This window comes from Oncorhynchus tshawytscha, unplaced genomic scaffold, assembly GCF_018296145.1.
Source record: "Oncorhynchus tshawytscha isolate Ot180627B unplaced genomic scaffold, Otsh_v2.0 Un_contig_1711_pilon_pilon, whole genome shotgun sequence".
NCBI classification, from domain to species: domain Eukaryota; kingdom Metazoa; phylum Chordata; class Actinopteri; order Salmoniformes; family Salmonidae; genus Oncorhynchus; species Oncorhynchus tshawytscha.
The window spans coordinates 676-72,764 of NW_024609735.1; the positions used below are offsets into that span (position 1 = coordinate 676).

The 72,089-nt window shown below is 44.6% G+C and overlaps 1 protein-coding gene and 1 pseudogene across 1 annotated transcript; both read right to left on the reverse strand.

Annotated features, from left to right (window-relative positions):
* LOC121845670 overlaps positions 1-2,377 on the reverse strand; it is a 2,696-nt pseudogene extending 319 nt beyond the window's left edge.
* Positions 2,378-8,800: 6,423 nt separating this feature from the next.
* LOC112241752 (tumor necrosis factor receptor superfamily member 11B) lies at positions 8,801-46,641 on the reverse strand. The gene is given in 8 exon segments (XM_042317376.1): positions 8,801-9,004; positions 9,290-9,501; positions 13,019-13,243; positions 17,839-18,054; positions 27,906-28,079; positions 28,082-28,136; positions 28,138-28,275; positions 46,452-46,641. Coding segments are annotated over 8 exon segments (1,248 nt in total). The 5' UTR covers positions 46,500-46,641; the 3' UTR covers positions 8,801-8,824.
* Positions 46,642-72,089: the final 25,448 nt, after the last annotated feature.

Consider the following 72,089-nt stretch of genomic DNA (forward strand, 5'->3'; position numbering starts at 1 on the left):
AATGAAGTGAAATCATTGATTAAAGGCCAGGTTAAATGTAAACCTCTAACTGTGTGTTGGTCATTTTGGTATTTAATTAGGATCCCGTTAGTTGTTGCCAGAGCAGCATTACTCTTCCTGGGTCCCACACGCAACATAAACCAGGACATAATACAGAACATGAATAGACAACAGCTTAACAACAGAACTACATCACTGTACAGTGGGGCAAAAAGTATTTAGTCAGCCACCAATTGTGCAAGTTCTCCCACCTTAAAAGATGAGAGAGGCCTGTAATTTTCATCATAGGTACACTTCAACTATGACAGACAAAATGAGAAAAAAAAAATACAGAAAATCACATTGTAGGATTTTTAATGAATTTATTTGCAAATTATGGTGGAAAATAAGTATTTGGTCACCTACAAACAACAAGATTTCTGGCTCTCACAGACCTGTAACTTCTTTTTAAGAGGCTCCCTCTGTCCTCCACTCGTTACCTGTATTAATGGCACCTGTTTGAACTTGTTATCAGTATAAAGACACCTGTCCACAAGTATTGAGATAAACTTTTGTTATTGACCAAATACTTATTTTCCACCATAATTTGCAAATAAATTCATTAAAAATCCTACAATGTGGTTTTTCTGGATTTTTTTTCAATTTTGTCTGTCATGAATTGAAGTGTACCTATGATGAAAATTACAGGCCTCTCTCATCTTTTAAGTGGAAGAACTTTTGCACAATTGGTGGCTGACTAAATACTTTTTTGCCCCACTGTAAACAAGGAGAAATATAACTCAAGGTTCTGTACTGACTCAAAACAGAGGAAAAACAAGACAGAGACCTGCCATTCTAGGTCTCCATTTCTCATGTATGTGTTCATATATGACATTACATTCAGTAGCATCGATCAGTGCAGACACACACAATACTTAGTGTCTGTCTCTCTAACTCTGGTGCTCCTGCTCCTCTTCAGTGCCATCAACCTCCAGACCAGCTTCCTCAGCTTCACCACTCTCATCTTGTGATGAGTGAAGAATCAGGAAGGAAAGTTCTGAGTAGTTTAAACTCACCTGCCAACGAGGAAAACATTTTGATGTGTCTGTCAGTAACACTAACGTAATACTAATGCATAATACCAATGTAATACAAAAATATATGAATATTACTTTCATTACATTTCATAAAAGTCTGCAATAAATAAAATATAGACCACCAATTCTGTTTCAGTATTTGGTTTGAAATACCACAGCTAAAAACAAAAGTCAATATCAAGATCTTGTCGATAATGTGATACCCACCTCCATCTTTCAGTTCTTCACAGGAAAGGGCGCAGAGGTTGTCGTGCCAACACGTACCCTGAGGACCGTATTCCGCCCCAGTGACGCGCAATCCGTGTGATTTACGCACAGCGCGCGCGAAGAAGTGCTGTAGGAGAAGGAACTGGGAGGGCATTTTTCACACTCTGTGTCCGTCTCCGTCGTACCTGTGGGGGCATTTGACATTTTTAAACACATGTATATTACTATTTGTCCGTTATAAACCGTTATATACCGTTTTCGATCTATCTGCAAAATAACGCTATTGCGCAAAGACGGAAATGGTGATATATCTGTCCATTCTGTTTCTTACCTCTCCGTTTCACCCCGTAGCAGAAGGACACTCCGTGTCTGATACAGAAATCGGCATCCCAGTAATATCCTCCTTTGCACTCACACACCCTGTCATTGAGGACCGAGCACTCCTCCTTGACCACCTGGTGCTCCCCACAGAACGTGCCGCAGTACAGGCACTTGTGCAGGTAGTTCCAGTACTGAGTGTAGTGGCCTGATGGACATGGTGTACACACGGTCTGCGTGGTGGCGGTGCAGTGCGCAGACATGTGATGGCCAGGTGGACAGCGATGACAGGTGAGTAACTGGCGGTGGAGGAGTCCAGGTGGTGATACGTGGCCGGGGTCTGACTTTGAAGAACCTCTTTCGTTGCGCTACAGCTGAGATCAACCGACGCCAGCACTACGAGGATTGTGAACAACTGTAAATATAAGAAAATAATGCACTTTGTTTAGAGCACGTTGTGACAATACATTTGATTGATATAAAGGTTTCAACTGTAGGCTAAGGGGCTACCAATTTATTACACAACATTATTGTAAAATGGACTAATAATTACAAACAGCTTTTTGTCATGGCAACACATTCACATTGTACAATATACCGAAATATGTAACTTTAAAATGTTGCAATATATAAATAATGTGTTAAAAAGGAACATCCTTGTATGTGTCATTATCCCATCATGAGAAGAGTGACTCACCATGTTGATGTTGTCGCTTGTCCAGCTGTAAAAGGACTTGATCATGGATCCTTCTCTCTGCCCTTTATCGTCAACCGGACTAGAAGAGGAAGGGGAGGAGTCATATCCTCTATTGTGGGCTGATTCAGACCTTATCGCCCTTTATCGTCAACCTGGACTAGAAAGAGGAAGGGGAGTCATATCCTCTATTGTGGGGCTGGAGCCCTTTATCATCAACCTGGACAGGGAGGAGTCCAGGAGACATGCCCTCTATTAGATCATATTATAACACCTTCACAACACACCTGGTGTCCCCTATTAGTCATAACACACCTGGTGTCCCCAATTAGTCATAACACGCCTGGTGTCCCCAATTAGTCATAACACACCTGGTGTCCCCAATTAGTCATAACACGCCTGGTGTCCCCAATTAGTCATAACACACCTGGTGTCCCCAATTAGTCACAACACGCCTGGTGTCCCCAGTTAGTCATAACACACCTGGTGTCCCCAGTTAGTCATAACACACCTGGTGTCCCAGTTAGTCATAACACACCTGGTGTCCCCAGTTAGTCATAACACACCTGGTGTCCCCAGTTAGTCATAACACACCTGGTGTCCCCAGTTAGTCATAACACACCTAGTGTCCCCAGTTAGTCATAACACACCTAGTGTCCCCAGTTAGTCATAAACACCCTGGTGTACAGTTAGTCATAACACACCTGGTGTCCCCAGTTAGTGATAACACACCTGGTGTCCCCAGTTAGTCATAACACACCTGATGTCCCCAGTTAGTCATAACACACCTGGTGTCCCCAGTTAGTCATAACACACCTGGTGTCCCCAGTTAGTCATAACACACCTGGTGTCCCCAGTTAGTGATAACACACCTGGTGTCCCCAGTTAGTCATAACACACCTGGTGTCCCCAGTTAGTCATAAACACCTGGTGTCCCCAGTTAGTCATAACACACCTGGTGTCCCCAGTTAGTCATAACACACCTGGTGTCCCCAGTTAGTCATAACACACCTGGTGTCCCCAGTTAGTCATAACACACCTGGTGTCCCAGTTAGTCATAACACACCTGGTGTCCCCAGTTAGTCATAACACACCTAGTGTCCCCAGTTAGTCATAACACACCTGGTGTCCCCAGTTAGTCATAACACACCTGGTGTCCCCAGTTAGTCATAACACACCTGGTGTCCCCAGTTAGTCATAACACACCTGGTGTCCCCAGTTAGTCATAACACACCTGGTGTCCCCAGTTAGTCATAACACACCTGGTGTCCCAGTTAGTCATAACACACCTGGTGTCCCAGTTAGTCATAACACACCTGGTGTCCCCAGTTAGTCATAACACACCTGGTGTCCCAGTTAAGAGCATTGACTGGTTGATCCTGCCCTGGTATGGCACCTGCTCGGCCTCCTACCGCAAGGCAATACAGAGGGTAATGCGTATGGCCCAAGCTTCCCGCCGTCCAGGACCTCTATACCAGGCGGTGTCAGAGGAAGGCCCTAAAATTGTCAAAGACTCCCCTTGTCATAGACTGTTCTCTCTGCTACTGCACAGCAAGAGATACCGGAGCGCCAAGTCTAGGTCCAAAACGCTTCTTAACAGCTTCTACCCCAATCCATAAGACTCCTGAACAGCTAATCAAATGGCCATCCAGACTATTTGCATTGCCCCCCTCCCTCTTTTACACTGCTACTACTCTCTATTTATGGTTTATGCATAGTCACTTTAACTGTACCTACATGTACATATTACCTCGACTAACCGGTGCCCCCGCACATTGACTCTGTACCGGTACCCCCTGGCCTCCACATTGACTCTGTACCGGTATATAACCTCCACATTGACTCTGTACCGGTACCCCCTGTATATAACCTCCACATTGACTCTGTACCGGTACCCCTGTATATAGCCTCCACATTGACTCTGTACAGGTACCCCCTGTATATAGCCTCCACATTGACTCTGTACAGGTACCCCCTGTATATAGCCTCCACATTGACTCTGTACCGGTACCCCTGTATATAGCCTCCACATTGACTCTGTACCGGTACCCCCTGTATATAGCCCCCACATTGACTCTGTACCGGTACCCCCTGTATATAGCCTCCACATTGACTCTGTACTGGTACCCCTGTATATAGCCTCCACATTGACTCTGTACTGGTACCCCCTGTATATAGCCTCCACATTGACTCTGTACTGGTACCCCCTGTATATAGCCTCCCCATTGACTCTGTACTGGTACCCCCTGTATATAGCCTCCACATTGACTCTGTACTGGTACCCCTGTATATAGCCTCCACATTGACTCTGTACTGGTACCCCTGTATATAGCCTCCACATTAGACTCTGTACTGGTACCCCCTGTATATAGCCTCCACTGTTATTTTACTTCTGACTTTTAATTCATTTTAGTTCATATATAGCCTTACATTGACTCTGTATTCAGTGCCCCTGACTAATACAATTTGATTTGAGATGTGTTAACCTTGGCAATAGAAGAAGAGGTGGTGATTCACATTGACTCTGATACTTGTATCCCACTAGGCCATTATTATAGATCTTTAATTAACAAGACATGTTCTGATCCATCTGCCTGGCTCTCAGTCACACATATAACCTCCACATTTAACTCTTACTGGTACCCAAACATGTCTATAATAGTCCTCCACATTGACTCTGTAAAATGTTAGGGCCTGGGTCCCTGTATATAGACCACAGCAGAACAGTCTGTACTGGTACCTGGTCCCCTGTATACTGTCTACCAACTCCTAGCGTTGTTGCTGCCAATGACTGTTATTTTACTTCTGACCTTTAATTCATTTTAGTTCATATAAGTTTTTTGACAACCAAACAAGGAGGCCTTACAGCTGCTGTATTCAGTGTACAAAGACATCAAATACAATTTGATTTGAGATGTAGTTTAACCTTGGCAATAGTTCTAAAGAAGAGGTGGTGATTCACATTAATGCTGATATCATTTGTAACCAGGTCACTAGGCCATTATTAAAGATCTTTAATTAACAAGACATTAACTAGATACTTTAGATCCATCTCCCTGGCTCTCAGTCACACACACACACACACACACACATTCTCACTCTTACTTCCCATGACAACCAAACATGTCTATAAAAAGGTCTGTAAAGGTCACCACTACTTCCTAAAGGTAAAATGTGGAAGGGCTGCTGGGTCCTCATGTAGACCACAGCAGAACAGTCTTTAAAGGTCAGCTGACCAGAGTCTAACCTGGTCCCAGATCTAGTTTATACTGTCTTACCAACTCCTATTGTCGTTGTTGCTGCCAATGACAATAGGACTTGGGATCAGGCTAGACTCTGGTCAGCTGACCTTTAAAGATATCATAATAACATGTATGACAACATGATGATCCTCCGTAGGAAGTTACCCTGACTACACACTCCTGACAACCAAACAAGGAGCTCTGGTTCCTTTCTGAGGAGCAAGGTGAGATGGCGTGACAACGGCAGTAGGTACAAAGCAACATCAAACCAACAGGGATCAGACTAGTTGTAACCAGATCAGACTAGTTGTAACCCCAGATCAGACTAGTTGTAACCAGATGAGACTAGTTGTAACCCAGATCAGACTAGTTGTACCCAGATCAGACTAGTTGTAACCAGGTCAGACTAGTTGTAACCAGGTCAGACTAGTTGTAACCAGATCAGACTAGTTGTAACCAGATCAGACTAGTTGTACCCAGATCAGACTAGTTGTAACCAGGTCAGACTAGTTGTAACCCAGATCAGACTAGTTGTAACTAGATCAGACTAGTTGTACCCAGATCAGACTAGTTGTAACCAGATCAGACTAGTTGTAACCAGGATCAGACTAGTTGTAACCCAGATCAGACTTGTTGTAACCCGATGAGACTAGTATAGTCAGTAACTAGTTTGATCTGGTTACAAGACAGTCTCATGAAACAGAATACAGAGGAGACAATGACCCTAGAAGACATCACAAACAGATCTGGGACCACACTAGTGGAGGTGAGACAGTGAACCGCCTTCCAGGAGACAGAATGACCCAGTGAATAACCTTCCAGGAGACAGAATGACCCAGTGAATAACCTTCCAGGAGACAGAATGACCCAGTGAATAACCTTCCAGGAGACAGAATGACCCAGTGAATAACCTTCCAGGAGACAGAATGACCCAGTGAATAACCTTCCAGGAGACAGAATGACCCAGTGAATAACCTTCCAGGAGACAGAATGACCCAGTGAATAACCTTCCAGGAGACAGAATGACCCAGTGAATAACCTTCCAGGAGACAGAATGACCCAGTGAATAACCTTCCAGGAGACAGAATGACCCAGTGAATAACCTTCCAGGAGACAGAATGACCCAGTGAATAACCTTGACCCAGGAGACAGAATGACCCAGTGAATAACCTTCCAGGAGACAGAATGACCCAGTGAATAACCTTCCAGGAGACAGAATGACCCAGTGAATAACCTTCCAGGAGACAGAATGACCCAGAAGTGAATAACCTTCCAGGAGACAGAATGACCCAGTGAATAACCTTCCAGGAGACAGAATGACCCAGTGAATAACATTCACATACTAATTTTGCAGTAGAGTAAAGATGAGTCAAGTCATTTCATAGAACAGGACGGACATTTTTATTTTACCTTTATTTAACTAGGCAAGTCAGTTAAGAACAAATTCTTATTTTCAATGACAGCCAGGAACAATTGCCTTGTTCAGGGGCAGAACGACAGATTTGTACCTTGTCAGCTCTGGGATTTGAACTTGCAACCTTCCGGTTACTAGTCCAACGCTCTAACCACTAGGCAACCCTGCCGCCCCCTACATATCAGCTGTACACTGAAGCTTCACATAAACACTATATTTCCAAGGAAGGAATACCACATCCTTATTGAGTAAGTGTATGAGGAAGTTTCTTCCTGTTTCTTAATGAATGCCCGTAACAAGACTGAGTCAATAGGAGGAGTGGTGTGTATCAGAATTCCGTCAGACACGTTACTGCAAGGAGAGTAACGACACCAGGGCTCTACATTCACACTAACGTAAGGGGAAATAAAAACAATACAACACTTGTCATTTTAAAAAAACATACAACAATTTTATCAAATGGATTTTAATCAGATAATTCGACATAATGTTTACAAATGTTAAGGACATGAAAAGGGCTGGTCCAACCAAAAACATCCCAAATAAAGATCCATACCTTTTTTATACAAAAATGATTTACAAAACAAATCCCTTCAGCTACAAACAAACAACATTCAAACCTGCAGCATTCAGAATCCAGTTTTTTTAATAGAGAAATAAAAATAAGCTTTTACAAACAAATTTGGTAAGAAAAATTACATTTAAAGAAAACAAATTGCACTCCTTTGTACATTCATAAAAGCTGACAATGTTTGAAATGTTTTGACAGTGTCAATAGAGCTTTGGATGTCAGCAGTCCACACAGAACAGCGGGGGTGGCACCTATTCCTATATAGTGCACTACTTTTGACCAGGGCCAATTGGGTAGTAGTGCACTATATAGGGAATAGGGTTCCATTTGGAACGCACACAGGAGGAAACATTTCATTATGAAATAAATCTCCTCCTTTTAAAACAGTGAAAAAGCAAGACACCCCCTCTTCCCTATCACCCTCCCTTCCCTATCACCCTCCTTCCCTATCACCCTCCCTTCCCTATCACCACTTCCCTATCACCACCCCCCTCCCTATCCCTTCCCTATCACCCTCCCTTCCCTATTCCCTTCCCTATCACCCCCCCTTCCCTATCACCCCCCCTTCCCTATCACCACCCCCTTCCCTATCACCCTCCCTTCCCTATCACCCCCTTCCCTATCACCCCCCCTTCCCTATCACCCCCCCACCCTCCCTTCCCTATCACCCCCTCCCTTCCCTATCACCCTCCCTTCCCTATCACCCCCCCTTCCCTATCACCTCCCCCCTTCCCTATCACCACCCCCTTCCCTATCACCACCCCCTTCCCTATCACCCCTCTACCTCACCTTAAAAACACCAGACTATATACACATTTTAAATAGTTTTCTCTTTTCGCTAAGGTTGGAATCAATTCCATTTTAATTCAGTCAATTCAGCAAGTGAATTCAAATTCATATTCACAAACAGAAATAAAAATCCTCATGAATTGAATTTCCACTAAATTGACCCCAACCCTGTTTTTTTCACACAGTTAGGACTAATCCTAATTTACATTTTAATGGAATTTTCACTTAGTCATGCATTGATATCAATGGGAGACCAAGTGAAAATTTGACGTAAGTGGACGTTAGGATCCACCCCCATCAGACCTGGGTTGCAAATACTTGAAACATGAATTTACAACCTTTATCTGACCCTGATTGAGCTTGTCTGGAGCAATAAACCAATAGAAACATCACAAAACGTCAAACCCCATCCATCTGACACTCCAGGCAGACTCTAACAAATTCTACATTTTTAAGTATTTGAAACCCAGTTCTGCCCCTCCCCTCCCCCACCTTAGACCCGCCCCATTTCTCCTATTGGTTGAAGGGTTTGGTGTTGAAGCAGGTCCCGTCCTCGATCATGTTGAGGAACATCTTCTCGTACATCTTGTGTATGGAGGAGGTGGAGATGATCCGGTTGATCTTCTTGATGCTCCTGAGGAGTGGGCGTGGTGCCCCCTGCTGCCGAAGCCTGCTCAGGCTGTGAGCCAGACCCTTTCATTGATGGAATAATAGATTAGCTTTTATTTTGACCATTTAAACAAATACATACACTGACTACATTGTTTTAACGATCAAGGAGAACACAAAGTGATCAAGTCAGTTACTCCGTCTTCTCCATTGCGGTGCTTTCATCAAAGGAAACCCAACACACTTCTAATTGGATAATCTTATCTTGTTGTTGGTACGTAGAAAAGGAAAAATGAGGAATGTCCACAGTCATAATTGGTCTAGATTAAGGCAGGCGTGTTAATGTGCATGGTGGTGGCGGACCAATACCTTATTGATGTCCAGGTCCTTGTTCTGGTTCTTCCAAAGGTGTAGGAGCTGCAGGAGGTACTGCTGGGATCGGCATGAGGAGACCACGGCCCTGATGTCTTCCTCGTGAGCCCGGACCCCTGGAAGACTCTTCATCACCATCATCAGGTCACCCAGGGTCAAGTTCTTCAAACCCGCACACCTGGACACCTTACGCTCACAGTGGTTCACACCTGAGATAACAGGGTAGAGGAGGGAACTCAGGTTAAACTGATACTACTGTAAGACACCTGGACACCTTACGCTCACAGTGGTTCACACCTGAGATAACAGGGTAGAGGAGGGAACTCAGGTTAAACTGATACTACTGTAAGACACCTGGACACCTTACGCTCACAGTGGTTCACACCTGAGACAACAGGGTAGAGGAGGGAACTCAGGTTAAACTGATACTACTGTAAGACACCTGGACACCTTATGCTCACAGTGGTTCACACCTGAGAGGGAACAGGGTAAGACAGGAGTGGAACTCAGGTTAAACTGATACTACTGTAAGACACCTGGACTCCTTCTGCTCACAGTGGAGGGAAAGGATCATGGAGAAAGGTTAGTCATGATACTACTCTTAGACAGCTGGATTAGGGCTGCCACAATTATCGTATAACCACTTAACCAACGGTTATGGATGAAGAACATCAGGGAAATTGAAAAACTAATTTGTAGAACAAACAGCTGACTGAAGACGGGGATGGCTGGGAACTCGTGTGGTTGAGTCAGTCTCTGCTATAACATGGACTCTACAGTGTGATGAAACTTTGTTGCTCCAGGCTGAAAGAAGCAAGGTGCTGTAGCAGACAAGTCGTTGGTTGCCTAGGCAACCCCCCTCCCCATTTGTATTGTCTTTGTTGTTGTTGCTATTCCAACGGTTATATTACGGTGACTGCGGTCATTTGGCTGACCAATAACCATCATCTAAAATACCACCCCTAACCTGGACACCCCTAACCTGGACACCCCTAACCTGGACACCCTTAACCTGGACAGCCCTAACCTGGACACCCTTAACCTGGACAGCCCTAACCTGGACACCCTTAACCTGGACACCCTTAACCTGGACACCCCTAACCCTTAACCTGGACAGCCCTAACCTGGACAGCCCTAACCTGGACACCCTTAACCTGGACACCCTTAACCTGGACACTCTTAACCTGGACACCCCATACCAGCCCTAACCTGGTCACCCCTAACCTGGACACCCCTAACCTGGACACCCTTAATCTGGACACCCCATACCAGCCCTAACCTGGACAGCCCTAACCTGGACACCCCTAACCTGGACAGCCCTAACCTGGACACCCCTAACCTGGACAGCCCTAACCTGGACACCCTTAACCTGGACACCCCTAACCTGGACACCCTTAACCTGGACAGCCCTAACCTGGACACCCTAACGTGGACACATTTAACCTGGACACCCCTAACCCAGCCCTAACCTGGTCACCCCTAACCTGGACACCCCTAACCTGGACACCCTTAACCTGGACAGCCCTAACCTGGACACCCTACCAGCCCTAACCTGGACACCCCTTAACCTGGACACCCCATACCAGCCCTAACCTGGACACCCCTAACCTGGACACCCCTAACCTGGACACCTGGACCATAACCTGGACACCCTTAACCCTAACCTGGACACCCTAACCTGGACACCCTAACCTGGACAGCCCTAACCTGGACACCCTTAACCTGGACACCCCTAACCTGGACAGCCCTAACCTGGACACCCTAACCTGGACACCCCTAACCTGGACAGCCCTAACCACCCTAACCTGGACACCCTTAACCTGGACACCCTTAACCTGGACACCCTTAACCTGGACACCCCATACCAGCCCTAACCTGGACACCCCTAACCTGGACACCCTTAACCTGGACACCCTTAACCTGGACACAGCCCTAACCTGGACACCCCTAACCTGGACACCCTTAACCTGGACAGCCCTAACCTGGACACCCTTAACCTGGACACTCTTAACCTGGACAGCCCCCCATACCAGCCCTAACCTGGACACCCCTAACCTGGACACACACCCCTAACCTGGACACCCTAACCTGGAACCTAACCTGGACACCCCTAACCTGGACACCCCTAACCTGGACACCCCTAACCTGGACAGCCCTAACCTGGACACCCTTAACCTGGACACCCTTAACCTGGACACCCTAACCTGGACACCCCTAACCTGGACACCCTAACCTGGACACCCTTAACTGGACACCTAACCTGGACACTCCTAACCTGGACACTAACCTTAACCTGGACACCCTTAACCTGGACACCTTAATGGACACCAGCCCTAACCTGGACACCCTAACCTGGACCCTAACCTGGACACCCCTAACCTGGACACCCCTAACCTGGACACCCCTAACCTAAGCCCTAACCTGGACTAACCTGGCCCTAACCTGGACACCCTTAACCTGGACACCCTTAACCTGGACACCCCTAACCTGGACAGCCCTAACCTAGACACCCCTAATCTGGACACCCTTAACCTGGACACCCTTAACCTGGACACCCCACCCCCTAACCTGGACACCCCTAACCTGGACACCCCTAACCATACCAGCCCTAACCTGGACACCCCTAACCTGGACACCCCTAACCCTAACCTGGACACCCCTAACCTGGACACCCCTAACCTGGACACCCTTAACCTGGACACCCTTAACCTGGACACCCCTAACCTGGACACCCCTAACCTGGACAACCCTAACCTGGACACCCTTAACCTGGACACCCTTAACCTGGACACCCCTAACCTGGACACCCCTAACCTGGACAGCCCTAACCTGGACACCCTTAACCTGGATACCCCTAACCTGGATACCCCTAACCTGGACACCCCTAACCTGGACACCCTTAACCTGGACAGCCCTAACCTGGACACCCCGAACCTGGACACATTTAACCTGGACACCCCTAACCTGGACAGCCCTAACCTGGACACCCTTAACCTGGACACCCCTAACCTGGACACCCCTAACCTGGACATCCTGAGACAACAGGGTGGACACCCCTAACCTGGACAGCCCTAACCTGGACACCCCTACTGGACAGCCCTAACCTGGACACCCTAACCTGGACACCCTGAGACAACAGGGTGGACACCCCTAACCTGGACAGCCCTAACCTGGACACCTTCCACTCACAGTGGTTCACTGGATAATAGATATGATGAGCCCAGGACATAACAGGACCCTCTCATTGGATAATAGATATGATGAGTCCAGGACATAACAGGACCCTCTCACTGGATAATAGATATGATGAGCCCAGGACATAACAGGACCCTCTCACTAGATAATAGATATGATGAGCCCAGGACATAACAGGACCCTCTCATTGGATAATAGATATGATGAGCCCAGGACATAACAGGACCCTCTCACTAGATAATAGAAATGATGAGCCCAGGACATAACAGGACCCTCTCACTAGATAATAGATATGATGAGCCCAGGACATAACAGGACCCTCTCACTAGATAATAGATATGATGAGCCCAGGACATAACAGGACCCTCTCACTAGATAATAGATATGATGAGCCCAGGACATAACAGGACCCTCTCACTAGATAATAGACATGATGAGCCCAGGACATAACAGGACCCTCTCATTGGATAAAAGTCTTTAGAACATATGCAGCAGCCAATAGCAGAGCTCTACTAAACGGATCCTACTGACCTTGAATGATGCCGTAGAGTTTAACCTGGTCTTTGTTCTGTTCTCTCCAGAGTCTCAACAGGAGTAGTATCTGCTGCTGGGGGGAGCAGGCCTTCTTAAGCCTCTCCAGACTCTTCCTGTCCACCCTCTTCCCAGGCAGGCTCTCCAGGAGACGCTCCAGGGGGACGGAGGACAGACGGAGAGACGCCAGAGACTGGAAGATGGCCTCCTCACACAGCGACACGTCTGAGACAGAGAGGGAGAGAGAGAGAGAGGACACTGACGTTACATCCTGGTACTTAGGTACATGTTTTCTTTCCGATACATTGAGATGTTGATTGATTCTGTGTGAAGAGACAGATGTGTTTGGTTTACTCTATTGGGACCATAATTGTATCCTATTCCAGAAACAGCCTTTCTGTTTCAGGTTCTATCAAATGAACAATCATTTATTCTATTGATCAGATATCAAATCACTAGATGATGAGCACCAGTTCACATGAAGACCTCAACGCCTGCGGAGATGGACCTCAACCTTCCCCCTGATACGGCTCACTGTGATACGTCACACAGCAGACCTGCTGTGATGGAACAAAGGTGTTCTGTGTGTGTGCATCGTTCTGGTTCTAGAACTCAGTACTGTGTTTGGGTCTCCTGGGAGACTCATCAGGCTCACTCTGATGTGGTGTGTGTGTGTGTGTGTGTGTGTAATGGAGGGTATCCAGTCATTACCAGACCAGATAATGAAAACATCACTTCCTCTCACTTCTTTGTTCCATCCCAGCGGCGACACACTCATTTCCCTCACAGCCTCTCCTCCTTCATCCTTATGTACTTCTGGCTTCGTTCCTAAGTCTGTAGTTGACTCCTAAAGTGCACCGCATTCCCTTTATAGTGCACTACATTTGACCAGGGCCAATAGGGCTCTGGTCAAAAGGAGTGCACTATATAGGTAATAGGGTGCCATTTTGGGATGCAGGTCTGACCTACAGCAGGGCTGACTTGGTTGGGAGTTACCCTGGTGGTGGGGTGTGGGGTTACACTGATGCCATGATTACTGTATTTATGTCATAACCTTTAAACACCTGCAATGTGCAATGATGGAAAAGTACTGGGTAAATGGAGATGTACTGCTTCAAGTTCTCAGGATGAGAATCGTCTGCACCTGCTGATAGTCACACAGCCTCAAGGACGAGATAGTAGAGAGAAACCACAGTCTAGACCTGTTTTTCTCATCTTAGATACTTTGTTTCAAATCCAATGCAACAATGTTATGATATGATTGACGGTAGATCGTATAAAGAGCGTTGTCTCCTGTTTCACCACACAGATCGTTACGATAGACTACTGAGGTACTCTGCATGTGAATCTCTGTCTGCAATTACATTTTATTACTAACGAGTTTAATACCAAAGTTCCTGTGTCATCTATCTGGAAGACTGATTGTTGAAGGAAACTGACATCACCCCATGCAAAGGACCACCCAACTTAGAGCAGGTCTGACTTACAGCAGGTCTGATTTATAGCAGGTCTGATTTACAGCAGGTCTGACTTACAGCAGGTCTGACTTACAGCAGGTCTGACTTACAGCAGGTCTGACTTACAGCAGGTCTGACTTACAGCAGGTCTGACTTACAGCAGGTCTGATTTACAGCAGGTCTGATTTACAGCAGGTCTGACTTAGAGCAGGTCTGACTTAGAGCAGGTCTGACTTAGAGCAGGTCTGATTTACAGCAGGTCTGATTTACAGCAGGTCTGATTTACAGCAGGTCTGACTTAGAGCATTTTCTCAAATCTAAACCAACGGCTTAGACATATTTCCTCTCAATTTGACATTTTTACTTCAAACTATTTTCTAATTCTTTGCAAACGATCTGCGGTGTCACCATAGAAATACAACGACTGAATCATTGTAATTGTATGTGTGTCGTATCCTACGAAAACAAATCCTGAATGAATTGTTAAGGAGAGCGTCAGTCCCCAGGGAAAGTAACAGTTCTGGGTGTTCTACTCTGAGAGTTGTTAGTCATCCTATAGGAACTCAGTTTCATGTGAAGAGTTGATTCTCATGGAAGTCAACCTCCCCCTGACACGGCTCATTGTGATACATCACACAGCAGAGATGGTGTGATGGAAGACAGGTGTTCTGTGTGCATCGTTCAGGTTCTAGAATGAGAACTCAGTACTGTGTTTGGTCTCCTGGGAGACTCATCAGGCTCAGTCTAATGTGTTGTGGTTCTGTGGTGTGTGTGTATGTGTGTGTGTGTATGGTGTATGTGTGTGTGTTCTCAGCAGCATTCTTCATGGTTTCAGCCTGAGTAAGACCCAAACTGGCGGCCTGTGAGCAAAGAAACAAACATGTTTTTCATGGTTGGGCATAAGATACTGTAAAAACACCAGCAAATCAGCTCCAATTGATTTTAATTTAGGAAATCTGTTCCCAAGTATTCCCACGTATACTAGAAAGACACGTGATCGTAAACTTTTTATTTTATTTAACCTTTATTTAACTTGGCAAGTCAGATAAGAACAAATTCCTATTTACAATGACGGCCTAACCGGGACGACGATGGGCCATTGGGATGAGCCGCCCTATGGGATGTGAGCCGCCCTATGGGATGAGGAATGTGAGCCGCCCTATGGAATGTGAGCCGCCCTATGGAATGTGAGCCGCCCTATGGAATGTGAGCCTATGGGATGTGAGCGCCCTGGGATAGGATGTGAGCCGCCCTATGGGATGTGAGCCGCCCCTATGGGATGTGAGCCGCCCTATGGAATGTGAGCCGCCCTATGGAATGTGAGCCCTTCGGGATGTGAGGCGCCCTATGGGATGTGAAGTGCCCTATGGGATGTGAGCCGCCCTATGGGATGTGAGCCGCCCTATGGATGATTGTGAGCCGCCCTATGGGATGTGAGCCGCCCTATGGAATGTGAGCCGCCCTATGGGATGTGAGCCGCCCTATGGAATGTGAGCCGCCCTATGGAATGTGAGATGTGAGCCGCCCTATGAGATGTGAGCCGCCCTATGGGATGTGAGCCGCCCTATGGGATGTGAGGCACCCTATGGGATGTGAGGCACCCTATGGGATGTGAGGCGCCCTATGGGATGTGAGGCGCCCTATGGGATGTGAGGCGCCCTATGGGATGTGAGCCGCCTTATGGGATGTGAGCCGCCCTATGGGAAGTGAGCCGCCCTATGGGTTGTGAGCCGCCCTATGGGATGTGAGGCGCCCTATGGATTGTGAGCCGCCCTATGGGATGTGAGCCACCCTATACAAATGTATGCAAGGTTTGAAATTATTATTTATTAGTCAAATATTATATATGTTTGGGCTTCTTGCGGTCAATTTGCAGTCTACAAATGATCTGTAATTGTGTTCCGGCCCCCAGACCATCTGCTCAAGAAAAAACTGTCTGGAGTTACTGGAGTTAGTGGGATGACGTCTGGAGTTACTGGAGTTAGTGGGATGACGTCTGGAGTTACTGCAGTTAGTGGGATGACGTCTGGAGTTACTGGAGTTAGTGGGATGACGTCTGGAGTCACTGGAGTTAGTGGGATGACGTCTGGAGTTACTGGAGTTAGTGGGATGACGTCTGGAGTTACTGGAGTTAGTGGGATGACGTCTGGAGTTACTGGAGTTAGTGGGATGACGTCTGGAGTTACTGGAGTTAGTGGGATGACGTCTGGAGTTACTGCAGTTAGTGGGATGACGTCTGGAGTTACTGGAGTTAGTGGGATGACGTCTGGAGTTACTGCAGTTAGTGGGATGACGTCTGGAGTTACTGGAGTTAGTGGGATGACGTCTGGAGTTACTGGAGTTAGTGGGATGACGTCTGGAGTTACTGGAGTTAGTGGGATGATGTCTGGAGTTACTGGAGTTAGTGGGTTGACGTCTGGAGTTAGTGGGATGACGTCTGGAGTTACTGGAGTTAGAAGGATGACGTCTGGAGTTACTGCAGTTAGTGGGATGACGTCTGGAGATACTGCAGTTAGTGGGATGATGTCTGGAGTTACTGGAGTTAGTGGGATGACATCTGGAGTTACTGCAGTTAGTGGGATGACGTCTGGAGTTACTGGAGTTAGTGGGATGACGTCTGGAGTTACTGCAGTTAGTGGGATGATGTCTGGAGTTAGTGGGATGACGTCTGGAGTTAGGTGGATGACGTCTGGAGTTACTGGAGTTAGTGGGATGACGTCTGGAGTTACTGGAGTTAGTGGGATGATGTCTGGAATTAGTGGGATGACGTCTGGAGTTACTGGAGTTAGTGGGATGATGTCTGGAGTTAGTGGGATGACGTCTGGAGTTAGGTGGATGACGTCTGGAGTTACTGCAGTTAGTGGGATGACGTCTGGAGTTACTGGAGTTAGTGGGATGATGTTGACCTGCTGTTCAAGTGAAACGCTGTAGGCAGCTGTGATTAACTGGGTTTCAACCAGTGTTTACCTGCTGAGATCAAGCCTAGGTATTTTCTTGGGGATGGAAAACAGTTTCAGGTGAAGTTACTCATTAACCTCTGTTGCACATCTGTCCCATTCAGACTCACATACTTGTAAAAGTACAGGACTCAGACACTGTGGTCATTTAGTCAGTGTGAAGCTGAGCGGGTCGTCATGCAGAGCTGTGGATTAGGGATGCTCATTCCTTTTTTAATAGACATTACGTGGTGTATGTGCTGTGGTCATGTGTGGCTCAGTAGGTAGAGCGTGGTGTTTGCAACGCCAAAGGTAGTGGGTTCAATTCCCGCTGGGTCCACCCATACAAAAAAAAACAATGTATGACTTTAAATCACTTTGGATAAAAGAATCTGGCATATATCACCATTATCCTGTATATTCTCACCAGTGTGACACTGTGTGTGGTGTTGGGAGCACTCCAGGACAGATCCTTCAGCCTTGTTCTCACACAGTGTGTTCTGGGTGGGGGTCCCTGGTCGGAGGGTCTTCAAGCCCAGCTCAGAGCAGTTCCTGTGAGGCACACACGGCTCGCTGGCAGACATCCGGCTGGAGAACAGGCCCTGCGGACACGCCTCACACGCTGTGTCTATCTCTGGTGTACCTAGGAGAGAAGAACACAAAACGAACTTCCAATTTATGACACCTGACCAAGATCATTTCTTTTTTTTTTTTACAGGTGGGGATCATGTTTTTATCACAATCTGAGAGAAATTGCTCTTTTCACATCAAGCCTCTTCAGGTTATACATTTCCAATATGTCAAGTTTCAAGTTGTGGTACGTCTTTCTCATCATAAAGCAGCAGTGGAAGTGTGGAGTTTCTGTGGCATTGTTTAGAGAGGAGTAAACTACTAACGGTGCTATAACGCTATCTACCACATCCTGTTTTAGATCAGAGAAGAAGTGAGAATCGGAGACTTTATAAAGGTCCTTCATGCATCCAGTATGATGATATTTAACAGAGATGAAAAGGCATATTTGCGTGAAAACAGATGACATGATGACAAAGCATGTGACAAGGCATATTTGTGTGAAAACAGATGACAGGATGACAAAGCATGTGACAAGGCATATTTGTGTAAGTACATTAACTAATAGGTCTATATGAAATGACTAGTTATTACTACAAGTGACCAGCAGAGCATCTTCAAGCCTGGGTCATAGATCCTCAGGTTGACAAGCCAGTGGTCATAGACAGTGGTCATAGATCCTCAGGTTGACAAGCCATACAGTGGTCATAGATCCTCAGGTTGACAAGCCATACAGTGGTCATAGATCCTCAGGTTGATAAGCCATACAGTGGTCATAGATCCTCAGGTTGATAAGCCATACAGTGGTCATGGATCCTCAGGTTGACAAGATCAGTGGTCATAGATCCTCAGGTTGACAAGCCATACAGTGGTCATAGATCCTCAGGTTGACAAGCCATACAGTGGTCATAGATCCTCAGGTTGACAAGCCATACAGTGGTCATAGATCCTCAGGTTGATAAGCCATACAGTGGTCATAGATCCTCAGGTTGATAAGCCATACAGTGGTCATAGATCCTCAGGTTGATAAGCCATACAGTGGTCATAGATCCTCAGGTTGACAAGCCATACAGTGGTCATAGATCCTCAGGTTGATAAGCCATACAGTGGTCATAGATCCTCAGGTTGACAAGCCATACAGTGGTCATAGATCCTCAGGTTGATAAGCCATACAGTGGCCATAGATCCTCAGGTTGATAAGCCATAGATCCTCAGGTTGACAAGCCATACAGTGGTCATAGATCCTCAGGTTGATAAGCCATACAGTGGTCATAGATCCTCAGGTTGACAAGCCATACAGTGGTCATAGATCCTCAGGTTGATAAGCCATACAGTGGTCATAGATCCTCAGGTTGATAAGCCATACAGTGGTCATAGATCCTCAGGTTGACAAGCCATACAGTGGTCATAGATCCTCAGGTTGACAAGCCATACAGTGGTCATAGATCCTCAGGTTGATAAGCCATACAGTGGTCATAGATCCTCAGGTTGATAAACCATAGACAGTGGTCATAGATCCTCAGGTTGACAAGCCATACAGTGGTCATAGATCCTCAGGTTGATAAGCCACAAGCCACAGTGGTCATAGATCCTCAGGTTGATAAGCCATACAGTGGTCATAGATCCTCAGGTTGATAAGCCATACAGTGGTCATAGATCCTCAGGTTGACAAGCCATACAGTGGTCATAGATCCTCAGGTTGATAAGCCATACAGTGGTCATAGATCCTCAGGTTGATAAGCCATACAGTGGCCATAGATCCTCAGGTTGACAAGCCATACAGTGGTCATAGATCCTCAGGTTGATAAGCCATACAGTGGTCATAGATCCTCAGGTTGACAAGCCATACAGTGGTCATAGATCCTCAGGTTGACAAGCCATACAGTGGTCATAGATCCTCAGGTTGATAAGCCATACAGTACAGTCAGGTTGTACAGTGGTCATAGATCCTCAGGTTGATAAGCCATACAGTGGTCATAGATCCTCAGGTTGATAAGCCATACAGTGGTCATAGATCCTCAGGTTGATAAGCCATACAGTGGTCATAGATCCTCAGGTTGACAAGCCATACAGTGGTCATAGATCCTCAGGTTGACAAGCCATACAGTGGTCATAGATCCTCAGGTTGATAAGCCATACAGTGGTCATAGATCCTCAGGTTGATAAGCCATACAGTGGTCATAGATCCTCAGGTTGACAAGCCATACAGTGGTCATAGATCCTCAGGTTGATAAGCAGTGGTCATAGATCCTCAGTTGATAAGCCATACAGTCATAGATCCTCAGGTTGATAAGCCAAACAGTGGTCATAGATCCTCAGGTTGACAAGCCATACAGTGGTCATAGATCCTCAGGTTGATAAGCCATACAGTGGTCATAGATCCTCAGGTTGATAAGCCATACAGTGGTCATAGATCCTCAGGTTGACAAGCCATACAGTGGTCAGTCAGGGCAGTGGTCATAGATCCTCAGGTTGACAAGCCATACAGTGGTCATAGATCCTCAGGTTGATAAGCCATACAGTGGTCATAGATCCTCAGGTTGACAAGCCATACAGTGGTCATAGATCCTCAGGTTGACAAGCCATACAGTGGTCATAGATCCTCAGGTTGATAAGCCATACAGTGGTCATAGATCCTCAGGTTGACAAGCCATACAGTGGTCATAGATCCTCAGGTTGATAAGCCATACAGTGGTCATAGATCCTCAGGTTGACAAGCCATACAGTGGTCATAGATCCTCAGGTTGACAAGCCATACAGTGGTCATAGATCCTCAGGTTGACAAGCCATACAGTGGTCATAGATTGACAAACCTCAGGTTGATAAGCCATACAGTGGTCATAGATCCTCAGGTTGACAAGCCATACAGTGGTCATAGATTCTCAGGTTGATAAGCCATACAGTGGTCATAGATCCTCAGGTTGATAAGCCATACAGTGGTCATAGTCATCCTCAGGTTGATAAGCCATACAGTGGTCATAGAGCCATACAGTGGTCATAGATCCTCAGGTTGATAAGCCATACAGTGGTCATAGATCCTCAGGTTGATAAGCCATACAGTGGTCATAGATCCTCAGGTTGATAAGCCATACAGTGGTCATAGATCCTCAGGTTGACAAGCCATACAGTGGTCATAGATCCTCAGGTTGACAAGCCATACAGTGGTCATAGATCCTCAGGTTGACAAACCATACAGTGGTCATAGATCCTCAGGTTGATAAGCCATACAGTGGTCATAGATCCTCAGGTTGATAAGCCATACAGGCCATTTGGAAAGTATTCAGACCACTTAACTTCTTCTACATTTTCTTAGGTTACAGACTTATTATTTTCTCATCAATCTACACACAATACCCCATAATGACAAAGCAAAAAAATGGTTTTTAGAAATGTTTGCAAATGTATAAAAATACAAAAAAACTGAAATATGACATTTACATAAGTACTCAGACCCTTTACTCAGTACTTTGTTGAAGCACCTTTGGCAGTGATTACGGCCTGGAGACTTCTTGGGTATGACGCCACAATCTTGGCACACCTGTATTTGGGGAGTTTCTCCCAGTCTTCTCTGCAGATCTTCTCAAGATCTGTCAGGTTGGATGGGGAATGACACTGCACAGCTATTTTCATTGTCTCTCCAGAGATGCCCGGGTTTTGGCTGGGACCCTCAAGGACATTGTCCTGTTGGAAGGTGAACCTTCACTCCAGTCTGAGGTCCTGAGCGCTCTGGAGCAGGTTTTCATCAAGGATCTCTCTGTACTTTGCTCTGTTCATCTTTACCTCAATCCTGACTAGTCTCCCAGTCCCTGCCGCTTAAATACATCCACACAGCATGATACTGCCACCACCATGCTTCACCGTAGGGATGGTGCCAGGTTTCCTCCAGATGTGACGCTTGGCATTCAGGCCAAAGAGTTCAATCTTGGTTTCATCAGACCAGAGAATCTTGTTTTACATGGTCTGAGAGTCTTTAGGTGCCTTTTGGCTAACTCCAAGCGGGCTGTCATGTGCCTTTTACTGAGGAGTGGCTTCCGTCTGGCCACTCTACCATAAAGGCCTGATTGGTGGAGCGCTGCAGAGATGGTTGTCCTTCTGAAAGGTTCACCCATCTCCACAGAGGAACTCTGGAGCTCTGTCAGATTGACCATTGGGTTCTTAGTCAGCTCCCTGATCAAGGCCCTTCTCCCGGATTGCTCAGTTTGGCCGGGTGGCCAGCTCTTGGAAGAACTTTGGTGGTTCCAAACTTTTTACATTTAAGAATGATGGAGGCCACTTTGTTCTTGGGGACCTTCAATGCATCAGAAATGTTTTGGTAGTGTTCAGAATAAAAAAATTATGACTACCCCATCTCTGTACCCCATACATTCAATTATCTGTAAGGTCTCTCAGTCAAGCAGTGAATTTCAAGCACAGATTCAACCACAAAGACCAGGGAGGTTTTCCAATGTTTTCGTAAAAGAAGGGAACCTATTGGTAGATGGGTAAAAATATCCCTTTGAGCATGGTGCAGTTATTCATTACGCTTTGGATGGTGTATCAATACACCCAGTCACTACAAAGATACAGGAACCCTTTCCAACTCAGTTGCCAGAGAGGAAGGAAACTGCTCAGGGATTTCACCAATGGTGGTTTTAAAACAGTTACAGAGTTTAATGGCTGAGATAGGAGATAACTGAGGATGGATCAACAACACTGTAGTTACTCCAGAAATAATAACATAAAGGACTGAGTGAAAATAAAGAAACATTTCCAGAATAAAAAATATTCCAAACATGCATCCTGTTTGCAATTAGGCACAAAAAAAATACTGAAAAGAATGTGGCAAAGCAATTAACTTTTTGTCCTGAATACAAAGCGTTATTCAATCTTCATATTTTCAAGGAAGATGGTGGCTGCATTGTGTTATGGGTATGCTTGTCACCGGCAAGGACTAGGGAGTTTTTTTGAGGGAAAAATAAACCGAATAGAGCTAAGCAAAACGTGGTTCAGTCTGCTTTCCATCAGACACTAGGAGACAAATTCACTGTTCAGCAGGACAAGGACAAATATACAATCCAGGTGTGCAAAGCTCTTGGAGATGTCACGATCGTCGTATGAAGCGGACGAAAATGCAGCGTGGTATGTGTTCATGATGATTTTTAAAATAAAAGAAAGCTCTGAACACTGAATACAAACTATACAAAACAATAAACGAATAACGACCGTGACGCTACAATGAGAACTGTGCTGAACACAAGCAACTAACATAGACAATCACCCAACAAACAAACAGTGAAACCCAGGCTACCTAAGTATGATTCTCAATCAGAGACAACTAATGACACCTGCCTCTGATTGAGAACCATACTAGGCCCGAAACATAGAAATCCCCAAAATCATAGAAAAACAAACATAGACTGCCCACCCCAACTCACGCCCCTGACCATCCTAAATAATGACAAAACAAAGGAAATAAAAGGTCAGACAGGAGAACCAGGTGCAGTCCATTTAGTGAGTAGCCAGACCAACACTAGAGAGGTAGGGAGAGAACAGAGGGAGGGAGGGAGGGAGGGAGGGAGGGAGGGAGGGGGAGGGAGGGAGGGAGGGAGGGAGGGAGGGAGGGAGGGAGGAGGGAGGGAGGGAGGGAGGGAGGGAGGGAGGGAGGGGGAGGGAGGGAGGGAGGGAGGGAGGGGAGGGAGAACCAGGTGCAGTCCATTTAGTGAGGAGCCAGACCAACACTACTGATTAATAGTCCTCTAGTATATGAGGTCAGCGTTATGGAATAGCTGTGCCAGTGTGTGTTTTACAAAAGACTGTAAAAAGCTGTAATCGCTGTCAAAGGTTATTCTGACATGTATTGACTCAGCGGGTTGAATACTTCATTAATCAAGATATATTAGTGTTTTATTTTACATTAATCAAAAAAATCTATATTTGAATTGTTCTTCCACTTTGACATTACAGAGTATTTTGTGAGGTTCATTGACTAAAAATGTACAATTAAATCAATGTTAATCCCAATTTGAAACAAATTAGGTAGGTAGGAAACACCTTCCAGTCCCAGTGTGTCTAACACAGACTCAGGTAGGAAACATCTTCCAGCCCCAATCTAACAGTCTGACACAGACTCAGGTAGGAAACATCTTCTAGCCCCAGTCTAACAGTCTGATACAGACTCAGGTAGGAAACACCTTCCAGCCCCAGTCTAACAGTCTGATACAGACTCAGGTAGGAAACACCTTCCAGCCCCAGTCTAGGGAAAGTACAGACTCAGGTAGGAAACACCCAGCCCCAGCCTAACAGTCTAACAGTCTGATACAGACTCAGGTAGTCTGGAAACACCTTCCAGCCCCAGTCTAACAGTCTGACACAGACTCAGGTAGGAAACATCTTCTAGCCCCAGTCTAACTGTCTAACACAGACTCAGGTAGGAAACACCTTCCAGCCCCAGTCTGTCTGATACAGACTCAGGTAGGAAACATCTTCTAGCCCCAGTCTAACAGTCTGATACAGACTCAGGTAGGAAACACCTTCCAGCCCCTCCAACTGTCTGATACAGACTCAGGTAGGAAACACCTTCCAGCCCCAGTCTAACAGTCTGATACAGACTCAGGTAGGAAACACCTTCCAGCCCCAGTCTAACTGTCTGACACAGACTCAGGTAGGAAACATCTTCTAGCCCCAGTCTAACTGTCTAACACAGACTCAGGTAGGAAACACCTTCCAGCCCCAGTCTAACAGTCTGATACAGACTCAGGTAGGAAACACCTTCCAGCCCCAGTCTAACAGTCTGATACAGACTCAGGTAGGAAACACCTTCCAGCCCCAGTCAACAGGTGTCTAGCCCCAGTCTAACAGACTACAGGTAGGAAACACCTTCCAGCCCCAGTCTAACTGTCTGATACAGACTCAGGTAGGAAACACCTTCCAGCCCCAGTCTAACAGTCTGATACAGACTCAGGTAGGAAACACCTTCCAGCCCCAGTCTAACAGTCTGATACAGACTCAGGTAGGAAACACCTTCCAGCCCCAGTCTAACTGTCTGATACAGACTCAGGTAGGAAACATCTTCTAGCCCCAGTCTAACTGTCTAACACAGACTCAGGTAGGAAACACCTTCCAGCCCCAGTCTGTCTGATACAGACTCAGGTAGGAAACACCTTCCAGCCCCAGTCTAACAGTCTGATACAGACTCAGGTAGGAAACACCTTCCAGTCCCAGCCCCAGGTAGGAAACACCTTCCAGCCCCAGTCTAACTGTCTGATACAGACTCAGGTAGGAAACACCTTCCAGTCCCAGTCTAACAGTCTGACACAGACTCAGGTAGGAAACATCTTCTAGCCCCAGTCTGTCTGATACAGACTCAGGTAGGAAACATATTCTAGCCCCAGTCTGTCTAATACAGACTCAGGTAGGAAACATATTCTAGCCCCAGTCTGTCTGATACAGACTCAGGTAGGAAACACCTTCCAGTCCAGTCTAACAGTCTGATACAGACTCAGGTAGGAAACATCTTTAGCCCCAGTCTGTCTGATACAGACTCAGGTAGGAAACATCTTCTAGCCCCAGTCTGTCTGATACAGACTCAGGTAGGAAACATATTCTAGCCCCAGTCTAACAGTCTGATACAGACTCAGGTAGGAAACACCTTCCAGCTCCAGTCTGTCTGATACAGACTCAGGTAGGAAACATCTTCCAGCCCCAGTCTAACTGTCTGACACAGACTCAGGTAGGAAACATCTTCTAGCCCCAGTCTAACAGTCTGATACAGACTCAGGTAGGAAACACCTTCCAGCCCCAGTCTGTCTGATACAGACTCAGGTAGGAAACATCTTCCAGCCCCAGTCTAACTGTCTAACACAGACTCAGGTAGGAAACACCTTCCAGTCCCAGTCTAACAGTCTGATACAGACTCAGGTAGGAAACATCTTCCAGCCCCAGTCTGTCTGATACAGTAGGAAACATCTTCCAGCCCCAGTCTGTCTGATACAGACTCAGGTAGGAAACACCTTCCAGCCCCAGTCTAACAGTCTGACACAGACTCAGGTAGGAAACATCTTCTAGCCCCAGTCTGTCTGATACAGACTCAGGTAGGAAACATATTCTAGCCCCAGTCTAACTCTAACACAGACTCAGGTAGGAAACATCTTCTAGCCCCAGTCTGTCTGATACAGACTCAGGTAGGAAACACCTTCCAGTCCCAGTCTAACAGTCTGATACAGACTCAGGTAGGAAACATCTTCTAGCCCCAGTCTAACAGTCTGATACAGACTCAGGTAGGAAACATCAGTTCTAACTGTCTAACACCCAGTCTCCAGCCCCAGTCTAACTGTCAACACAGACTCAGGTAGGAAACATCTTCCAGTCCCAGTCTAACTGTCTAACACAGACTCAGGTAGGAAACACCTTCCAGCCCCAGTCTAACAGTCTGATACAGACTCAGGTAGGAAACATCTTCTAGCCCCAGTCTGTCTGATACAGACTCGGGTAGGAAACATCTTCAGCCCCAGTCTAACTGTCTGATACAGACTCAGGTAGGAATCACCTTCCAGCCCCAGTCTAACTGTCTGATACAGAGACAGAGAGGAAATATGGAGCTGATCCTGTCTAACTGTCTCCAATAGAATCTGACATGTCTCTATTCATCATCTCTAACTGAGACGTTCAACATACTATTGAAACTAAAACTCTGTCCAGAAACAAAACCCTCCACTCCTCTCCACCCTTCTCCTCTCTTCTCCCCTCCTCTCCTCTCTTATCCTCTCTCCTCCCCTCTCTTATCTCTCTCCTCCCCTTCTCCCATCCTCTCCTCTTCTCCCATCCTCTCTTCTCCTCTCTCCTCCCCCTCTCTCCTTTCCCCCTCCTTTCTCCCATCCTCTCTTCTCCTCTCTTCTCCCCTCCTCTCCTCTCTTATCCTCTCTCCTCCCTTCTCCCATCCTCTCCTTTCCTCTCCTCCTCCCATCCTCTCTTCTCCCTCTCCTCCTCTCTCCTCCTCCCATCCTCTCTCCTCTCCTCTTCTCCCATCCTCTCTTCCCCTCTTCCTCCCCTCTCCTCTTCCTCGACTCTCTTCTTTCCTTCCCCTCTCCTCACCCCTCTTCTCTCCCTCTCTCCCAGCCTCTCCCCTCCTCTTCTCATCTCCTCTCTCCTCTCCCCTCTTATCATCTGGCCTGGAATACGTCTGAAATCACAAACCAGGACTGAAGGCTGAGGAACGTTATAATTAAAAGGAGGGGAAGGAGGCCAACGAGAACAACGTACAAAATGACAAAGGCGTAGTTTAGTGTCTGGCGTGATCTTGATCATGCTTAGCTTTGTTTGTGTCCCAAATGGCACCTATTCCCTATATAGTGCACTATTTTAGACGAGGGCACATAGGGCTCTGGTCAAAAGTAGTGCACTATATAGGGACATGTGGGACATAACCTATCTGAGTGAGCTGACAGGAGAGGAGAGATCCTGGTGATGATGACAGCCAGGCAGCAGAGTTATTATGTCTGATGAAAAGGCCTGCCACTCACAGATCTGCCTCTGTCTGGTCCTCCGCCAACACACTCAGTACTATCAGTGGGCTCTCATAGAGAACAGAACAGGTCAGGACCATACAGCAGTGGATTCTGGGTAATGGAGAGTACAGTACTATTATATTGTAGACTGATTAGACCTACCACAGGCTGAGTAAACACTTCCCCCTCTGAGGACATGGGCTGACCAGGAATAACATTTGCAAACCATTATGTATGAGTATATAACTGGAAGTACCAATCAAAAGAGAGGGAGGATCTTCAGCCAAGTTAAATAAACCAACAGCAGTTAAAGAATGAACAAGATCCTTCAGCACCACAGCTTCATTTGCATCATAAAACAAAACCAAAAAAACCAACATCCTTTCAGTCAATCAATTCATTCAGTCATTGGTTGATTGTAATAACAACATAGATGACCTACCTAGAGCAGTCACGCCGAAGCCAGGTGGACAGGACGTGTGTTTGATGCAGAACTCCACCACCAGGTGGTAGCCTGGGATACACTCACACAGCTGGTCGTGGGTTCTGTTACACTCCTGACTGACCAGCTGCCTCTCCTTGCAGACGGTCGTGCAGTATTGGCAGCTGTCGCCCAGTGCCAGTGTTCTGAGAAGGACCGGTCGGGGCACGGCGAGCAGGCGGTGGGGGGTTTCGGCGGTACAGTGGGTCAGGACAGCCGTGCCGGGCGGACACTGGTCACACAGGAGGAGTTCAGAGGTCAAGGGGTCGTAGTGCTGGTACTTAGGGGGTGGGACCTCATGGAACGCCCAGGAGAAGGAAATGGCGAAGAGCTGTGGAGAAATAGAGAGAGAGAGGGGGAAGAGAGAGGAGGGGGAGAAGAGAGATAGTGGGGAAATGAAAGAGAGAACAGAGAGAGAAGAGGGAGAGAGAGATATAGAAAGATAAAGAGAGAGTCAGAGAACAGAGAGAGGAGGGGGAGGGAGAAGAGAGATAGTGGGGAAATGAAAGAGAGAAACAGAGAAGAGAGAGAGATATAGAAAGATAAAGAGAGAGTCAGAGAACAGAGATAGTGGGAAATGAGAACAGAGGAAATATAGAAAGATAAAGAGAGAGTCAGAGAACAGAGAGAGGAGGGGGAGGGAGAAGAGAGATAGTGGGGAATGAAAGAGAGAACAGAGAGAGAAGAGGGAGAGAGATATAGAAAGATAAAGAGAGAGTCAGAGAACAGAGAGAGGAGGGGGAGGGAGAAGAGAGATAGTGGGGGAATGAAAGAGAGAACAGAGAGAGAAGAGGAGAGAGAGATATAGAAAGATAAAAGAGAGTCAGAGAACAGAGAGAGGAGGGGGAGGGAGAAGAGAGATAGTGGGGAAATGAAAGAGAGAACAGAGAGAGAAATATAGAAAGATAAAGAGAGAGTCAGAGAACAGAGAGAGGAGGGGGAGGGAGAAGAGAGATAGTGGGGAAATGAAAGAGAGAACAGAGAGAGAAGAGGGAGAGAGAGATATAGAAAGATAAAGAGAGTCAGAGAACAGAGAGAGGAGGGGGAGGGAGAAGAGAGATAGTGGGGAAATGAAAGAGAGAACAGAGAGAGAAGAGGGAGAGAGAGATATAGAAAGATAAAGAGCGAGTCAGAGAACAGAGAGAGGAGGGGGAGGGAGAAGAGAGATAGTGGGGAAATGAAAGAGAGAACAGAGAGAGAAGAGGGAGAGAGAGAGGTGAAAAAAGAGAGACAGAAAGGGAGAGAGAACAGAGAGGAGAACCACCAGATTAGACAGAACGAATGTTTACAGCCTATCTGATGCCAGAGAAACTAAGTGTTCAGGCTTGTTGTGATTGACCGGGTGTAACCCAAGCCTGGGGTGATTGACTGAGTGACTAAGTGTTATATGAAGCCAGAAACCAGGCAGGACTAAATAGAAGCGTGTCGGTGATTGACAGTGTAAAGCAGCAGTAAGCAAGGCAGCAGCCTTCACCGCTGTGGCCCAGATGTCAATTCTCCCTCCGGGGACTTCCCTACCTCCCTACGCCACTGTCATGAAAAGCACTGTATCCAGTCAGCAATGTCCCTCAGAATCTCCTGCAGAACTGTATAGGCCTTGGCCTGGGGTGACCTATACTGGCCTGGGGTGACCTATACTGGCCTGGGGTGACCTAAACTGGCCTGGGGTGACCTAAACTGGCCTGGGGTGACCTAAACTGGCCTGGCGTGACCTATCAACTGGGGTGACTTAAACTGGCCTGGCCTGGGGTGCCCTATACTGGCCTGGGGTGACCTATACTGGCCTGGGGTGACCTATACTGGCCTGGGGTGACCTATACTGGCCTGGGGTGACCTATAGCCCGGCCTGGGGTGGCCAATACTGGCCCGGCCTATACTGGGGGTGACCTATACTGGCCTGGGGTGACCTATACTAGCCCGGCCTGGGGTGGCCTATACTGGCCCGGCCTGGGGGACCTATACTGGCCCGGCCTGGGGTAACCTATACTGGCCCGGCCTGGGGTGACCTATACTGGCCCGGCCTGGGGGACCTATACTGGCCTGGCCTGGGGTGACCTATACTGTCCTGGCCTGGGGTGACCTATACTGTCCTGGCCTGGGGTGACCTATATTGGCCCGGCCTGGGGTGACCTATATTGGCCCAGCCTGGGGTGACCTATACTGGCCCGGCCTGGGGTGACCTATACTGGCCCGGCCTGGGGGCCTATACTGGCCTGGGGTGACCTATACTGGCCTGGGGTGACTTTTCTGTCCTGGCCTGGGGTGACCTATAATGGCCCGGCCTGGGGACCTATATTGGCCCGGCCTGGGGTGACCTATACTGGCCTGGCTGTCCTGGCCTGGGGTGACCTATACTGGCCCGGCCTGGGGGGACCTATACTGGCCCAGCCTGGGGTGACCTATACTGGCCCGGCCTGGGGGTGACCTATACTGGCCCGGCCTGGGGGCCTATACTGGCCTGGGGTGACCTATACTGGCCTGGGGTGACCTTCTGTCCTGGCCTGGGGTGACCTATATTGGCCCGGCCTGGGGTGACCTATATTGGCCCGGCCTGGGGTGACCTATACTGGCCCGGCCTGGGGGGACCTATACTGTCCTGGCCTGGGGTGACCTATCCTGGCCTGGGGTGACCTATGCTGGCTCTGCCATGCCAAATAAACATGGGGCCTATACTGGCCTGGGGTGAAAACCTGGGGTAGACTGATTTCTGTCCTGGCCCTCTTGGCCCTTCTGGGGGTCTTTCTGTCCCTTCTCCCCCTTCTCTTCCTGGCCTTCCCGTCAGTCTCCAGACCTGGGGGACCTAATTGGCCCAGCCTGGGGTGAAACTGCCTGGGGTGACCTAAATGCTGGGGGCCTAAACTGTTATCTAAATCCTGGGGTACTGTAAATTGCCTTAGCTAAATGGCCCGGCCTGGGGTGACTGTAAACTGTCAGCTAAATCCTTACTGGTAAACTGGGGGGTTATCTAAATCTTTACTGTAAACTGTTATCTAAATTTCTGTCCTGGCCTGATATCTAAATGGCCCTTACTGTAAACTGATATCTAAATGGCCCGGCCTTATTGTAAACTGGTGGGGGTGACCTAAATGGCCTGGGGTGACTGTAAACTGTCCTGGCCTAAATACCTTACTGTAAACTGGGGGACCTATATTGCTTGTTTTACTCCCGGGAAATGCCCCTGTGCATTCTGTATATGGAAGTTCTGGAATAAAGACATTGTTGAACTTTTGACCTTTCATCATTCAGTGGGAAGTCACCATTCAATGACATTCTGCTACAGAGCTCTAGACCAAAATTACACGCTGCTCTGTCGCCCATAATTACAATGTTCTGATCATCTGAAGGGAAGTCACATTGGATGACTCCTGTGGCCGTTCGCCAGCTGAGAGGGAATACAGCTGGAGTGTGTACATCCCCTCAATCAGACAGAGGCTTAGTGGCTCAGCGGTCTTAAGGCACTGCATCTCAGTGCTTAGAGGCGTCACTACAGACCCTGGTTCGATTCCAGGCTGTATCACAACCGGCCGTGATTAGGAGTCCCATAGGGCGGCGCACAATTGGCCCAGCGTCGTCCGGGTTTGGCCGGAGTAGGCTGTCATTGTAAATAAGAATTTGTTCTGAACTGACATGCCTAGTTAAAATAAAAATATGGCTCCCTATGTAGTGCACTACTTTTGACCAGAACCCATAGGACTATATAGGGAATAGCGTGCAATTTGGGACGCATTAAGAGTTTACAAGTGTATTACACAGTAGTCAGTCAAGGAGATGTTATTCTGCTCGTCAGTGTCCAAACCGCTGAATGACACGAGAATTGAAATTAGGGCAGGAGCGTGATTTAAAAAACAAAATACTACTTCCTCTAACTAACTCAGGCTATGGAGCAGGATTTAAAAGACTTCCTCTGACTAACTCAGGCTATGGAGCAGGATTTAAAAGACTTCCTCTGACTAACTCAGGCTATGGAGCAGGATTTAAAAGACTTCCTCTGACTAACTCAGGCTATGGAGCAGGATTTAAAAGACTTCCTCTGACTAACTCAGGCTATGGAGCAGGATTTAAAAGACTTCCTCTGACTAACTGAGGCTATGGAGCAGGATTTAAAAGACTTCCTCTGACTAAAGTGCTGTAGCCTAATGGCTTTCCATATTCAACCTAAACCACCATCTCCCGGAGGGATGACAGACAGTCATTTCCATGTGTATCATTTCCTGCATTAAGCACTGAGGAGGAACACACCCAGCAGCTGACTGAGAGGAACGCATTGGAGGACCTAGGCTACAAGTACCAAATGGCCCCCATATTCCCTATGTAGTGCACTATATAGGGAATAGGGTCCCCATAGGGCTCTGGTCAGCAGTAGTGCACTATATAGGGAATAGGGTCCCAATAGGGCTCTGATCAGCAGTAGTGCACTATAGGGAATAGGGTCCCAATAGGGCTCTGGTCAACAGTAGTGCACTACATAGGGAATAGGGCCCCCATAGGGCTCTGGTCAACAGTAGTACACTATATAGGGGAAACCCAGGCTATGGTCAACAGTAGTGCACTATATAGGGAATAGGGCCACCATAGGGCTCTGGTCAACAGTAGTGCACTATATAGGGAATAGGGCCCCCATAGGGCTATGGTCAACAGTAGTGCACTATATAGGGAATAGGGCCCCCATAGGGCTCTGGTCAACAGTAGTGCACTATATAGGGAATAGGGCCCCCATAGGGCTATGGTCAACAGTAGTGCACTATATAGGGAATAGGGCCCCCATAGGGCTCTGGTCAACAGTAGTGCACTATATAGGGAATAGGGCCCCCATAGGGCTCTGGTCAACAGTAGTGCACTATATAGGGAATAGGGTCCCCATAGGGCTATGGTCAACAGTAGTGCACTATATAGGGAATAGGGCCCCCATAGGGCTCTGGTCAACAGTAGTGCACTATATAGGGAATAGGGTCCCCATAGGGCTCTGGTCAACAGTAGTGCACTATATAGGGAATAGGGCCCCCATAGGGCTCTGGTCAACAGTAGTGCACTATATAGGGAATAGGGCCCCCATAGGGCTCTGGTCAACAGTAGTGCACTATATAGGGGAATAGGGCCCCCATAGGGCTCTGGTCAACAGTAGTGCACTATATAGGGAATAGGGCCCCCATAGGGCTATGGTCAACAGTAGTGCACTATATAGGGAATAGGGCCCCCATAGGGCTCTGGTCAACAGTAGTGCACTATATAGGGAATAGGGCCCCCATAGGGCTATGGTCAACAGTAGTGCACTATATAGGGAATAGGGTCCCCATAGGGCTCTGGTCAACAGTAGTGCACTATATAGGGAATAGGGCCCCCATAGGGCTATGGTCAACAGTAGTGCACTATATAGGGAATAGGGCCCCCATAGGGCTCTGGTCAACAGTAGTGCACTATAGAGGGAATAGGGTGCCATTTAAGATACAGACCTAGGCAATGTCCCAACTATCTCTCCTTCCTCCTAAAGTGTGCACTTGGTCACTTCCCTTAAAGCCCCAATGCAGTCTTTTTAATTGTATTTTTAAACCATCACCATGTGTGTTTATTTCATGAAAATAACTCAAAAAATATTTTTTATCATTTATTTCCCTGAGCTACCTTTTGCCTTTGAAATGCTCAGTCCGATCGTGTGGGCGTGTCGATACACATTTTTAAATGTTTACAATACACGGCCCTGATTGGCGGTTAGGATGGTCTCGACTCGAGCAGGGGTCTCCAACATCACGAGCTACCAGTAGCTCACAGCCTACCTATGAGTAGCTAAATCAACACAACATTGACATTATCCCACCCCTGGTTAGCCACTATTGGCTTAAAAAGCCAAACCTAACACAATATCTGCCAATTAATTTCCAGCAATATCGCCCCTGTCTGTCTGTGTGGTGCGAGCGTCTGTCTATCACTCCGTGTGTATCAAGTTGATGTGATAACCATCTTGTTGGTTGACAGAAATACTTTCCCCCAAAAACACTCTCATATAAATGTTAACTGCAAAGTAGTCTTACCTGGCACAAGTGTTTAATGAGTAGATATAATTTGTATGTATAATTTGTTATTGGCTAACTTTGCCATAGAATGAGTAGCAGCAGTATAAAACCATCACCAGACCGGCTTATTAGACGGCACATTCCTCACGCGCTACATATTAAAGGGACAGACGCCCAATTAAAGAGGAATTACACAAAACCCCCAGACAATGGTCTTCTGATGTGATGTCATCATTAACATGGACTCAGAACATCTATTGGAGTTGTTTATTAAACCCTTATTTTACCAGGCATGTTGTCAGAAAACATAGTACACTACTTTCTGTTGTACACTAAGGACCAGGGAAGAGTTGATAACATAGTACACTACTTTCTGTTCTACACTAAGGACCAGGAGAAGAGTTGATAACATAGTACACTACTTTCTGTTCTACACTAAGGACCAGGAGAAGAGTTGATAACATAGTACACTACTTTCTGTTCTACACTAAGGACCAGGAGAAGAGTTGATAACATAGTACACTACTTTCTGTTCTACACTAAGGACCAGGAGAAGAGTTGATAACATAGTACACTACTTTCTGTTGTACACTAAGGACCAGGGGAAGAGTTGATAACATAGTACACTACTTTCTGTTCTACACTAAGGACCAGGGGAAGAGTTGATAACATAGTACACTACTTTCTGTTCTACACTAAGGACCAGGGGAAGAGTTGATAACATAGTACACTACTTTCTGTTGTACACTAAGGACCAGGGGAAGAGTTGATAACATAGTACACTACTTTCTGTTCTACACTAAGGACCAGGGGAAGAGTTGATAACATAGTACACTACTTTCTGTTCTACACTAAGGACCAGGGGAAGAGTTGATAACATAGTACACTACTTTCTGTTGTACACTAAGGACCAGGGGAAGAGTTGATAACATAGTACACTACTTTCTGTTGTACACTATGTTATCAACTCTTCTCCTGGTCCTTAGTGTACAACAGAAAGTAGTGTACTAAGGACCAGGAGAAGAGTTGATAACATAGTACACTACTTTCTGTTGTACACTAAGGACCAGGGGAAGAGTTGATAACATAGTACACTACTTTCTGTTGTACACTAAGGACCAGGGGAAGAGTTGATAACATAGTACACTACTTTCTGTTGTACACTAAGGACGAGGGGAAGAGTTGACAACATAGTACACTACTTTCTGTTGTACACTAAGGACGAGGGAAGTTGAGTACACTACTTTCTGTTGTACACTAAGGACCAGGGGAAGAGTTGCAGGGGAGAGGAGAATAAGAGAAGGATGCACCTATTTGAAAGTTTGAAAAAAAATGAGTAGCTTGTGACGTGTGTTTTTTTTTAAGTAGCTCTCATGCTAGAAAAGGTTGGAGAACCCTGCTGTAGAGCCTACCTCGTTAACCCCTTCAAATAGAACTGCTCATTGGTCAGAATAATCTAATCGTATTGTGATGTCATGCTGTGGCCAAAAACTCCATCCCACCTGAACAGGCTTTTTCTTTTTTTTTTTTAAAAGCTCTTATACTAAAAGGACATTATCATAATTTTCACAATTTGAGAGTGTTATTTCGACCTCAAAGTGCTGAAATAACATGAATGAAACTGTAAAATCACTGCACTGCCCCTTTAACTCATTTGAAAGGAGAGGACTGGTATACAATGCTTTTAGATTTGTGGGAAGTAGTAAACGAACGCACACATCAGTAGAAAGTAGACTCGCCTCCAGACGTTCTAAGTTTGGTTTAAAAAAAACGTCAAGCAACAAGACTATGGAGGACCAAATGTATTGTACACACAGCGGTAAGTCTCTTTGGATAACAGAGTCGGCTATATGGTATACATCATTAGGTCTATTACAATGGAGGATCAGAAGGCTGGAGAGCTGAGGGATGGATGGATGGAGTCAGTACTGCTGTTCAGGTGGTCTGCCTGGGGATTTCAGCTCTTCAGAGACATCAAACACACACACAGACTGACCCAGCCCTCTGCCTCTAACTAAACTGACTGATGTAAAATCCCCCCCATTAAAAGGCCTCAGAGGCTACATCCCAAAATGGCACCCTATTCCCTATATAGTGCACTACTTTAGACCAGAGCCCTATGGCACCCTATTCCCTACATAGTGCACTACTTTAGACCAGAGCCCTATGGCACCCTATTCCCTACACATAGTGCACTACTTTAGACCAAAGTCCTATGGGCCCTGGTCAAAAGAGTACACTGAATAGGGATTAGGGTGCTATTTGGGACACACTAGTGGGAGGCCTGGCATCAAACAGCACTCTTGATGAAATCCTAAAACCATCAACGACCCCAGCAGCTATGAGCAGATGGGTCGGTACCCATAATACCCATAACAAATCAAATGTTAGTATACAGATGATATAACATACACATACTGTGAGACATTACAACTTAATAAACCTAGGAGAATGACAAATCTGGCACGTTCAACTCTTACAATCAAATCAAATGTTATTTGTCACATGCGCCCGAATACAACAGGTGTAGGTAGACCTTACAGTGAAATGCTGAATACAACAGGTGTAGTAGACCTTACAGGGAAATGCTGAATACAACAGGTGTAGTAGACCTTACAGTGAAATGCTGAATACAACAGGTGTAGTAGACCTTACAGTGAAATGCTGAATACAACAGGTGTAGTAGACCTTACAGGGAAATGCTGAATACAACAGGTGTAGTAGACCTTACAGGGAAATGCTGAATACAACAGGTGTAGTAGACCTTACAGGGAAATGCTGAATACAACAGGTGTAGGTAGACCTTACAGGGAAATGCTGAATACAACAGGTGTAGGTAGACCTTACAGGGAAATGCTGAATACAACAGGTGTAGGTAGACCTTACAGGGAAATGCTGAATACAACAGGTGTAGTAGACCTTGCAGGGAAATGCTGAATACAACAGGTGTAGTAGACCTTACAGTGAAATGCTGAATACAACAGGTGTAGTAGACCTTACAGTGAAATGCTGAATACAACAGGTGTAGTAGACCTTACAGTGAAATGCTGAATACAACAGGTGTAGTAGACCTTACAGTGAAATGCTGAATACAACAGGTGTAGTAGACCTTACAGGGGAATGCTGAATACAACAGGTGTAGTAGACCTTACAGTGAAATGCTGAATACAACAGGTGTAGTAGACCTTACAGTGAAATGCTGAATACAACAGGTGTAGTAGACCTTACAGTGAAATGCTGAATACAACAGGTGTAGTAGACCTTACAGTGAAATGCTGAATACAACAGGTGTAGTAGACCTTACAGTGAAATGCTGAATACAACAGGTGTAGTAGACCTTACAGTGAAATGCTGAATACAACAGGTGTAGTAGACCTTACAGTAAAATGCTGAATACAACAGGTGTAGTAGACCTTACAGTGAAATGCTGAATACAACAGGTGTAGTAGACCTTACAGTGAAATGCTGAATACAACAGGTGTAGGTAGACCTTACAGTGAAATGCTGAATACAACAGGTGTAGTAGACCTTACAGTGAAATGCTGAACACAACAGGTGTAGCAGACCTTACAGTGAAATGCTGAACACAACAGGTGTAGGTAGACCTTACAGTGAAATGCTGAATACAACAGGTGTAGTAGACCTTACATTTAAATGCTGACTGACAAGCCCTTAACCAACAATGCAGTTTAAAAAAAAAAAAACTAACAAAAATAAGAATAAGAAATAAAAGTCACAAATCAATATTTGGGTCAATAAAGTCCACCAACTAACTTTTAGAAACCTGTAACAGTACAGGCAGGTAGCCAAGTATGAAAGCAAAACAGTAGCAGCGATAGCAGAGATTCATACAGTATGTGTAACCATGGCAGAGTATGTCATTGATCTCCATATCATTTAGTCCCAGGCTGTGTTCCACTGTCTCTGATTTATGCAGCATTACAACTAACAGATGATAGTTTATGAGTGGGAGGCCGTAGCAAGAGTTTGGCACGGTCAAGTGGGTATTTGTTAATGATTAACTAAAGATAATATAAACATTTCTGATGAAACTGAGTCTGATATATATATATATCAGACTCAGTTTCATCAGAAATGATTGAAACTGAGTCTTTCTCCATCAGAAATGTTTATATTATCGTTAGTTAATCATTAACAAATACCCACTTTACCGTGCCAAACTCTTGCTACGGCCTCCCACTCATAAATGATCATCTGTTAGTTGTAATGCTGCATAAATCAGAGACAGTGGAACACAGCCTGGGACTAAATGTATATATATATATTCTGTTTGTTTTGAAGGATTCTTTCAATGGACATTTCCACCAACTTCCGAGTCATTTTGGAGGATGTTTACACATACCACCTAACTCACCTGAGAACCAGGGTGAATCCCGAAATGGAAACGTGTTCCTGTAGTAATTCAGATGGCATCAGTCATGCGGTTTCCACAGTACATGACAACAACTTAAACAGTAGAGAAAAGGATAGAGACACTGTCTCTCAGTGTTTCAATGTTATTAGAGTAGAGAAAAGGATAGAGACACTGTCTCTCAGTGTTTCAATGTTATTAGAGTAGAGAAAAGGATAGAGACACTGTCTCTCAGTGTAGTAGAGAAAAGGATAGAGACACTGTCTCTCAGTGTTTCAATGTTATTAGAGTAGAGAAAAGGATAGAGACACTGTCTCTCAGTGTTTCAATGTTATTAGAGTAGAGAAAAGGATAGAGACACTGTCTCTCAGTGTTTCAATGTTATTAGAGTAGAGAAAAGGATAGAGACACTGTCTCTCAGTGTTTCAATGTTATTAGAGTAGAGAAAGGGATAGAAACACTGTCTCTCAGTGTAGTAGAGAAAAGGATAGAGACACTGTCTCTCAGTGATTCCATGTTATTATACCATATCCAACCTATTAGTTCCACCACCCACACATGCAATGACATCTCCTGGTTTCAATGATGTTTCTAGAGACAATATCTCTCTCTTCATCACTCAATACCTAGGTTTACCTCCACTGTATTCACATACTACCATACCTTTGTCTGTACATTATACCTTGATGCTATTTTATCGCCCCCAGAAACCTCCTTTTACTCTCTGTTCCAGACGTTCTAGACGACCAATTCTCATAGCTTTTAGCCATACCCTTATTCTACTCCTCCTATGTTCCTCTGGCGATGTAGAGGTGAATCCAGGCCCTGCAGTGCCTAGCTCCACTCCTATTCCCCAGGCGCTCTCTTTTGATGACTTCTGTGACCGTAATAGCCTTGGTTTCATGCATGTTAACATTAGAAGCCTCCTCCCTAAGTTTGTTCTATTCACTGCTTTAGCATACTCAGCCAACCCGGATGTTCTAGCTGTGTCTGAATCCTGGCTTAGGAAGACCACCAAAAATTCAGAAATTTTAATTCCAAACTACAACATTTTCAGACAAGATAGAACTGCCAAAGGGGGCGGTGTTGCAATCTACTGCAAAGATAGCCTGCAGAGTTCTGTCCTACTATCCAGGTCTGTACCCAAACAATTTGAACTTCTACTTTTAAAAATCCACCTCTCTAAAAACAAGTCTCTCACCGTTGCCGCCTGCTATAGACCACCCTCTGCCCCCAGCTGTGCTCTGGACACCATATGTGAACTGATTGCCCCCATCTATCTTCAGAGTTCGTGCTGCTAGGCGACCTAAACTGGAACATGCTTAACACCCCAGCCATCCTACAATCTAAACTTGATGCCCTCAATCTCACACAAATTATCAATGAACCTACCAGGTACCTCCCCAAAGCCTTAAACACGGGCACCCTCATAGATATAATCCTAACCAACTTCCACTCTAAATACACCTCTGCTGTCTTCAACCAAGATCTCAGCGATCACTGCCTCATTGCCTGCATCTGTAATGGGTCAGCGGTCAAACGACCTCCACTCATCACTGTAAAACGCTCCTTGAAACACTTCTGCGAGCAGGCCTTTCTAATCGACCTGGCCGGGGTATCCTGGAAGGATATTGATCTCATCCCGTCAGTAGAGGATGCCTGGATATTTTTTTAAATGCCTTCCTAACCATCTTAAATAAACATGCCCCATTCAAGAAATTTAGAACCAGGAACAGATATAGCCCTTGGTTCTCCCCAGACCTGACTGCCCTTAACCAACACAAAAACATCCTATGGCGTTCTGCATTAGCATCGAACAGCCCCGTGATATGCAGCTGTTCAGGGAAGCTAGAAACCATTATACACAGGCAGTTGGAAAAGCCAAGGCTAGCTTTTTCAAGCAGAAATTTGCTTCCTGCAACACTAACTCAAAAAGTTCTGGGACACTGTAAAGTCCATGGAGAATAAGAACACCTCTTCCCAGCTGCCCACTGCACTGAAGATAGGAAACACTGTCACCACTGATAAATCCACCATAATTGAGAATTTCAATAAGCATTTTTCTATGGCTGGCCATGCTTTCCACCTGGCTACTCCTACCCCGGTCAACAGCACTGCACCCCCAACAGCAACTCGCCCAAGCCTTCCCCATTTCTCCTTCTCCCAAATCCATTCAGCTGATGTTCTGAAAGAGCTGCAAAATCTGGACCCCTACAAATCAGCCGGGCTAGACAATCTGGACCCTTTCTTTTTAAAATTATCTGCCGAAATTGTTGCCACCCCTATTACTAGCCTGTTCAACCTCTCTTTCGAATCGTCTGAGATTCCCAAAGATTGGAAAGCAGCTGCGGTCATCCCCCTCTTCAAAGGGGGACACTCTTGACCCAAACTGCTACAGACCTATATCTATCCTACCGTGCCTTTCTAAGGTCTTCGAAAGCCAAGTCAACAAACAGATTACCGACCATTTCGAATCTCACCATACCTTCTCTGCTATGCAGTCTGGTTTCAGAGCTGGTCATGGGTGCACCTCAGCCACGCTCAAGGTCCTAAACGATATCTTAACCGCCATCGATAAGAAACATTACTGTGCAGCCGTATTCATTGATCTGGCCAAGGCTTTCGACTCTGTCAATCACCACATCCTCATCGGCAGACTCGACAGCCTTGGTTTCTCAAATGATTGCCTCACCTGGTTCACCAACTACTTCTCTGATAGAGTTCAGTGTGTCAAATCGGAGGGTCTGCTGTCCGGACCTCTGACAGTCTCTATGGGGGTGCCACAGGGTTAAATTCTTGGACCGACTCTCTTCTCTGTATACATCAATGAGGTCGCTCTTGCTGCTGGTGAGTCTCTGATCCACCTCTACGCAGACGACACCATTCTGTATACTTCCGGCCCTTCTTTGGACACTGTGTTAACAACCCTCCAGGCAAGCTTCAATGCCATACAACTCTCCTTCCGTGGCCTCCAATTGCTCTTAAATACAAGTAAAACTGAATGCATGCTCTTCAACCGATCGCTACCTGCACCTACCCGCCTGTCCAACATCACTACTCTGGACGGCTCTGACTTAGAATACGTGGACAACTACAAATACTTAGGTGTCTGGTTAGACTGTAAACTCTCCTTCTAGACCCATATCAAACATCTCCAATCCAAAGTTAAATCTAGAATTGGCTTCCTATTTCGCAACAAAGCATCCTTCACTCATGCTGCCAAACATACCCTTGTAAAACTGACCATCCTACCAATCCTCGACTTTGGCGATGTCATTTACAAAATAGCCTCCAATACCCTACTCAACAAATTGGATGCAGTCTATCACAGTGCAATCCGTTTTGTCACCAAAGCCCCATATACTACCCACCATTGCAACCTGTACGCTCTCGTTGGCTGGCCCTCGCTTCATTCTCGTCGCCAAACCCACTGGCTCCATGTCATCTACAAGACCCTGCTAGGTAAAGTCCCCCTTATCTCAGCTCGCTGGTCACCATAGCATCTCCCACCTGTAGCACACGCTCCAGCAGGTATATCTCTCTAGTCACCCCCAAAACCAATTCTTTCTTTGGCCGCTTCTCCTTCCAGTTCTCTGCTGCCAATGACTGGAACGAACTACAAAAATCTCTGAAACTGGAAACACTTATCTCCCTCACTAGCTTTAAGCACCAACTGTCAGAGCAGCTCACAGATTACTGCACCTGTACATAGCCCACCTATAATTTAGCCCAAACAACTACCTCTTTCCCAACTGTATTTAATTTTAATTAATTAATTTATTTTGCTCCTTTGCACCCCATTATTTTTATTTCTACTTTGCACATTCTTCCATTGCAAAACTACCATTCCAGTGTTTTACTTGCTATATTGTATTTACTTTGCCACCATGGCCTTTTTTGCCTTTACCTCCCTTCTCACCTCATTTGCTCACATTGTATATAGACTTGTTTATACTGTATTATTGACTGTATGTTTGTTTTACTCCATGTGTAACTCTGTGTCGTTGTATCTGTCGAACTGCTTTGCTTTATCTTGGCCAGGTCGCAATTGTAAATGAGAACTTGTTCTCAACTTGCCTACCTGGTTAAATAAAAGGTCAAATAAAATTTTTAAAAAAAAATTAGAGTAGAGAAAAGGATAGAGACACTGTCTCTCAGTGTAGTAGAGAAAAGGATAGAGACACTGTCTCTCAGTGTTTCAATGTTATTAGAGTAGAGAAAAGGATAGAGACACTGTCTCTCAGTGTTTCAATGTTACTAGAGAAGAGAAAAGGATAGAGACACTGTCTCTCAGTGTTTCAATGTTATTAGAGTAGAGAAAAGGATAGAGACACTGTCTCTCAGTGTTTCAATGTTATTAGAGTAGAGAAAAGGATCGAGACACTGTCTCTCAGTGTTTCAATGTTATTAGAGTAGAGAAAAGGATAGAGACACTGTCTCTCAGTGTAGTAGAGAAAAGGATAGAGACACTGTCTCTCAGTGTAGTAGAGAAAAGGATAGAGACACTGTCTCTCAGTGTAGTAGAGAAAAGGATAGAGACACTGTCTCTCAGTGTAGTAGAGAAAAGGATAGAGACACTGTCTCTCAGTGTAGTAGAGAAAAGGATAGAGACACTGTCTCTCAGTGTAGTAGAGAAAAGGAGAGACACTGTCTCTCAGTGTAGTAGAGAAAAGGATAGAGACACTGTCTCTCAGTGTAGTAGAGAAAAGGATGGAGACACTGTCTCTCAGTGTAGTAGAGAAAAGGATAGAGACACTGTCTCTCAGTGATTCCATGTTATTAGAGTAGAGAAAAGGATAGAGACACTGTCTCTCAGTGTAGTAGAGAAAAGGATAGAGACACTGTCTCTCAGTGTAGTCGAGAAAAGGATAGAGACACTGTCTCTCAGTGTAGTCGAGAAAAGGATAGAGACACTGTCTCTCAGTGTAGTAGAGAAAAGGATAGAGACACTGTCTCTCAGTGTAGTAGAGAAAAGGATAGAGACACGGTCTCTCAGTGTAGTAGAGAAAAGGATAGAGACACTGTCTCTCAGTGATTCCATGTTATTAGAGTAGACCGGTAGGACAGAAACACTACTGACGGCATCACTACTACTGTTGATGTAAAAGAGGAAGTTACTGTAGTCGCTGTGAAAAAGCTTCCCTTCAGGATGATGTGTTCCTTTCTTAATAAACGTTAGGTGGTGGATGTGTGTGTGGATGTGTGTGTGTGTGTGTGTGTGTGTGTGTGTGTCCTCTGTGTGTGTGTGTGTCCTCTGTGTATGTGTGTGTGTCCTCTGTGTGTGTGTGTGTCCTCTGTGTGTGTGTGTGTGTGTGTCCTCTGTGTGTGTGTGTGTGTGTATGTCCTCTGTGTGTGTGTGTGTGTGTGTGTGTCCTCTGTGTGTGTGTGTCCTCTGTGTGTGTGTGTGTGTGTGTGTCCTCTGTGTGTGTGTGTGTGTCCTCTGTGTGTGTGTGTGTGTGTATGTCCTCTGTGTGTGTGTGTGTGTGTGTGTGTCCTCTGTGTGTGTGTGTCCTCTGTGTGTGTGTGTGTGTGTGTGTGTGTGTGTGTGTGTGTGTGTGTCCTCTGTGTGTGTGTGTGTGTCCTCTGTGTGTGTGTGTGTGTGTCCTCTGTGTGTGTGTCCTCTGTGTGTGTGTGTGTGTGTGTGTGTGTGTGTGTATTTGACAACAAAAAAAACAGATTTGTGTTTATTCTACAGGGCGTGACCTTTTGACACATTTCTCTCTGCCTCTCTGTCACCTCGTGAACGGCTCATTTTGGGGAAGTTGTCTGTAACAGACGCCACCGAGTGCAGACACCACCGAGTGCAGACACCACCGGGGGCAGAGCATAAAGATAAAGAGTTAAAAGATAACAAGCCACATGTAGAACAATCCACATAGAAGAATAGCTCCCTGGCTCTGCTTTCACATTAATATCACCTGCATTCATTTACACAGAAGGCAAGTGTAGCCTATCATATCAGACACAATGTGTATCTGTGTTTCAATCATTTAACACACACACACACACACACACACACACACACACACACACATGCACACACACACACACACACACACACACACACACACACACATGCACACACACACACACACACACACACACACACACACACACACACACACACACACACACACACACACACACACACACACACACACACACACACACACACACACACACACGACATAAAGAGTTCAATGAAAATAGAATACGTTTATTTTCATACAAGTTCTCTACTGGTTTTTAATCTGATACAGATCTCAACATGGACATATGCAAACCCCTTTATGAGGCCCAGATAGGAAGGACACCATGCAAAACACATCAAAGGAAACAACTGTGCTTTCTGTACCAAAACAGAGAGGTGAGAACTACACTACCACCAGTGTAATATCCTATAGCATTATTATGACACATCATCGCCTGACTACTAACACACCGTTGGGCCAGAAGCAGGCACTTTTAGGACAAATTCTCACAGCTGTCACTCACTATCTATGGAATCTTGATTCACTTCACATTGGTCCTACAGGAAATAAAAACATAACCTACATCTCAACCCCATTAGCCTAGTGGGGTGGCAGGTAACCTAGCGGTTAGAGTGGAGGGACGGCAGGTAGCCTAAATCAAACCAAATTTATTTATATAGCCCTTCGTACATCAGCTGATATCTCAAAGTGCTGTACAGAAACCCAGCCTAAAACCCCAAACAGCAAGCAATGCAGGTGTAGAAGTACGGTAACCTAGTGGTTAGAGTGTAGGGACGGCAGGTAGCCTAGTGGTTAGAGTGGAGGGACGGCAGGTAGCCTTGTGGTTAGAGTGTAGGACGGCAGGTAACCTAGTGGTTAGAGTGTAGGGACGGCAGGTCGCCTAGTGGTTAGAGTGGAGGGACGGCAGGTAGCCTAGTGGTTAGAGTGTAGGACGGCAGGTAACCTAGTGGTTAGAGTGTAGGGACGGCAGGTAGACTAGCGGTTAGAGTGGAGGGGCGGCAGGTAGCCTAGTGGTTAGAGTGAAGGGACGGCAGGTAGCCTTGTGGTTAGAGTGAAGGGACGGCAGGTAGCCTAGTGGTTAGAGTGAAGGGACGGCAGGTAGCCTTGTGGTTAGAGTGAAGGGACGGCAGGTAGCCTAGTGGTTAGAGTGAAGGGACGGCAGGTAGCCTAGTGGTTAGAGTGAAGGGACGGCAGGTAGCCTAGTGGTTAGAGTGAAGGGACTGCAGGTAGCCTTGTGGTTAGAGTGTAGGGACGGCAGGTATCCTAGTGGTTAGAGCGTTGGGCCAGGAACCGAAAGGTTGCAATATTGAATCCCCGACCTGAGAAGGTAAAAGTCGTTCTGCCCCCAAAAACAAGGCAGTTGACTCACAGTTCCTAGGCCGTCATTGAAAATAAGAATTTGTTCTTAACTGACTTGCCTAGTTTAAAAAAAAATGTAAATACAAAATTGACGTATTGTCACGTTTCATGCATGTCGCACAAATAAAAATAAATACTGATGCAGTTCATGGTTCCTTTTTAGGATTAGTTTAGGAAAATTACACATGGTATGTGTAGGGGTGGGAACCATCTCTAACCAACAAGTTATGCAAATTCAGCCTGAAACAAATTGAGTCATGACGGAGAGAGTTGAAAATACAATACACACCTATGTCAGGAGAGTCATGTGGTCGAGAAATATAGCAGCATCTTGGTGTTTAGGCTCTATGAAGCCGGTACTATTTATAATAGTCATTGACGCATAAACATTATCGACTTAGTTTACATTAAAATACAAAATATGAAATATGTAAAAGAAATTTGTTCAAAACTTTCGTCCATACAACGAGGTTTCAAAACAATCACAGTTAGAAACGTCTCATTTCTACTAATATTGGACTCCCCTTCACCAAAGACAAAGAGCTACAATTTCTATAATCAAAGATGATTTAAACACAGAATAGACTACCTACCTGTGCTGCGTTTTGATGAAGGAGCGCATCGCATCGAATATAACCGGGATGTATCGTTCATCTGCACACTGTTCTCATCTCACAATTCACTCGTTGGAATAATCTATTCAATCGTTAGAATAAACCCCTTCGCCAAACATAGTCCACGGAGAGTATCAACAACGTGAAGGTAAAATACTCACCACGTGTAATTTCATTGCTGGCTGTGGTCTCATACTGTTAGCGCTCATCTCCGTCTCCTCTGTAGTAGAAATCCGTTAGGACGAGACGAGGTTGTTTCCATACTTATACTTAGGAAGTGTGCCCACCCACTTTGGTGGCATTACGACTAGCGGGCTTCTTCGCTTTGCCTTCTTACAGGGTTTCTCCTTCAAATAAATGCATACTTGCTATGATTGCGTCATCACTTACGTAGACTATAGAGGCAGTTTAAAAAAAATCAATTTATGGTTTAGCACTGGAAATAAAATGAATATTTACAATTTGATGTATAATGCCGTTAACTCATATGAACAATAGCCTTTTTTAAGTTATTTAAAAAATAGTTATTCAAACAATGAAATTAACAAAGGAGGGCATTGATCATTCTTGCCTAATGCCTATAATGCCGAATGTTTAGGTTGTTATTGTCTCCTTCCTGGATGGGGAAGACGAGGTATTGGTTCAGAGAGAGGTTGGGTGACCAGGTATTGGTCCAGAGAGAGGTTAGGTGATGAGGTATTGGTCCAGAGAGAGGTTGGGTGATCAGGTATTGGTCCAGAGAGAGGTTGGGTGACCAGGTATTGGTCCAGAGAGAGGTTGGGTGACGAGGTATTGGTTCAGAGAGAGGTTGGGTGACCAGGTATTGGTCCAGAGAGAGGTTGGGTGACCAGGTATTGGTCCAGAGAGAGGTTGGGTGACCAGGTATTGGTCCAGAGAGAGGTTGGGTGACGAGGTATTGGTCCAGAGAGAGGTTGGGTGACCAGGTATTGGTCCAGAGAGAGGTTGGGTGACCAGGTATTGGTTCAGCGAGAGGTTGGGTGACTTGTGTCGAGCACATTTTGTGAAGACAACAACCTCACAGAAGATGAACCATATCCATCAAACCTACCATATTTCCTGGTTAATTACAGACAGAACTGTCATATACTTTACAGTGAGTGCCTTCAGAAAGTATTCATACCCCTTTACTTGTTCCACATTTTGTTGTGTTACAGCCTGAATTCAAAATGGATTTATGTATAATAATATCTCTTATTGACAAAGTGAAAAGATGGGGTTTTAGATTTTTTTTTTTTCTCCAAATGTATTGAAAAGGAAATACTGAAAAATCTAATTTACATATACTACCATTCAAAAGTTTGGGGTCACTTAGAAATGTCATTATTTTTAAAAGATAAGCACATTTTTTTGTCCATTAAAATAACATTGAATTGATCAGAAATACAGTGTAGACATTGTTAATGTTATAAATTACTTTTGCAGCTGGAAACAGCTGATTTTAATGGACCTGATTTTTTTTCTTTGTAACGGCTGATTTGAATGGGCCTCTGTGCATAGGCGTACAGAGACCCATTATCAGCAACCATCACTCCTGTGTTCCAACTGCCCGTTGTGTCAGCTAGTCCAAGTTTATCATTTTAAAAGGCTAATTGATCATTAGAAAACCCATTTGCGATTATGTTAGCACAGCTGAAAACTGTTGTTTGTGATTTAAGAAGCAATAAAACTGACCTTCTTTAGACTAGTTGAGTATTTGGAGCATCAGCATTTGTGGGTTCGATAACAGGCTCAAAATGGCCAGAAACAAATACCTTTCTGCTGAAACTCGTCAGTCTATTCTTGTTCTGAGAAATGAAGGCTATTCCATGCGAGAAATTGCCAAGAAACTGAAGATCTCATACAACGCTTTGTGCTACTCCCGTCACAGAACAGCGCAAATTGGCTTTAACCAGAATAGAAAGAGGGGTGGGAGGCCCCGGTGCACAACTGAGCAAGAGGACAAGTACATTAGAGTGTCTAGTTTGAGAAGCAGACGCCTCACAAGTCCTCAATTGGCAGCTTCATTAAATAGTACCCACAAAACACCAGTCTCAACGTCAACAGTGAAGAGGCGACTCCGGGATGCTGGCCTTCTAGGCAGAGTTGCAAAGAAAAAGCCATATCTCAGACTGGCCAATAAAAAGAAAAGATTAAGATGGGCAAAAGAACAGAGACACTGGACAGAGGAACTCTGCCTAGAAGGCAGAGTCGCCTCTTCACTGTTGACTTTGAGACTGGTGTTTTGTGGGTACTATTTAATGAAGCTGCCAGTCTCCCAGTGTCTATTGGAAAGCAGACTGAATCAGGTTTTCCTCTAAGATTTTGCCTGTGCTTAGCTCTATTCCGTTTCTTTTTATCCTAAAAAACTCCCTAGTCCCTCCCGGGTGGCGCCGTGGTTAAGGGCGCTGTACTGCAGCGCCAGCTGCACCACCAGAGACTCTGGGTTCGCGGCCAGGCTCTGTCGTAACCGGCCGTGACCGGGAGGTCCGTGGGGTGACGCACAATTGGCCTAGCGTCGTCCGGGTTAGGGAGGTTTTGGCCTGTAGGGAAATCCTTGTCTCATCGCGCACCAGCGACTCCTGTGGTGGGCCGGGTGCAGTGCGCGCTAACCAAGGTTGCCAGGTGCACAGTGTTTCCTCCAACACATTGGTGCGGCTGGCTTCCGGGTTGGATGGCGCTGTGTCAAGAAGCAGTGCGGCTTGGTTGGGTTGTGTATCGGAGGACGCATGACTTTCAACCTTCGTCTCTCCCGAGCCTGTGCGGGAGTTGTAGCGATGAGACAAGATAGTAGCTACTAAACAATTGGATACCATGAAATTGGGGAGAAAAAGGGGTAAAATTTAAAAATAAAAACTCCCTAGTCCTTGCCTATGACAAGCATACCCATAACATGATCCAGCCACCACCATGCTTGAAAATATGAAGAGTTGTATTGGATTTGCCCCAAACATAATGATTTGTATTCAGGACATACATACAGTATATTTCTTTGGCACATTTTTAGCAGTTTTCCTTTAATGCCTTACTGCAAACAGGATGCATGTTTTGGAATATGTTTTATTCTGTACAGGCTTCCTTCTTTTCACTCTGTCATGTAGGTTAGTATTGTGGAATAACTACAATGTTGTTGATCCATCCTCAGTTTTCTCCTGTCACAGCCATTAAACTCTGTAACTGTTTTAAAGTGACCACCAACCTCATGGTGAAATACCTGAGCGGTTTCCTTCCTCTCCGACAACTGAGTTAGACAGGACATCTGTATCTTTGTAGTGACTGGGTGTTTTGATACACCATCCAAAGTGTAATTAATAACTTCACCATGGTCAAAGGGATATTCATTGTCTGTTTTTTTACCCATCTACCAATAGGTGCCCTTCTTTGCGAGGCATCGCAAAAACCTCCCTGGTCTTTGTGGTTGAATCTATTTTTAAATTCACTGCTCGATTGAAGGACCTTACAGATAATTGTATGCGTGGTGTCCAGAGATGAGGTAGTCATTCAAAAATCATGTTAAAACACTATTATTGCACACAGAGTCCATGCAACTTATTATGTGACTTGTTAAGCACATTTTTACTCCTTTTTTAGGCTTGCCCATAACAAAGGAGTTAAATACCTATTGATTCAAGACATATTCAGCTTTTCATTTATTTATTATAAAAATGTAAAAAGTATAAAAACATGATTCCACTTTGACATTATGGTGTATGGTGTGTTGGTCAGTAAAACAACATTTCACTTCAATACATTTTAAATTCAGGCTGTAACACAACAAAAGTCAAGGGGTGTGAGTCCTTTAAGGTACTGTACTGTTTGTCTGGAATTTGTAATCAAATTCAAATTAATTATGGCTAAACCTCCTCTCACCCTAGAATTATTGACTATGCAAATACTATGTACAGGTATTAGGAAAAGTAGGACTGGGATTTATGAGGTGGGATTTATGAGGTATAAAGTATAGTTGTCAATGTGGTTGTTTATTATTCATTGCAGTCCTGAGTGTCCACTTCCGCCTAAAGATATTAACATATTCCTACAGATATTAACATATCCCTAAAGATATTAACATATTCCTAGAGATATTAACATATTTCTACAGATATTAACATATTCCTACAGACATTAACATATCCCTACAGATATTAACATATCCCATATTCCAGATATTAACATATTTCTACAGATATTAACATATTCCTACAGATATTAACATATCCCTACAGATATTAACATATTCCTAAAGATATTAACATATTCCTAAAGATATTAACATATTCTTACAGATATTAACACATTCCTAAAGATATTAACATATTCTTACAGATATTAACACATTCCTAAAGATATTAACACATTGTCACGTTCTGACCTTAGTTCTTTTGTCATGTCTTTGTTTTAGTATGGTCAGGGCGTGAGTTGGGTGGGTTATCTATGTTAGTTTTTCTATGATTTGCCATTTCTGTGTTTGGCCTGGTATGGTTCTCAATCAGAGGCAGCTGTCAATCGTTGTCCCTGATTGAGAACCATATTTAGGGAGCCTGTTTTCTATTGTGTTTGGTGGGTGATTATTTTCTGTTTCCTGTTGTGTGTCTGCACCAGCCAGAACTGTTTTCTGTTGTGTGTCTGCACCAGCCAGAACTGTTTTCTGTTGTGTGTCTGCACCAGCCAGAACTGTTTTCAGTCGTTCTCTTTGTTGTTTTTGTTATTTCCGTGTTCATTTAATAAATATGGACACATACCACGCTGCATCTTGGTCCTCACCTACTTCCACCAACATTGGTTGTTACACATATAAGATATTAACATATTACTACAGATATTAATATATTCCTACAGATATTAACATATTCCTACAGATATTAACATATTCCTAAAGATATTAACATATTCCTGCACCCCAATAGTTCCTCCCTATTTCCAAACTACACCTTTATCTGATTGACATTTAGTGTGCTGTGGAGTCCAAATATTTATTGACCTACTCTTATAACTCAACCAATTTAGATCAAAAGTTATTTTTTTAACTAGGCAAGTAAGTTAAGAACAAAAGTTTATTTACAATGACGGCCTACCAGGGAACAGTGGGTTAACTGTCTTGTTCAGGGGCAGAACGACATATTTTTACCTTGTCAGCTTGGGGATTTGATCCAGCAACCTTTCGGTTACAAGGACCCCAGGACCAGCAGAAGCCAAATGACCCCATAACATCACAGATCCACCACTATATTTTACAGGTATGACCTTAACAAGGGCCCCAGGGCCAGTGGAAGCTAAATAGCCCCATAACATCACAGATACACCGCTATATTTTACAGGTATGTTGTTATTTTCTGCTTATGAATCTTTCTTTAGACAAAGGTTCCAACAAATGTAAACGCCTGGAGTTTGATAAACGGCACTGGCTCTTGGATCGGAACCTTTGTTCAAATGACATGAAAATTGAATTCTGAAAATGGCGCAGGTGAAGGATATCAAAGATCTGGAAAGATGCTGAAAGGAGGAATGATACCTCCCAATGTATTCTCCAATCTCATCAAACATTTTAGTAAAGGTTGTGTTATCTTGGCAAGGTGAGGCAATGAAAGGTATTAAAAACAGGACTTATTTTACAAAACAAAATTAATGTAACTTTACCACATTAGTGGAGCATACAATATAGCTTGGTACTATTTATTTTTATTTATTAGTATTTTCTTTTAGTTATTATTGCCAATCTGTATCAAGGGTGTCATTAAATATGGACTGTATATGGCTCCAGGGGCGCTGTGTGTGTGTGTGTTGTGAGATCAGCACAGAAGACAACTGCCAGTCTCTCCAGAACTGCACTAAGTTCTATTCTAAAGTTCTATTCTAAAGTTCTATTCTAAAAGTTCTATTCTAAAGTTCTATTCTAAAGTTCTATTCTAAAGTTCTATTCTAAAGTTCTATTCTAAAAGTTCTATTCTAAAGTTTTATTCTAAAGTTCTATTCTAAAGTTCTATTCTAAAGTTCTATTCTAAAAGTTCTATTCTAAAGTTTTATTCTAAAAGTTCTATTCTAAAGTTCTATTCTAAAAGTTCTATTCTAAAGTTTTATTCTAAAAGTTCTATTCTAAAGTTCTATTCTAAAAGTTCTATTCTAAAACAGGGATTAGCAGACGATCGTGACTCACCCACTGGGTGACGTACCAGACAGATGACGTAGAAAACCTAGATCAATACGTACCAGACCTACAGTCTACGTAGTTAGACACGAGCCTCATCCTCGTAGGCAGGAGGGAAACCTCGGCTGTGAAGTCACAACACCACAACGACAACACAACGATAGCTGGAGACATCCTACACACACACACGACAGTCACACCACAACCCAGCGTAACGGTAGCTGGACATCCTACACACACACGGCATCAGTGACGCGTGGACGAGGCGTGGACGCCTGGTCAGATGTCCTGCGGTGAGGTCTCTCTCCTGACACCAACGGACTCACAAAGGAGACGTGGTGAGAGGAGGTAAACCATCTACTACACAGCTTAGCCCTGTCCCTCTGACCAAGTCAAAACCCTTACCCACACACCAATTACATATCACAATGCTGCACCCTTTGGTGGCTAGCCTAGCAGTACTGTTTTCACAGACTAGACTGCTGGCTTTGGCCCATAAATAACGTGCCAAATGGCACCATATTCCCGATATAGTGCACTACATTTCACCAGGTTCCATAGGACTCTTGTGAAAAGTAGTGCACTATAGAGGGAATAGGATGCCATTTGGGACACATGCCAACAACTACTATTGTGATTTATCTTTACTACTTTTGGAAGCGGTCGATGGTAGACCTTTAAATCTGAGATTTTAGTCATGTTTGCTGTAATTTACAACCTGTCTTATGCAAAATGTCCACGTCAAATGCGTTTGTTGGTTAAATCTTTGTTTAGATTCTGCAGCGACGCAGCGATCTCTGATTTAAATACAAAACAAGCAGAAAGATTAAAAGATTATGTTTCCTGCATCATGTAGCATAGAGGGTTAAGAGGCCAAATGGAACCCTCTTCCCTGTTTAGTGCACTATTTTTGACCAAGGCCAATAGGGCTCCGGTCAAATGTAGTGCACTATATAGGGAATAGGGTGCCATTTGGGGGACACGACAAGGAATCTCATGCCATCTCATTTGCATCCTCTGCAGTCTGATATGAGAGGTTTCACTCTTTTCCCTTTGTTTAGCCATTCGTTCCCATGTGTTCCTGTCAGCCTGCAAAGCTAACCAAACACAACCCATTTCCATAACAGATCTCACAAATGAATGGAAAAAGGGAACCTTAACTGATAGCTGGCCTCTAGCCCTGGACAACAGTCTGTTATGAGAGAGAGAGCCTGGGACAACCTGAACAACAGTCTGTTATGAGAGAGAGAGCCTGGTACAACCTGAACAACAGTCTGTTATGAGAGAGAGAGAGTCTGGTACAACCTGAACAACAGTCTGTTATGAGAGAGAGAGTCTGGTACAACCTGAACAACAGTCTGTTATGAGAGAGAGAGAGTCTGGTACAACCTGAACAACAGTCTGTTATGAGAGAGAAAGAGCCTGGTACAACCTGAACAACAGTCTGTTATGAGAGAGAGAGAGTCTGGTACAACCTGAACAACAGTCTGTTATGAGAGAGAGAGAGTCTGGTACAACCTGAACAACAGTCTGTTATGAGAGAGAGAGAGCCTGGTACAACCTGAACAACAGTCTGTTATGAGAGAGAGAGAGTCTGGTACAACCTGAACAACAGTCTGTTATGAGAGAGAGAGAGCCTGGGACAACCTGAACAACAGTCTGTTATGAGAGAGAGAGCCTGGTACAACCTGAACAACAGTCTGTTATGAGAGAGAGAGAGAGCCTGGTACAACCTGAACGATTGTCTGTTATGAGAGAGAAAGAGCCTGGTACAACCTGAACGATTGTCTGTTATGAGAGAGAGAGAGCCTGGTACAACCTGAACAACAGTCTCTTATGAGAGAGAGAGAGTCTGGTACAACCTGAACAACAGTCTGTTATGAGAGAGAGAGAGCCTGGTACAACCTGAACAACAGTCTGTTATGAGAGAGAGAGAGCCTGGTACAACCTGAACAACAGTCTGTTATGAGAGAGAGAGCCTGGTACAACCTGAACAACAGTCTGTTATGAGAGAGAAAGAGCCTGGTACAACCTGAACAACAGTCTGTTTATGTGAGAGAAAGAGCCTTGTACAACCTGGACAACAGTCTGTTATGAGAGAGAGAGTCTGGTACAACCTGAACAACAGTCTGTTATGAGAGAGAGAGAGAGAGAGAGAGAGAGCCTGGTACAATCTGAACAACAGTCTGTAATGAGAGAGAGAGAGAGAGAGAGAGAGAGAGAGAGAGAGAGAGAGAGAGCCTGGTACAATCTGAAAAGTCTGTTATGAGAGAGAGTGTGGTACAACCTGGACAACAGTCTGTTATGAGAGAGAGAGAGTCTGGTACAACCTGAACAACAGTCTGTTATGAGAGAGAGAGAGAGAGAGAGAGAGAGAGAGAGCCTGGGACAACCTGAACACTATAAGCAGCATACCTCACTGAGCAGTACGATACGTATTAAATCAAACTCGAAAACACTGGATAAATATACTTTATCCCACAATCTAATAAAATACAAATATCAAACAGCTTACACTAACTTCAACGATCATAATGACATATTACACACAGATCATAATGACATATTACACACAGATCCTAATGAAATATTACACACAGATCATAATGACATATTACACACAGATCATAATGACATATTACACACAGATCATAATGACATATTACACACAGATCATAATGACATATTACACACAGATCATAATGACATATTACACACAGATCATAATGACATATTACACACAGATCATAATGACATATTACACACAGATCATAATGAGATATTACACACAGATCCTAATGAAATATTACACACAGATCATAATGAGATATTACACACAGATCATAATGACATATTACACACAGATCCTAATGAAATATTACACACAGATCCTAATGAAATATTACACACAGATCCTAATGAAATATTACACACAGATCATAATGACATATTACACACAGATCATAATGAGATATTACACACAGATCCTAATGAGATATTACACACAGATCCTAATGACATATTACACACAGATCATAATGACATATTACACACAGATCATAATGAAATATTACACACAGATCATAATGACATATTACACACAGATCCAAATGAAATATTACACACAGATCCTAATGACATATTACACACAGATCATAATGACATATTACACACAGATCCAAATGAAATATTACACACAGATCCTAATGAAATATTACACACAGATCATAATGACATATTACACACAGATCATAATGACATATTACACACAGATCCTAATGAAATATTACACACAGATCATAATGAAATATTACACACAGATCATAATGACATATTACACACAGATCCTAATGAAATATTACACACAGATCATAATGACATATTACACACAGATCCTAATGACATATTACACACAGATCCTAATGACATATTACACACAGATCATAATGACATATTACACACAGATCATAATGAAATATTACACACAGATAATAATGACATATTACACACAGATTATAATGAAATATTACACACAGATCCTAATGACATATTACACACAGATCATAATGACATATTACACACAGATCCTAATGACATATTACACACAGATCCTAATGACATATTACACACAGATCATAATGACATATAACACACAGATCATAATGAAATATTACACACAGATAATAATGACATATTACACACAGATCATAATGACATATTACACACAGATCATAATGACAAATTACACACAGATCATAATGACATATTACACACAGATCATAATGACACATTACACACAGATCCTAATGACATATTACACACAGATCCTAATGACATATTACACACAGATCCTAATGACATATTACACACAGATCATAATGACATATTACACACAGATCCTAAAGACATATTACACACAGATCCTAATGACATATTACACACAGATCCTAATGACATATTACACACAGATCATAATGACATATTACACACAGATCCTAATGACATATTACACACAGATCCTAATGACATATTACACACAGATCATAATGAAATATTACACACAGATCCTAATGAAATATTACACACAGATCATAATGACATATTACACACAGATCCAAATGACATATTACACACAGATCATAATGACATATTACACACAGATCATAATGACATATTACACACAGATCCAAATGACATATTACACACAGATCATAATGACATATTACACACAGATCATAATGACATATTACACACAGATCATAATGACATATTACACACAGATCCAAATGAAATATTACACACAGATCCTAATGACATATTACACACAGATCATAATGACATATTACACACAGATCATAATGACATATTACACACAGATCATAATGACATATTACACACAGATCATAATGACATATTACACACAGATCATAATGACATATTACACACAGTTCTATTTGTAAATGTGTTCATCTTTTGTTGTTCGTACATGAGAGAGAAATCTGTTTTCAGACAGTGAGTGGATGGAGAGTCTGACAGTCATGTGCCAATCTCTCTGGCCAGTCAGTTGCATGCGTGGCAGACTCAGGCGGGGATGATAGACCAGGCCCAAGGTTACAGTAGGTTTGCTGGAGGACTGGAGGTATTACCAACCAACCCCTTGGCTGTGGCGGGGTGACCAGACCAGACCTCGGGCCGGCTGGACACACAGCGTAGAGGATCCATGTGAGCTCTGTGACCTTCTCGTGTTCTCCTTCGCCTGAGCCTTGCGGTCTTCCTCAGAGTTCTCATTTCGCCATGTTTTTCATCTCTCAGTTTCCATGCCTCTCCAACATAAGTCAACTGGACAATACTTTATGTCTGCATCCCAAATGGCACCCTATTCCCTATATAGTCCCCTACTTTTGATCATGAGCCCTGGTCAAAACTAGTGTACTATATAGGGAATAGGGTGCAAATTGGGACCTCACCTATTTGTGCTTGACGCAACTTTTACATTTAACTAAGCAAGTCAGTTAAGAACAAATTCTTATTTACAATGACGGCCTAACCCGGCCAAACCTGGACGACGCTGGGCCAATTGTGCGCCACCCTTTGGGACTCCCAATCACAGCCGGATGTGATACAGCCTGGATTTGAACCAGGGACTGTAGTGATGCCTCTTGCACTGAGATGCTGTGTCTTAGACCGCTTCGCCACTCGGGAGAGTAACATCACAAAGGCAATTGAAATGAGGGACGAATATGGGACATGTCTTCTGACGAGGCTTCCAGACGTCAACCTGCTGTGGAGTCTGTGTCAGTGAAAGCAGGGAGTCACATGACATCTTGGGAAGACAATAACACTGGAACTCCATCCGACAAGTTAAACTGCAGCTGATGTGGTGGTTGGCTTTTCTCCTGCTGTGGTGTTTTTTTAAATAACTGAGGAGAAACCGTAGACTTAGCAGTGATGCGTAAATTGAGGAGGAATGGAAGTATCTGTTTATGTGCTGTTGGGTTGTTTTTGTTAGTTCAAAATGTTTTTGTTTGGTTGTCAATGACTTTGTCAATGATTACATTTCAAATGGGATAAAATGTTTGGGAATGAGTTGAAATGTGATTTATAAGCGTGATTAATACCCAAACGTCTGGCCCAAGAGGGTTAATGAGGTAACCAGAACACGCCCAGGTGGAACCAGGCTAGGCGAGGTCAGGAGGTCATAGTTATCCGTCAGCCAATGGAACAACCTGGAGATTCCCAGACATAACTATACTTTCCTTTATTAACTCTCTAAACACGAAATGCTTTCAATTCTTTATTATGTTCTCCATCCATATCAATACCAGCTAACACCCTGCTATGTCCTCCATCCATATCAATACCAGCTAACACCCTGCTATGTCCTCCATCCATATCAATACCAGCTAACACCCTGCTATGTCCTCCATCCATATCAATACCAGCTAACACCCTGCTATGTCCTCCATCCATATCAATACCAGCTAACACCCTGCTATGTCCTCCATCCATATCAATACCAGCTAACACCCTGCTATGTCCTCCAGCCATATCAATACCAGCTAACACCCTGCTATGTCCTCCATCCATATCAATACCAGCTAACACCCTGCTATGTCCTCCATCCATATCAATACCAGCTAACACCCTGCTATGTCCTCCATCCATATCAATACCAGCTAACACCCTGCTATGTCCTCCATCCATATCAATACCAGCTAACACCCTGCTATGTCCTCCATCCATATCAATACCAGCTAACACCCTGCTATGTCCTCCATCCATATCAATACCAGCTAACACCCTGCTATGTCCTCCATCCATATCAATACCAGCTAACACCCTGCTATGTCCTCCATCCATATCAATACCAGCTAACACCCTGCTATGTCCTCCATCCATATCAATACCAGCTAACACCCTGCTATGTCCTCCATCCATATCAATACCAGCTAACACCCTGCTATGTCCTCCATCCATATCACCATAACACCCTGCTAGTCCTCCATCCATACCCTGCTATGTCCTCCATCCATATCAATACCAGCTAACACCCTGCTATGTCCTCCAGCCATATCAATACCAGCTAACACCCTGCTATGTCCTCCATCCATATCAATACCAGCTAACACCCTGCTATGTTCTCCATCCATATCAATACCAGCTAACACCCTGCTATGTCCTCCATCCATATCAATACCAGCTAACACCCTGCTATGTCCTCCAGCCATATCAATACCAGCTAACACCCTGCTATGTCCTCCATCCATATCAATACCAGCTAACACCCTGCTATGTCCTCCATCCATATCAATACCAGCTAACACCCTGCTATGTCCTCCAGCCATATCAATACCAGCTAACACCCTGCTATGTCCTCCATCCATATCAATACCAGCTAACACCCTGCTATGTCCTCCATCCATATCAATACCAGCTAACACCCTGCTATGTCCTCAGCCATATCAATACCAGCTAACACCCTGCTATGTCCTCCATCCATATCAATACCAGCTAACACCCTGCTATGTCCTCCATCCATATCAATACCAGCTAACACCCTGCTATGTCCTCCATCCATATCAATACCAGCTAACCCTGCTATGTCCTCCAGCCATATCAATACCAGCTAACACCCTGCTATGTCCTCCATCCATATCAATACCAGCTAACACCCTGCTATGTCCTCCAGCCATATCAATACCAGCTAACACCCTGCTATGTCCTCCATCCATATCAATACCAGCTAACACCCTGCTATGTCTCCATCCATCCATGTCCTCCATCCATATCAATACCAGCTAACACCCTGCTATGTCCTCCATCCATATCAATACCAGCTAACACCCTGCTATGTCCTCCATCCATATCAATACCAGCTAACACCCTGCTATGTCCTCCATCCATATCAATACCAGCTAACACCCTGCTATGTCCTCCATCCATATCAATACCAGCTAACACCCTGCTATGTCCTCCATCCATATCAATACCAGCTAACACCCTGCTATGTCCTCCATCCATATCAATACCAGCTAACACCCTGCTATGTCCTCCATCCATATCAATACCAGCTAACACCCTGCTATGTTCTCCATCCATATCAATACCAGCTAACACCCTGCTATGTCCTCCATCCATATCAATACCAGCTAACACCCTGCTATGTCCTCCATCCATATCAATACCAGCTAACACCCTGCTATGTCCTCCATCCATATCAATACCAGCTAACACCCTGCTATGTCCTCTAGCCATATCAATACCAGCTAACACCCTGCTATGTCCTCCATCCATATCAATACCAGCTAACACCCTGCTATGTCCTCCATCCATATCAATACCAGCTAACACCCCTATGTCCTCCATCCATATCAATACCAGCTAACACCCTGCTATGTCCTCAGCCATATCAATACCAGCTAACACCCTGCTATGTCCTCCATCCATATCAATACCAGCTAACACCCTGCTATGTCCTCCATCCATATCAATACCAGCTAACACCCTGCTATGTCCTCCAGCCATATCAATACCAGCTAACACCCTGCTATGTTCTCCATCCATATCAATACCAGCTAACACCCTGCTATGTTCTCCATCCATATCAATACCAGCTAACACCCTGCTATGTCCTTCAGCCATATCAATACCAGCTAACACCCTGCTACCCTGCTATGTCCTCCATCCATATCAATACCAGCTAACACCCTGCTATGTCCTCCATCCATATATACCTGCTATGTCCTCCAGCCATATCAATACCAGCTAACACCCTGCTATGTCCTCCAGCCATATCAATACCAGCTAACACCCTGCTATGTCCTCCATCCATATCAATACCAGCTAACACCTGCTATGTCCTCCAGCCATATCAATACCAGCTAACACCCTGCTATGTCCTCCAGCCATATCAATACCAGCTAACACCCTGCTATGTCCTCCAGCCATATCAATACCAGCTAACACCCTGCTATGTCCTCCAGCCTCCATCCATATCAATACCAGCTAACACTCTGCTATGTCCTCCAGCCATATCAATACCAGCTAACACCCTGCTATGTTCTCCAGCCATATCAATACCAGCCAGCTAACACCCTGCTATGTCCTCCATCCATATCAATACCAGCTAACACCCTGCTATGTCCTCCATCCATATCAATACCAGCTAACACCCTGCTATGTTCTCCATCCATATCAATACCAGCTAACACCCTGCTATGTTCTCCATCCATATCAATACCAGCTAACACCCTGCTATGTCCTCCATCCATATCAATACCAGCTAACACCCTGCTATGTTCTCCATCCATATCAATACCAGCTAACACCCTGCTATGTCCAGCCATATCAATACCAGCTAACACCCTGCTATGTTCTCCATCCATATCAATACCAGCTAACACCCTGCTATGTCCTCCATCCATATCAATACCAGCTAACACCTGCTATGTCCTCCAGCCATATCAATACCAGCTAACACCCTGCTATGTCCTCCATCCATATCAATACCAGCTAACACCCTGCTATGTCCTCCAGCCATATCAATACCAGCTAACACCCTGCTATGTCCTCCATCCATATCAATACCAGCTAACACCCTGCTATGTCCTCCATCCATATCAATACCAGCTAACACCCTGCTATGTTCTCCAGCCATATCAATACCAGCTAACACCCTGCTATGTTCTCCATCCATATCAATACCAGCTAACACCCTGCTATGTCCTCCATCCATATCAATACCAGCTAACACCCTGCTATGTCCTCCATCCATATCAATACCAGCTAACACCCTGCTATGTTCTCCATCCATATCAATACCAGCTAACACCCTGCTATGTCCTCCATCCATATCAATACCAGCTAACACCCTGCTATGTCCTCCATCCATATCAATACCAGCTAACACCCTGCTATGTCCTCCATCCATATCAATACCAGCTAACACCCTGCTATGTCCTCCATCCATATCAATACCAGCTAACACCCTGCTATGTCCACCCATATCAATACCAGCTAACACCCTGCTATGTCCTCCATCCATATCAATACCAGCTAACACCCTGCTATGTCCTCCAGCCATATCAATACCAGCTAACACCCTGCTATGTCCTCCAGCCATATCAATACCAGCTAACACCCTGCTATGTTCTCCATCCATATCAATACCAGCTAACACCCTGCTATGTTCTCCATCCATATCAATACCAGCTAACACCCTGCTATGTCCTCCAGCCATATCAATACCAGCTAACACCCCTGCCATATCACCTGCTATGTCCTCCATCCATATCAATACCCTGCTATGCTAACATCCTGCTATGTCCTCCAGCCATATCAATACCAGCTAACACCCTGCTATGTCCTCCAGCCATATCAATACCAGCTAACACCCTGCTATGTCCTCCAGCCATATCAATACCAGCTAACACCCTGCTATGTCCTCCAGCCATATCACCTGCTATGTCCTCCATCCATATCAATACCAGCTAACACCCTGCTATGTCCTCCAGCCATATCAATACCAGCTAACACCCTGCTATGTCCTCCAGCCATATCACCTGCTATGTCCTCCATCCATATCAATACCAGCTAACACTCTGCTATGTCCTCCATCCATATCAATACCAGCTAACACCTTGCTATGTTCTCCAGCCATATCAATACCAGCTAACACCCTGCTATGTCCTCCAGCAATATCACCTGCTATGTCCTCCATCCATATCAATACCAGCTAACACCCTGCTATGTCCTTCAGCCATATCAATACCAGCTAACACCCTGCTATGTTCTCCATCCATATCAATACCAGCAAACACCCCTCTATGTCCTTCAGCCATATCAATACCAGCTAACACCCTGCTATGTTCTCCATCCATATCAATACCAGCTAACACCCTGCTATGTCCTCCATCCATATCAATACCAGCTAACACCCTGCTATGTCCTCCATCCATATCAATACCAGCTAACACCCTGCTATGTTCTCCATCCATATCAATACCAGCTAACACCCTGCTATGTCCTCCATCCATATCAATACCAGCTAACACCCTGCTATGTCCTCCAGCCATATCAATACCAGCTAACACCCTGCTATGTCCTCCATCCATATCAATACCAGCTAACACCCTGCTATGTCCTCCAGCCATATCAATACCAGCTAACACCCTGCTATGTCCTCCAGCCATATCAATACCAGCTAACACCCTGCTATGTCCTCCAGCCATATCAATACCAGCTAACACCCTGCTATGTCCTCCATCCATATCAATACCAGCTAACACCCTGCTATGTTCTCCAGCCATATCAATACCAGCTAACACCCTGCTATGTCCTCCATCCATATCAATACCAGCTAACACCCTGCTATGTCCTCCAGCCATATCAATACCAGCTAACACCCTGCTATGTCCTCCATCCATATCAATACCAGCTAACACCCTGCTATGTCCTCCAGCCATATCAATACCAGCTAACACCCTGCTATGTCCTCCATCCATATCAATACCAGCTAACACCCTGCTATCCATATCCTCCAGCCATATCAATACCAGCTAACACCCTGCTATGTCTCCATCCATATCAATACCATAACACCCTGCTATGTCCTCCATCCATATCAATACCAGCTAACACCCTGCTATGTTCTCCTCCATATCAACCAGCTAACACCCTGCTATGTCCTCCATCCATATCAATACCAGCTAACACCCTGCTATGTCCTCCAGCCATATCAATACCAGCTAACACCCTGCTATGTCCTCCATCCATATCAATACCAGCTAACACCCTGCTATGTCCTCCATCCATATCAATACCAGCTAACACCCTGCTATGTCCTCCAGCCATATCAATACCAGCTAACACCCTGCTATGTCCTCCATCCATATCAATACCAGCTAACACCCTGCTATGTCCTCCATCCATATCAATACCAGCTAACACCCTGCTATCCATATCAATACCAGCTAACACCCTGCTATGTCCTCCATCCATATCAATACCAGCTAACACCCTGCTATGTCCTCCATCCATATCAATACCAGCTAACACCCTGCTATGTCCTCCATCCATATCAATACCAGCTAACACCCTGCTATGTCCTCCAGCCATATCAATACCAGCTAACACCCTGCTATGTCCTCCATCCATATCAATACCAGCTAACACCCTGCTATGTCCTCCAGCCATATCAATACCAGCTAACACCCTGCTATGTCCTCCATCCATATCACCTGCTATGTCCTCCATCCATATCAATACCAGCTAACACCCTGCTATGTCCTCCATCCATATCAATACCAGCTACCCTGCTATGTCCTCCATCCATATCAATACCAGCTAACACCCTGCTATGTCCTCCATCCATATCAATACCAGCTAACACCCTGCTATGTCCTCCATCCATATCAATACCAGCTAACACCCTGCTATGTCCTCCATCCATATCAATACCAGCTAACACCCTGCTATGTCCTCCAGCCATATCAATACCAGCTAACACCCTGCTATGTCCTCCATCCATATCAATACCAGCTAACACCCTGCTATGTCCTCCATCCATATCAATACCAGCTAACACCCTGCTATGTCCTCCAGCCATATCAATACCAGCTAACACCCTGCTATGTTCTCCATCCATATCAATACCAGCTAACACCTCCCCTGCTATGTCCTCCATCCATATCAATACCAGCTAACACCCTGCTATGTCCTCCATCCATATCAATACCAGCTAACACCCTGCATGTCCTCCATCCATATCAATACCAGCTAACACCCTGCTATGTCCTCCAGCCATATCAATACCAGCTAACACCCTGCTATGTCCTCCATCCATATCAATACCAGCTAACACCCTGCTATGTCCTCCATCCATATCAATACCAGCTAACACCCTGCTATGTCCTCCATCCATATCAATACCAGCTAACACCCTGCTACACCATATCAATACCAGCTAACACCCTGCTATGTCCTCCATCCATATCAATACCAGCTAACACCCTGCTATGTCCTCCAGCCATATCACCAGCTAACACCCTGCTATGTCCTCCAGCCATATCAATACCAGCTAACACCCTGCTATGTCCTCCATCCATATCAATACCAGCTAACACCCTGCTATGTTCTCCATCCATATCAATACCAGCTAACACCCTGCTATGTCCTCCAGCCATATCAATACCAGCTAACACCCTGCTATGTCCTCCAGCTCACCTGCTATGTCCTCCATCCATATCAATACCAGCTAACACCCTGCTATGTCCTCCATCCATATCACCTGCTATGTCCTCCAGCCATATCAATACCAGCTAACACCCTGCTATGTCCTCCAGCCATATCAATACCAGCTAACACCCTGCTATGTCCTCCATCCATATCAATACCAGCTAACACCCTGCTATGTCCTCCAGCCATATCAATACCAGCTAACACCCTGCTATGTCCTCCAGCCATATCAATACCAGCTAACACCCTGCTATGTCCTCCAGCCATATCAATACCAGCTAACACCCTGCTATGTCCTCCATCCATATCACCTGCTATGTCCTCCATCCATATCAATACCAGCTAACACTCTGCTATGTCCTCCAGCCATATCAATACCAGCTAACACCCTGCTATGTCCTCCATCCATATCAATACCAGCTAACACCCTGCTATGTCCTCCATCTGCAATACCAGCTAACACCTGCTATGTCCTCCATCCATATCAATACCAGCTAACACCCTGCTATGTCCTCCAGCCATATCAATACCAGCTAACACCCTGCTATGTTCTCCCTCCATATCAATACCAGCTAACACCCTGCTATGTCCTCCATCCATATCAATACCAGCTAACACCCTGCTATGTCCTCCATCCATATCAATACCAGCTAACACCCTGCTATGTTCTCCATCCATATCAATACCAGCAAACACCCTGCTATGTCCTTCAGCCATATCAATACCAGCTAACACCCTGCTATGTTCTCCATCCATATCAATACCAGCTAACACCCTGCTATGTTCTCCATCCATATCAATACCAGCTAACACCCTGCTATGTCCTCCATCCATATCAATACCAGCTAACACCCTGCTATGTCCTCCAGCCATATCAATACCAGCTAACACCCTGCTATGTCCTCCAGCCATATCAATACCAGCTGCACCCTGCTATGTCCTCCAGCCATATCAATACCAGCTAACACCCTGCTATGTCCTCCAGCCATATCAATACCAGCTAACACCCTGCTATGTCCTCCATCCATATCAATACCAGCTAACACCCTGCTATGTCCTCCAGCCATATCAATACCAGCTAACACCCTGCTATGTCCTCCAGCCATATCAATACCAGCTAACACCCTGCTATGTCCTCCATCCATATCAATACCAGCTAACACCCTGCTATGTCCTCCAGCCATATCAATACCAGCTAACACCCTGCTATGTCCTCCATCCATATCAATACCAGCTAACACCCTGCTATGTCCTCCAGCCATATCAATACCAGCTAACACCCTGCTATGTCCTCCATCCATATCAATACCAGCTAACACCCTGCTATGTCCTCCATCCATATCATACCAGCTAACACCCTGCTATGTCCTCCAGCCATATCAATACCAGCTAACACCCTGCTATGTCCTCCATCCATATCAATACCAGCTAACACCCTGCTATGTCCTCCAGCTATCAATACCAGCTAACACCCTGCTATGTCCTCCATCCATATCAATACCAGCTAACACCCTGCTATGTCCTCCAGCCATATCAATACCAGCTAACACCCTGCTATGTCCTCCATCCATATCAATACCAGCTAACACCCTGCTATGTCCTCCAGCCATATCAATACCAGCTAACACCCTGCTATGTCCTCCATCCATATCAATACCAGCTAACACCCTGCTATGTCCTCCAGCCATATCAATACCAGCTAACACCCTGCTATGTCCTCCAGCCATATCAATACCAGCAACACCCTGCTATGCTCCAACACCCTGCTATGTCCTCCATCCATATCAATACCAGCTAACACCCTGCTATGTCCTCCAGCCATATCAATACCAGCTAACACCCTGCTAACACCCTGCTATTCTCCATCCATATCAATACCAGCTAACACCCTGCTATGTTCTCCTCCATATCAATACCAGCTAACACCCTGCTATGTCCTCCATCCATATCAATACCAGCTAACACCCTGCTATGTTCCTCCATCCATATCAATACCAGCTAACACCCTGCTATGTCCTCCAGCCATATCAATACCAGCTAACACCCTGCTATGTTCTCCATCCATATCAATACCAGCTAACACCCTGCTATGTCCTCCATCCATATCAATAGCTAACACCCTGCTATGTCCTCCAGCCATATCAATACCAGCTAACACCCTGCTATGTCCTCCATCCATATCAATACCAGCTAACACCCTGCTATGTCCTCCAGCCATATCAATACCAGCTAACACCCTGCTATGTCCTCCAGCCATATCAATACCAGCTAACACCCTGCTATGTCCTCCAGCCATATCAATACCAGCTAACACCCTGCTATGTCCTCCATCCATATCCCTGCTATGTCCTCCATCCATATCAATACCAGCTAACACCCTGCTATGTCCTCCAGCCATATCAATACCAGCTAACACCCTGCTATGTTCTCCATCCATATCAATACCAGCTAACACCCTGCTATGTCCTCCAGCCATATCAATACCAGCTAACACCCTGCTATGTCCTCCATCCATATCAATACCAGCTAACACCCTGCTATGTCCTCCAGCCATATCAATACCAGCTAACACCCTGCTATGTCCTCCATCCATATCAATACCAGCTAACACCCTGCTATGTCCTCCATCCATATCAATACCAGCTAACACCCTGCTATGTCCTCCAGCCATATCAATACCAGCTAACACCCTGCTATGTCCTCCATCCATATCAATACCAGCTAACACCCTGCTATGTCCTCCAGCCATATCAATACCAGCTAACACCAGCTAACACCCTGCTATGTCCTCCAGCCATATCAATACCAGCTAACACCCTGCTATGTCCTCCAGCCATATCAATACCAGCTAACACCCTGCTATGTCCTCCATCCATATCAATACCAGCTAACACCCTGCTATGTCCTCCAGCCATATCAATACCAGCTAACACCCTGCTATGTCCTCCATCCATATCACCTGCTATGTCCTCCAGCCATATCAATACCAGCTAACACCCTGCTATGTCCTCCAGCCATATCAATACCACCTAACACCCTGCTATGTCCTCCAGGCTTATCAATACCAGCTAACACCCTGCTATGTCCTCCATCCTTATCAAAACCAGCACACATCCTGCTTCATATCTAATAGGCAGTGCTAGTTCTATAAAATCAACGTTTGTCAGATTAACGGGTGTGCTTCAAGGATCCAGCTTGTGGTTAAGTAAGACTGACTGAATGTGTTGCCGTAGAGACAATCCGTTTATTGTTTTGCATGAGAAATGATCCTCCTGAGCTGAGTCATCAGCCATGATAAACACAGGGATATACACTAGACCTTGGATTATATGTCTAACACAGCAGCAACGGCTCATTTAGGACTGAATGAGCCTTTTAACACACAATTCTTGCCCGGGAATTCGCCAATATGTATTTCAAACCGATTTGAAACGGAGGTAAGTGAGCTTCTCTCCAGGAGTGAAACTGATGATTGAAGAAAGTAAACAAAAGAAGGCTTGTCGTTTGTTGGTTTAATTGGTTTCATGGGAAGCAAAAATGAATGTATGTTTTGTGCATAATGTTTGCAATCCAAAACTAGAGTCTGGTTGAGCAGTTCCCTCACTGGGGCCACAATCTCCCGTGGAGTCGGACTAAAATAAAAAGCACTGTACTGTACGGGTACAGGAAGGTTTCACCCCTGGGCACTGCAGGCCCTCACTAATGAAATCATTACTTTGAAAGATAAATTTAGTCATCGGAAATGGAGCTCGTTGCCTCAGTCTCCAGGATGCCACACATTTGGAGGTGTGCAGTATTTTGGTTTCTCACTAAAAAAAACGCTGAGTCACTAAAATAAATTGGGATCTTTGAGCCCGGATAATCTGGTATTTTAGTGATAGTGGAGACAGTGTACCACTCTTCATATGATAAAGGTGATAATCTGGTATTTTAGTGATAGTGGAGACAGTGTACCACTCTTCATATGATAAAGTGATAATCTGGTATTTTAGTGATAGTGGAGACAGTGTACCACTCTTCATATGATAAAGGTGATAATCTGGTATTTTAGTGATAGTGGAGACAGTGTACCACTCTTCATATGATAGTGATAAAAGTGTGATAGTGTACCACTCTTCTGATAAAGTGATAATCTGGTATTTTAGTGATAGTGGAGACAGTGTACCACTCTTCATATGATAAAGTGATAATCTGGTATTTTAGTGATAGTGGAGACAGTGTACTACTCTTCATATGATAAAGGTGATAATCTGGTATTTTAGTGATAGTGGAGACAGTGTACTACTCTTCATATGATAAAGGTGATAATGGAGACAGTGTACCACTCTTCATATGATAAAGTGATAATAAAGGTGATAATCTGGTATTTTAGTGATAGAGGAGACAGTGTACCACTCTTCATATGATAAAGTGATAATCTGGTATTTTAGTGATAGTGGAGACAGTGTACTACTCTTCATATGATAAAGGTGATAATCTGGTATTTTAGTGATAGTGGAGACAGTGTACCACTCTTCATATGATAAAGGTGAGGTCCAACATTTACAGACAGAACATCATCTACCTCTAAATCAAGCCCGGCGGTGTATCCATTTCCACATGTTGGTCTTCGTGATTCAGATTTTCTCAACACTATCTGTGTAAGCATGTTTCATACAGTACACCTCCACAGTTATCTGGTTACCTTGGAAACATCAGCTATCCAAGCAGCTAACCGATCGCTGCAGCTCTACATAGCCCATCTGTAAATAGCCCATCCAATCTACCTACCTCATCCCCATATTGTTTTTTCTTCTCTTTTGCACACCAGTATTTCTATTTGCACATCATCATCTGCACATCTATCACTTCAGTGTTCATTTGCTAAATTGTAATTACTTCGCTACTATGGCCTATTTATTGCCTTACCTCCTCATGTCATTTGCACACACTGTATATAGACTTTATTTTTTGTCTATTGTGTTATTGACTGTATGCTTGTTTATTCCATGTGTAACTCTGTGTTGTTGTATGTGCCGCACTGCTTTGCTTTATCTTGGCCATGTGGCAGTTGTAAATGAGAACTTGTTCTCAACTGGTCTACCTGGTTATATAAAGGTACATTTTATTTCCTATGAGTAGCTGTCTAATAAATGACTGGGCTTTGCAGCAACGTCAACAGGGGGTCACTTATACCCCAACGGCTTTCCTAAGACAAGCACAGGGTACCTGAAGACAAGGCGTGTATCCCAAATGGCATGCTATTCTCCATGCAGTGCCATAGAGCTCTGGTCAACAGTAGTGGACTATACTGTACACGGAATAGGGTGTCATTTGGGACACAGCTCCTAGTCTATGTTTCAGGATCCTTGAGAATGAGGTCATCACAGTGCAATTAACAGTGTTAGATACACAGCTAGGAGAGACATTGCTGAGGGCTGTGTGGGATGGAGGGGGCTGAGTAACCGTACTTACATAACTAATGATATTCTCCCACAGTAAATTATCTGACTTGTTTTGTCTCAGTGTGGACGCGTTCACTGTTATTTTCACAGAGTTTCGATTGCCCTTTCTTTCTGCGCCATTTTTTGTTCCATGGCAAAATTACAATGGTCAGACTGTTTCCTATCATTACACCACCCAGCCTTATTACAATGGTCAGACAGGCCCATCGTAAAGACAAACCTTTCATGGGAAAAGAGGTGTTAATAACGTCAAAGAATTCACAGCAGCAAACAGGCTGGGAACAGTCCTCAGTTTTATCATGACTCACTCGAATAAAACCTTCCTGGAAAATTACTTGACTTTCTACAATGAATGGCTATACAGTATTAGCAGAAATGGCTATACAGTATTAGCAGAAATGGCTATACAGTATTAGCAGAAATGGCTGTAAAGTATTAGCAGAAATGGCTATACAGTATTAGCAGAAATGGCTATACAGTATTAGCAGAAATGGCTATACAGGATTAGCAGAAAATACAGGCAGAAATGGCTATACAGTATTAGCAGAAATGGCTATATTAGCAGAAATGGTATACAGTATTAGCAGAAATGGCTATACAGTATTAGCAGAAATGGCTATACAGTATTAGCAGAAATGGCTATACAGGATTAGCAGAAATGGCTATACAGTATTAGCAGAAATGGCTATACAGTATTAGCAGAAATGGCTATACAGGATTAGCAGAAATGGCTATACAGTATTAGCAGAAATGGCTATACAGTATTAGCAGAAATGGCTATACAGTATTAGCAGAAATGGCTATACAGTATTAGCAGAAATGGCTATACAGGATTAGCAGAAATGGCTATACAGTATTAGCAGAAATGGCTATACAGTATTAGCAGAAATGGCTATACAGGATTAGCAGAAATGGCTATACAGGATTAGCAGAAATGGCTATACAGTATTAGCAGAAATGGCTATACAGGAATGCTCGAAACCGGTGAGTTTTTTGTCTATTCAGTGTGCACTAACCACGTATATTGTGCTTTTATACACCCTAAACCCTCGTATATTGTACTTTTACACACCCTAAACCCTCATATATTGTGCTTTTATACACCCTAAACCCTCGTATATTGTACTTTTACACACCCTAAACCCTCATATATTGTGCTTTTATACACCCTAAACCCTAGTATATTGTGCCTTTATACACCCTAAACCCCCATATATTGTGCTTTTATACACCCTAAACCCTCGTATATTGTGCCTTTATACACCCTAAACCCTCATATATTATGTCTTTATACACCTTAAACCCTCATATATTGTGCTTTTACACACCCTAAACCCTCGTATATTGTGCCTTTATACACCCTAAACCCTCATATATTGTGCTTTTACACACCCTAAACCCTATATATTGTGCCTTTATACACCCTAAACCCTCATATATTATGTCTTTATACACCCTAAACCCTCATATATTATGTC